Source organism: Schistocerca nitens, chromosome 3 (genome assembly GCF_023898315.1).
Source record: "Schistocerca nitens isolate TAMUIC-IGC-003100 chromosome 3, iqSchNite1.1, whole genome shotgun sequence".
NCBI lineage: Eukaryota > Metazoa > Arthropoda > Insecta > Orthoptera > Acrididae > Schistocerca > Schistocerca nitens.
The window spans coordinates 142,546,983-142,619,071 of NC_064616.1; the positions used below are offsets into that span (position 1 = coordinate 142,546,983).

General features: G+C 41.0%; 1 protein-coding gene across 1 annotated transcript; it reads right to left on the minus strand.

The window, feature by feature from the left end:
• Positions 1-16,646: 16,646 nt before the first annotated feature.
• LOC126249531 (uncharacterized) lies at positions 16,647-55,129 on the minus strand. The gene is made up of 3 exons (XM_049951193.1): positions 54,853-55,129; positions 34,567-34,754; positions 16,647-18,606 (listed from the first exon to the last, which is right to left on the minus strand). The coding sequence occupies exons 1-3, from the start codon at positions 54,995-54,997 to the stop codon at positions 18,403-18,405; spliced, it is 537 nt and encodes a 178-aa protein (XP_049807150.1). The 5' UTR covers positions 54,998-55,129; the 3' UTR covers positions 16,647-18,402.
• Positions 55,130-72,089: the final 16,960 nt, after the last annotated feature.

Genomic DNA, 72,089 nt, shown 5'->3' on the forward strand with positions numbered 1-72,089 from the left:
CGGAGCAAGTATGGTGGGTCTGACACACCGGTGTCAATGTGTTCTTTTTTCCATTTCCAGGAGTGTATTACAAAAGATGTTTGTTTCCCCACCAGGTCGAGGCCTGTCTATTAGAGAAAATACGCCAGTGCGTCTAGTACAAAGGAAAGTAACTGGTGTGCTGACCAATTTAAAACGTTTTCTAGTAAGTGCGCAGCCCTGTAAAGGCATGTATGGCTATTTATAGCAGTCAACTCACTTATAGAGCTCCTGGGTTTTCCCCTGTGACATCCCTATTTAAACAGTTGTCACCATAAATTTAAGTTTGCCCGGAAAGTCCAAATGGTCAGCACATATGTCTTATAGCACCGTTTTATTTCAATTAAAAAAGTCGTAAGCCCACTTTTCCCCTACGTTTACACAACTCCTGATTGGCAAGTTTGAACAAGCTGTTGAGCAAATTACTTTAAAGCTGTATGGTTGTCACTATTATGTTGTGTAGTAGGAACAATTACGACTTTTTTTAAAACAAAACCGAGGAGCACCTTCTGGAAGCAGCGACGCCGCCGTGAAGTCCGCGCGAAAATACCTGCTCGGCCGTCATCCGCAGCCACGGCTGTCAGTGAGGGTAGCGTCGACTGGCTTCCTTCAACTGCCAACCAGACACCATCAACTCGACCTCATATTTTAAAGGGAAAAGACATCATCCCAGCAATCGATCGCACTCGAAAATTTTTGCCATAATTCTGATAGTACGCAATTATGAGCTTCCAAAAAATGAATACAAATACTCCACAGTTGGCGGTAGGTGATCCTGAGGTGTAATCTGTCTCCTTGATCCCTTCATGCCTTTCCTGAAGACAGAAAGCGTCATCCTCCAGTGGAATTTCGGCGATTTTCTCTCCCACTTGACTGAGTTCTGACAACCTTTAAGTCTTACACCTCTTTTTGCGTTGTCCTTCAGGAAATCTGGTTAACCATGATGTGGACCCCCACCCTTCATGGCTCTGGTGGTATTACAGACTGTCAGGAGAAGTTTGCATCTGTGTCCTTACCTCTGTCTGTAGCGAACCTGTGCCCCTGCAAACACCTTTAGAAGCTGTGCCTGTCGGGTTGAGTACACCACAGGAAATTACCATCTGTAACATCTACCATTTTTCAAATGGTGACGTGCCGTGTCATCTATTGGGTGCACTAATTTTCCAACTCCCCCACCTTTTCTACACTCCTGGAAATGGAAAAAAGAACACATTGACACCGGTGTGTCAGACCCACCATACTTGCTCCGGACACTGCGAGAGGGCTGTACAAGCAATGATCACACGCACGGCACAGCGGACACACCAGGAACCGCGGTGTTGGCCGTCGAATGGCGCTAGCTGCGCAGCATTTGTGCACCGCCGCCGTCAGTGTCAGCCAGTTTGCCGTGGCATACGGAGCTCCATCGCAGTCTTTAACACTGGTAGCATGCCGCGACAGCGTCGACGTGAACCGTATGTGCAGTTGACGGACTTTGAGCGAGGGCGTATAGTGGGCATGCGGGAGGCCGGGTGGACGTACCGCCGAATTGCTCAACACGTGGGGCGTGAGGTCTCCACAGTACATCGATGTTGTCGCCTGTGGTCGGCGGAAGGTGCACGTGCCCGTCGACCTGGGACCGGACCGCAGCGACGCACGGATGCACGCCAAGACCGTAGGATCCTACGCAGTGCCGTAGGGGACCGCAACATCGTGCAGCCCGCCTCCAGTGGTGTCGCGACAGGCGTGAATGGAGGGACGAATGGAGACGTGTCGTCTTCAGCGATGAGAGTCGCTTCTGCCTTGGTGCCAATGATGGTCGTATGCGTGTTTGGCGCCGTGCAGGTGAGCGCCACAATCAGGTCCGCATACGACCGAGGCACACAGGGCCAACACCCGGCATCATGGTGTGGGGAGCGATCTCCTACACTGGCCGTACACCACTGGTGATCGTCGAGGGGACACTGAACGGTGCACGGTACATCCAAACCGTCATCGAACCCATCGTTCTACCATTCCTAGACCGGCAAGGGAACTTGCTGTTCCAACAGGACAATGCACGTCCGCATGTATCCCGTGCCACCCAACGTGCTCTAGAAGGTGTAAGTCAACTACCCTGGCCAGCAAGATCTCCGGATCTGTCCCCCATTGAGCATGTTTGGGACTGGATGAAGCGTCGTCTCACGCGGTCTGCACGTCCAGCACGAACGCTGGTCCAACTGAGGCGCCAGGTGGAAATGGCATGGCAAGCCGTTCCACAGGACTACATCCAGCATCTTTACGATCGTCTCCATGGGAGAATAGCAGCCTGCATTGCTGCGAAAGGTGGATATACACTGTACTAGTGCCGACATTGTGCATGCTCTGTTGCCTGTGTCTATGTGCCTGTGGTTCTGTCAGTGTGATCATGTGATGTATCTGACCCCAGGAATGTGTCAATAAAGTTTCCCCTTCCTGAGACAATGAATTCACGGTGTTCTTATTTCAATTTCCAGGAGTGTATTTCTGGGCGATTTTATCATGCCTTAACCCTTTGTGTGGTGGAACCAAGATTACTGGCTAAGGTAAAGATGTCGAGGCTCTACTAACTCAACTAAAACTTTGCCTCGTCAATACAGGTGCCCCCACCCATTTCAGTGTGGCACATGGCACATACTTGGCCGTTGAACTCTCGATTTGCAGTACTGGCCTCCTCCTGTCTATACACTGGAGAGCTCACGATGGCTTTTGTGGGAGTGACTATTTGCCACTCTTTCTGTCTCTACTCCAGCGTCATTCACCTGGTTGCTTGGGCAATTGGGCTCTTACCAGGGCTGACTGGGATGCTTCCACCTCTGCTACCACTGTTACCACCGTTGAATCTCCGTTGCTTGGCAACAGCGATGAGGTGATCCAGACCATCACTAATACCATTGTTACCGCAGCTAAATCTTCAATCCCTTGTTCCTCGGGTTGCCCCCAGCACAAGTCGTTGATTTGGTGCTCTTAGGAAATTGCTGCGGCCATTAGGGACAGTAGATGGGAGCTCCTACAGCATAAGCGCCATCCGTCCCTGGAACACCTCATTGCCTTCAAACAGCTCCGCGTCCAGGTACATCAGATCATCAAACGATGGAAACAGGAGTGTTGGGAATGATACGTCTCCACCACTGGATCACGATCCTCTCCTTCCCAGGTTTGGACCAAGGTCAGATGCCTCTAAGGATATCAGGCGTACCTGGAATTTCCACACATGTAGCTGTATCTGTAGACCCAGATATAATCACCGAGTGTCTTGTCAAGCATTATACTCGCACCTCTGCATCTGTGTAATATCGCATTGTCTTTTGTCTCCTCAAACTGCAGGTGGAACAACAACACCTATCTATTGCTCCACGCCAAACTCAGCCATATAATGTTCCCTTCAGTGGGTGGTAATTTGTCAGTGCCCTTGCGTATTGTCCTGACACCACCCCTGCACCAGACAGAATCCATTCCCAAATGGTTAGACATCTGTCAGCGGACTAACAGCGCCAACTCCGTGACGTCATCAACGGCATCTGGAGCAACACCAAATTCCCATCGCAGTGATGGGAAAGTATCATAGTTCCAGTGCCAATGCCTGGTGAGAACCTATTAGGTGTGGATAGCTATTGTCCTATGAGCCTCACCAACGCTCTGTGCACCTGCTCGAATATATGGTGAGCTGGTGGTTGTGTTGGCTCCTCGAGTCTCAGGGCCTTCTGGCTCCCTCCCAGGGCAGTTTTCGCCGATGTCGCTAGACCACTGACAACTTGGTCTACCTGGAGTCTGCCATCCGAAGCGCCTTTTCCCGGCGGCAACACTTCATTGTCGTCATTTTTGACTTGACGTAAGCCTATGATAACACTGAGCGGCACAACATCCTCGCTACTCTGCACAAATGGAGTCTCGGGGTCCCGCTCCCGAGTTTTATACGGAACTTTTTGTCGCTCCGCACACTCAGAGTTCGAGTCGGTGCTTCACACAGTTCGCCCCACATCCAAGAGAATAGTGCGCCGCAGGGCTCTGTCTTGAGCGTCCCACTCCGTTCAATTGCCGTTAATGGTCTTGCCCTAGCAGTGGGGACGTCCGTATCACAACTCCTATATGCTGTCAGCTTTTGTATTTCCTTCTGCTCCTCTTCTACTGGTGTGGCTGAACGTCGACTGCAGGAAGCCATACAGAAGGCGCAGTCATAGGCCCTCACCCATGGCTTTCAGTTTTCAGCGGCCAAGACTTGCGTCATGCACTTCTGTCGTCGTCGTACTCTCCACCCCATCCAGAACTTTACCTTGATGACCAACTACTTAATGTAATGGAGACATACCGATTTTTGGGACTGGTCTTCGACGCCCGCTTAACTTGTCTTTCCTGTGTTCGTCAGTTTAAGGGAAAGTGCTGGTGGCATCTTAATGTTATTTGATACCTGCTCCACTCCTACTGGGGTGCTGATCTCCCTGCACTACTGCAGCTGTACAAAGCCCTTGTGGAGTCCCGTCTGGTGTATGATTCCGTCTCGCCCTCAGCGTTGTGGCTGCTGGACCCTATACACCACTGTGAAGTTTGGCTTGGGACAGGTGCTTTCTGAACCAGCCAAGTGAACAGTCTCCTCGTAGAAGCTGCCGTTCCCCCACTGTGAATTAGGCGACAGCAACTGCTTGCGAACTACACTGCCCACATTCATTGTTCGCCTTACCATCGACATTACCGTGTCCTTTTCCGTAACACGGCGGTCCATCTCCCGCAACAGCGGCCCAGGCGAGGGATTTTAACTGCTGTCTGTGTCCGGTCACTTCTTACTGCACTTGAAAGTTTCCCTCAACCACCTTTCCTGCGAGTCCACTCATGAATACCTCCATGGTGCATGCCTTGGTCACAGGTTCATCTGAACTTGTTGGAAGACCCAAAAGGCTCAGTTCCACCAGAGACCCCCTGCCAGCAGTTTTTTTTTCTATTCTCAGCGAGTTCCAGGGTTCAGAAATAGTCTACACCTATGGATCAACGGTCGACGGTCTTGTTGGTTTCGCTTACGCTCATGCTGGACATACTGAAAAGCGCTCCTTGCCAGATGGCTGCAGTGTATTCACTGCAGAGTTGGTAGCCATCTATTGCGCTCTTGAGCATGTCATCCGCTCCTGCACCGGTGAGTCCTTCGTCATCCGTAGTGACTCCTTAAGCAGCCTACAAGCTCTCGACCAATGCTTCCCTCGACATCCTTTGGTAAATACTATCCAGTAGTTTCTGTGCGCCCTCGGCAACAGTGGACGTTCAGTGACCTTCACTTGGACCGTAGGAGATGTCGGGATCCTGGGCAATAAACTTGCTGACACCCTAGACAAACAGGCTACCGGTAAGCCAACTCTGGAGATGGGTCTGCTAGAGACTGATCTCCGATCGCTCTTTCACCGTAAAGTTTTCGCGACCTGGGATACTGAATGGCGCACCCTCAGTACACCAAATGAAGTACGTGTTATCAAGGAGACAAAAAATGTGTGTCAGCCACTCTCAAGACACTGGTGTGCTTTGCTAGCTCCACATCAGCCATACTTGGCTAACCCGTGGTCACCTCGTCCGTCGCGAAAAAAATGGTTCAAATGAATCTGAGCACTATGGGACTCAACTGCTGAGGTCATTAGTCCCCTAGAACTTAGAACTAGTTAAACCTAACCAACCTAAGGACATCACAAACATCCATGCCCGACGCAGGATTCGAACCTGCGACCGTAGCGGTCTTGCGGTTCCAGACTGCAGCGCCTTTAACCGCACGGCCACTTCGGCCGGCGGTCCGTCGCGAAGACACGCCTGAGTTTCGCTGTGGTTCCTCCTTGACTGGCGTCCACATGCTGCTGGAATGCCCAATTTTTGCCGCCCTGCCTCCGGTATTGGGTGACAAAGTCTCAATGGCTCAGTCAGTTTTAAATTTTATTCGTGAGGAGGGTTTTTATCACAGAATGTCAGAGTGGACGTCTGGCCTTCCCCCCTCACAGGCTTCCACCCTCCCTCCAATTTAAGCCTTGGTGTTCGTCTTTTCCCTACGTGAAGTTCATCTCCCATTTTGTTTTAGGCTGGAGATTTTAGTGTGTTGCAGAGTGGCTGGCTCCTCCTTTTTTATTCTTGTGATCAGCCAGCCCAGGCCGTCTGCTGTAATATTGTAGTACCCTCCAATAGCTTTATTTTTAGTGAACGTTATCTCCTTTTGGTTAGCTTCTTTCGTTTCCTCTTTCCGTGTTGCTCCCCGTTAGTTTACATCCTTTTCCTTTCCCTGACTCCTTTTGGGAAATTCTTTAGCGTACGACTTGTTTGCATGAGGAAAAAGGAACTGATGACCCTGTAGTTTGGTCCCTTTACACCCCAAGCCAACCAGCAATAATGACCTTCCAAACGTACAGCTTTTAAATTTCGCGTTCACCATTTCTTTCCCACTCGCTCCGCCCCACTGCTGCCACCTAATGACAGCGTACGAAGTACTGTACACTGGAGCGGATAAGGGATTTGTGAAATAAAGCTGTGACATTGATTACATGTTTTGTTCATTATGTCAAAGTGTACTGTACCTTCTGCCACAGGCCACTTTGCTCTGAGCATTTTTGCGTTGTGAGTCAGAAATGAAGTTCATGTGAATGAAACGAATGAATGTGCCATTAAGAAGTAGTCCATTATTAACCCTTGCAATAACAACGTACTTTCCATAACGCCTTTTTTTTTATCGAGTTTGGGGGAAGGGGGGAGGTGTACTTTATGCCCACCACAAAAAAATTTTAGTTCCATCACTTTTGTTATCTTTTATTAATAACTTCACTTTCAAATAGGTATTGATGTATAAGCAGGATCCAGAACCTGAAACTATCTTTCAGTACAATCTTAACAGTACGAACTCATTTTCCGTAATGTGTGCACAGAGAGGAGGGGGGCACTTTATGACCTCAACATATTTTAAGCACAGATTTCGTCAACTGTCGTTGAGTTTTATTAACAACAGACTATTTAAAGATATATGGATGTGTAAGAAGGGTCCATAACTTGAAAATATGAATATGACAGTCGTTGAAGAAGTCACATTTACTACTAACATTAAAATGTTTGGGTTACGTTTTACTGAAAAATTCAAAGCAATTACTGACTCTGCTATAAGAAGTCATTGAAAACAATAAATATTTTTTCAGAATTTTAAAACATAAATTACAGGGTAGGCATTAAGTACCTCCCCCCCCCTCCACATTGGTATTGCGAGAGATAATAACACTATGATATACATATGCAGACTAAACCGAAGAATGAAAATTTATTCCGAGGCCAGCACAATTTTCATTCGTCGCTTCAGTCTGTGTATATACAGCATAGATATTTGAGACAGGAAATGGTCTCTGAAACCACATGGTTTCATCTGATTAACACCACCTTTCTTTGGATTTTAAAACTGACAATATTAAAGTGAAGTACATACGCAGGGGATGCGCTGTTCTTCAACATGACTGACATGATCGAATTATAAATAAAAAACAATTAACTTGTGTTATAATAATCCCTCAGTTGCTTAGTCTTACTAATTTTGCTTTTGATGCGTGTATACACCTGCAGAATATCAATATGAAAGTATTGTTAAATAATATTCAACGTATATGATCGTGAGGCTGAAGTATTATGAACTGTATTCACATTACTTACCTACTTGTCGCGTAGAATAGCATGTGTTCTCGTAGAAGACTTCATAGCACGTTTCACATATGTGTCCACCTTCGCTCCTCTCTTCCCCCGCCTTCAATATCCAACGAATAGGAGGGCTCGGGTTGTCACTCCGCCATACAGTACTTCGCGCTCGGGCATTGGACTGCTGCAGTGGGGCGCAGTGAGTGACCAACAGCTGGTGCTCGCGAAATTTAAAAGCTGTACATCCAGATGGTCATAACTGCGTCGTATCGGAATTATGGCTCAAACTTCCGCGCGGGATCGATTGCAAGGGGCTGATATCTTGCAACTATTTTTTTCTCCTTAAAATATGAAATCGGGTTTTTATGTTTTCTTGTGAGAGCTTGTATCGCTAGGATCCTCCACTCCACACAATATGACGTCACACTTCGCCCGAATACACCGATACAGAGAGGCTGCTTCCACCTACGTGGCTAGAGCAATCGGCGCCACGTCATACGGTTAGGAATGCAGACGGATGTTCGCCTTTTGTCAGCTAAACAGTGCACTCCGAACGCCATCTGTGCGCTCTGTAAGACGACACAGCTTTCAGATGTATTCAGGAGACTACACGATTTTACACTTAACATACTCTAATTTTAGTAAAAAGGCTGCTTCGTACTGTGCTACAGGAAGGCGATGTAAAATTTCTGACATTCCATAGCTGGATGGACAGGTCTACATCGCTCTCTGCAGCCCGATATTCAACTTTCAATCGGAACAGATTTGGGATGATCTAAGTACAGCTTATTGATGGTTTCAGCATCCCATTGACGGTATAACGATTCACTCTTGCCATCCTACCTACAAACAGAATGTATTTTAATATGCATCCTAGCAATTCATTTTGAAACGATTTCTCACATAAATTACAAGTGTTTGCCCTTATACACAAGGTAACATTTCTACTGGATTTCGAACCCCCACTCACCCCCAGTATCCAGAATTACTAGCCATGAAGAATACAGTGTGTTCGTTTTAACATGAGACAACAAAGTATCTCGAAAACGACGCATCATGTAAAAAAAAATATCGTAGGTGAAAAGTTACCATTAGTAAAGGAGACATCAGTCTGTGCTACACATGGCCACATCCTAACATTTTATTTCATGTTCGGATTCACCGTCAAAAAATACGTTCCGCGCAGTCTGAAGCGCCTCGCCACGGGTCGCTCGGTTGCCCCTGTCGGAGGTTCGAGTCCTCCCTCGGAGATGGGTGTGTGTACTTTCTTAGCGTAAGTTAGTTTAAGTTAAATTAAGTAGTGTGTAAGCCTAGGGACCGATGACCTGAGCAGTTTGACCCCATAGAAACTTACCACAAATTAAAAAAAAAAATACGTAAGGTTTGCACAAACAATTTTTTCCCAGTTGTAGCGATGGTTGGTATTGATATTCAAACGTTATTTGAGAACTGAAGATTTGATTGTACATTACAGATTAATATCGTTAGACATTCACATTTCTTGTAAATGATCTTTCTGTGAGGTAAAGTCATTCTTTGGTATCTATGGGACTGATAGTGGTAAATCCACACGCGGTCGGAATGCTTGATTTCCGTGGCTGCCCTCGTACCCCGCCACCAGGATGACTGATTTCGAAGTTTGTTTCCATCCAACCGCCGTAATTCTTTCTTTGGCCACTACGCGGCTACCGGTGGAACGCAAACCACAACCATTGTAATAAGGTAAAATGTCCATGAGGTGATAAGCAGGCGAACCTGCCATGTATATTCTCCGAAATCATGCACTTCAATGCCAGGAGGCAGGGGACTCCCCGAAATCAAGTATTCCGATGGGTACAGAAAACTAATACATTCATGTCGTTGTTCCTGGATCAGGCTAAACGTAGTTTCTAATCACAAATTGAAACAGCTAACCATCTTCTACTGTACAATGAAATTTGCAATACTAAAGTAAATTTCGGACATTAATATCATTCATTAGAAGAGAAGGGTTTACATTTACATCGCAAATGAAATGTAGAACCTGACGGCTCGGTTATTAACTGCAAAAACAAGTATTTTTGATTATAGCGCCATCTACCACGAATGGAAAACAATAACTTGAGTAAACCGTACTTATTTTTTGCGTAGAATCCGAATATGCAATAGAAATGGGGAGTTCGAATTTGAAGTGAATCCTGCTCATGCAATAGGGGTGATTAGGAGGTGGCTAGTTGTAGCATCGACACATGACCTCTAACTAATATTAACTTTGCACCTAGAACATTTTCTTCGTACAATGCATGATTCTGGAGATACTTAAACGTCTACAATCAAAACAAACACCCTGTATTTTGGAGCAGCATGCAGAGCTGTTTCCAGACAAGCTCCATCATACCCTGGAGCAGGACACACACAAATGCATCCAGACTCTGAGTTCCCACTATCTCGGTCAAAGACAGGAACCTACTATTTTCAATTGGACCATATCTTGTAAAGCAATTAACAGAAATGGTTAATCGATCACTGCTGGTATAATCAATTTATACCACTAATCTGAAGAAAATCCACCCATCAAATAACTCAGTGGGGCTCATTACAGCACACCTACTATAAGGAAAGCAAGGAATTGACACCATTCGTATATTAGTCATAGAATAGTATGTATGAAGTTGTAAGCTCGCTACATTAAATACGTAAATGCAACATCACCTTGGTATGGGTGACAGCCCCTGAAACCGATAATTTTGAGATAATAAACAGCTATAGACGACTGAAAAAGGTTTAATTTGTGAATGCGTGAACGGTTTCTTTGAAAGAGACACAGCCGGGTTACTTCCCTATCTGAGCTTGTGCTCCGTCTCTCATGAGCTCGTTGTCTGTCGTAAGTTGAACGCTTAATCACCTTTCATTCAAACAGAATAATCAATCAACCAATTTCAGGATACAACTGTAAGACAAAATGAAGTGTGTTGGATTCAGTTAGGTTCCGTTCGACTCATTTTAATGTTATCACAGACATATAGGAGTCTAAAACGGCGGTCTCTTCAGCCCTTATATTTGTTCTCCGTGTGGAATATTTTTAGTGAGGCCTAAAAAGTAACGTAAGTAAAGAAATAAAATAAACACAGATTTTATGGGATGAATGAGCAGTGAATTTATATTGAACTAATCCATGACAAGACGTATCACGTAATTTGAGGCTTTTTTCACGTCGAACGTCTTGAGTCAAGTGGAAACTATTCAAAAAGATATCGAAAAAGCGAAGATGAACGGCTCCGCTGGGAGTAACTGATGTAAACGTGGCCTTTGAACTTTACAGTGACGTAATTCTCAGACCAAAACAGAATGATATTTAAGGATGTGTAAATGGTTTAACTGTAGAGGCTGCTTTCATGATAATGATACATACTTCCAGGGGTGATGGAGACAGGCAAATGTATCAATATGAGATATGGAACTCTGCTACGGGAACGACCGCCTCGGAAGCCAAACATTTTGTGGGGTAACCCTGATAATAGAATTGGAGAACTTACGAATCATTTTTATGGATATCATAAGGTAATTTATTACTCACAGAATTGATAGTTTTGTTAAAGCTGGAATCCCCGACTAACACGCAGCCGCCAGTCGTATGACCACCACCGGATCCAAAGGAGAATACGCGCTTATTATAAAATTCAACATTCTGTCATTCATCCCTCGAGTTCCGACTGTATCAACACCATACGAGACGGCTACATAGTCATAAGGCGTGACAGGGAGCGTGAAGGGCAGCAACCTTGTTCGTGGTCTGACATCTAGAAAACTCTTTCTAATGTTTGTAGGTGGCACGCTGCATGCAACATTGATGTGATTTGCAATCAGTAAAAGCTACTCGTCGCCTACGGTGGTCCAGGGATAAGCTCATCTTCGGCTGTCGTCCGGATCCTGGATGACCATCAAACGATACTTCCCTGAAGTTCCAGCGCTATTACTCGTGCAGAGTCAAAGCGTCACATACCGTTACTTAATTGCTTAAACTTAGTTCTTCGACGCTGTGTGGGCACGTTGAAAGCACCTATGAATTAAATACCACGCTGTAAATAACGAGTCAATTTGTCCACGAATCATATTTAAGCCACAGCACTACGCACTGAATCGTTGTCTTCATTGCCCTCTATCAAGGCACCAAATAACTATGAAGTTTCTGTGTGATGTCTTTTTGTTCTTTCTTCGTTCCCCACCGATTTTCTGTTGTTCATGACAATGTTCCTTCTTCGTTCCCCACTGGTTTTCTATGGTTCATGACAATATTTGATTGCGAAAGATGTTAAAGTCGTTATACCTGTATTTAGTAGGACTAAGTTCAAAACCTTAGCCGAGCGGTCTAGGGCGCTGCAGTCATGGACTGTGTGGCTGATCCCGGCGGAGGTTCGAGTCCTCCCTCGGGCAGGGGTGTGTGTGTTTGTCCTTAGGATAATTTAGGTTGAGTAGTGTGTAAGCTTAGGGACTGATGACCTTAGCAGTTAAGTCCAATAAGATTTCACACACATTTGAACATTCGAAGTTCAAAACCGTGACTGATTATTCTTGTATTCTCTGCACATCTATAATACGTTCAGGTCGTTCTACAAGTGCACTGCATGCACCATAATCTCCTGCGAAATGTTTCATAGAGGTGCTGATGTAATCTACCGAATTTTCTTCTGCGATTAAGATAGTGTAGCAATTTCGGAAGGCCTAATTCAGCATTTAGTCCTTGTATCTCTTATCTTCCGTTTCAGGATCTATATGATTACTGAGCGACGTATAGATGGTTTTGGTCCGTTAACTGACTTTGTATTAGAGTAAAACATGTAAGTATTTTAAATCAGATTGATCGTTCAATATTATTTTAAAATTCGTTGAACACTTTGCGGCGGCGCGGTTCTTTCCGTCCCTTTACGACGAACCTGCACATACCTGTGAACATTGTCTCAGCAGATCATCAGTAGGAAAGCCGAGTGAAACGTACTGTACTTCGACGTGAACCAGGCTGCAATTTAAGTCACTAATCTACATTTCGGGAGAAACACGAAATGAAAGTTTGGAAATTTTGTCCTCAGTTAATATATTCTGAAACTTAGGTGAACAAGTATCACTACCAAGCCCGTGCACAGTTACTCACAATCCCTTTCACTCACATTAGCAAGTTTATGGTGTTGCATTTCCCGAAAACGTAATAGCTACAAAAATACTGATTGTTTTTGATTGATAATGCTCGCCAAATATTAAGTCTGTCGGTACCAAATGCAGTCACAGATTTTAGCCACCGACCTGCTCAATACGCCACGCGGAATATATGTCTTTTCTCGTCACAAAATACACTTAAAAATTCCGAAGTTTCTACACACACATCGGAATAATTATGCCGTCACTTTCCAACACTGCTAGATCCGGCAACTTATCCGTTCCATCAGAACTACTACTGCACACGTCCGATCTCTTTCATGGCTAGGCTTCGACTCCTCTCTATAATACTCTAAAAGTCTTCTCTACCAGCAGAGAAAGGATCGCGAAGAAACTTGCTTTACCATTGGTCAGCTTACTCAACAGCCAATACCAAAACAACATTCTCCCGCGTCAGTCCGCGCTTTTCATCCGTAACCAATCGCAAATTAGTAAACCTCACGACTGCACTTTTTACCGATGTAATTATCTAATATGCTGAAGTTTTGCTTATGCATAAAGTTATTTACTATTGTTATATATATATATATATATATATATATATATATATATATATATATATATCTGAATTAACTTTCCCTTTACCATAAACTTACTATACAAATCTATTGTACAAAAATCCTCTTTGTCCATATCCATACTTCTTCTAAATGTTCCCACACTAAATCCCACTACATAACTCGTTAAACAATTATCTTCATATTAACCTTACACCACACTCACGCATCACTCATACTGCTAAAACACATTTATAACATTTTACATACACAAAAAGACATAATAACACTTTATGAAAGTACTAGAACAGTTTATGAAAAACATTCTAATACTTTAGTGCACACTACTGGACACAATCGAAACTAAAATCACAGTCCCCCTATCCAATATTGTCCTCTATCGGTTGATACATAAACTACTTGCGCGTCCAGTCTCACATCGCCATCTGTCACTATCCAGCTCTGAGACACATCTCCCACTTAACCGCCTCCAAGGCAGGATCGTTATACGGCGCTACGTCTCAACTTCTGCTATTGCTCTGCTTACGGCCGTTTTGGCGTTGTTCAGCTTTTGTGTGTCAGCGAGACTTCCTTTTAATTTTAATCTGGTATTAAGCTCTCTTTATCCAGCGGTCTTGCCGCAGTGGCAACACTGATTCCCGTCAGATAACCTAAGTTAAGGGCTGTTGGGCTTGGCTAGCACTTGGATGGGTCACCGGCCGGGTATGCCGAGTGCTGTTAGCAAGTGGGCGCCACTCGGACCTTGTTACGCCAATTGAGGAGCTACTTGAGTGACACGTAGTGGCACTGGCCGCGAAAAATATTAACGACCGGGAGAGCGGAGTGCTAACCATATGACACTCCGTATCCGCATCCGGAGACCCCTTAAGGCTGAGGATGACACGGCGGCCGGTCAGTACTTTGGACCATCAAGTCTTGTTCTGACAGTGTTTGTTTTCTTATGAAGCTCTCTTTATTTTTAGAAACGTTCTAGCTTGCCCATTGAAGCACAGCGGGTATTTCCCATACCTCTTATCCTTTCTCCACACATAGAGATCCAAATTATATCGCATAAATCTCTGGATACTTCAAAACCTTGTCCTCATAATGTATGATACTTACTGCTCAGATAGTCTTCTTTCTTTTCCTTGTCATACTTCCTAATTATGTTTACCTACCATTCTTAATATCCTTTTCACATCTGCCGTGACTGAAATGAAATAATCGTATGGTATTATTGGCCATGTATCTGGGGTTGTTCCGCCACTTGGTGCAAATCTTTCTATTTGACGCCAATGTGGCGATTTACGCGACTATGAAGATGAGGTAAAACGATGAAAACAACACGAACACCTAGTCCTCGAGCGATGGAAATCTGCCCATCGGCAGGAATTGAACCAGCGATCTAGAGGCTGTGAAGCCAACCACTAGAACATGACCTGTGTACGTCTGTGATAAATGAGATCATAACAGCCTTATGGTCACTGATTTCCTCCAAAACAGCAGTTCTGTCGAAAAGTTCGTGTCTGTTATTTACTAGGAGATCGAAGACTGTTCAAGGTTTTGTTCAGAAAATATATTAACATAGATCTTACACGAGTTTCAGTTTCTGGCACCCTTTCGCATGGCGTGATTCTCCACCTAGATTGTTCGCAATTTGAAATCTTCCCCAATTACAATAACTTATTGAAATTTTCCATTACAGATGCTGAAGCAAGCAGTCTTCAGAAGAAATCGATTACGACGTGCTTCCTTGCTTCGGAAATTATAATAACCAGGAAATGAAGCAAGAGGCGGTGCAAGGCCAAGTTCTGTTACAGTCACCACCAAAGTCTTAAACACAATAATGTGTGGGATAGAAAACTGCTGTAAACTATTCAGCTTTCACTGATGTAGTTTATTATTCTCTTTTGTTTGAAGGTTAATGCCCCTCCTCATGGTACCATCCAGCTTTGTGAACATCAACCTTTTATCGAGAATTCGCGAGATTATGTCAGTTACAATCATGACCTCGAGTATTCGTTCTTGAACATATACATGTAGTGTGTCGTTTCATACATTGCTATTTCTAATACATGTACAAAAAAATCAAGTGAATGCTGTATGGTAGTTCCCCATGAACAATAAATGACACTGTGAAGTTTCTAGTACTCGTATAAATAAAGTAGACCAAAAAAACGACGTTTGTGAAATTCAGACCCTGCTTAGAGAAAAGAGAAACACAGCCTTTTTATTATAGTTGGAGTGTACACTAATTGCTAATTAAAGTAGATCTTGAAGTTGCTCTTAAGATCAGTTTTCAGTCATTTGATGTTCTTTTATTTTTATTGTAATTTTAATTGTATTTTAGTCTTATCCTTTTTCACAAGTATTTCTTTAGTAGATATGTGTTTCTAGAAAGGGTGTATCACTTTAAGAAAATGTAATGTTTTTAGGTGTGGCTAACAGATATTCTTGCAAATAAATTTGTCATTCCAGAGTTCTCATGTATGTTGCACAATAATTCTTGAATGTATGTTATGGAGCAATTATTTAGAAGAAACATATTACATGTAATTTGAACATTTCTGTATGCAAACAAATGTATAATATTTCTGTCCAAGATCTAAGTGCTTCTATATTCCTTATGAGTTGTTTGAACTCACTTGGATACATTCAGCATAAGAATTTTGCAACAGTGTTCTTTTCATTTGAAAAAATAAATGTTTGTAAGAGCAGCAATGGAAGAAAAGGACTTATTACTATGATATAGGACGTTTTACAGTGTGAATGTTTCTTCAAAGTCTTACTAGTCCATATATGAAACTATAACATGGGTATAATAAAATGCATCTCACCAGTCAATTATTCAGTCGCTGAATGACTCGAATTGTGTCTTTGGATGGGATGTTTAGTGGTCATATTTACTAAATAACTTTGCTTCAATAATTAAACTTACTAAATTAGCATAAAAGCTGATAATAATGCTAATCTATTCATAAATTACTATTCATAAGATGGAACAAAAGTTTTTCATTGTTCAGTGGAATAATAACATTAATTTGTGTTTTGTTGAATAAGGAAAAGCTTTTTAGAAAAGGAGTGGGTGATTGAGTGATGACTGTATGTGGTAGAATAATTGTTAGAAAAGAGTACACCAAAAATTTGCATCATAGTTGGAATGTTGAAATCATTACAACAGAACAGGTTTATGTGAGAATCTGAAATAGGGTTTGAAGTGAAATGGAGAACTAAGATGGTAAATGAACTATTAGCATTCTATGCACATGAAACACTTGTGTACAAAATGATACAAACTGAACTTTATTACCAGAATGTTTACATTTATTTCAAAATTCAATTGTTTTACAAAAGTGAAAAAGTGTACAGTTCTGAAAGACATTGGTAGCAACAGAGTGTAGGTCAGAGAACACAAGTGCTCTCTCCCATACATTTGCCTTAATTTTTTATACTTCCTATGTTACGACATGCAAATATAACCTATGATATATTCATCAGATTATAGAAATATGTAATCACAGTGACACTTTGATAAGCGAAGGTTTCTCTGAAGCCACAGATCCAATTGACAGACTGTCCATCAACCTGCAACAGCAGTGAAACCTAACAACTGTTAGTTTGTTTAAAAAAATGGTAAGCTATTTACAAGCCACACATTTGACAAAACAGGTCTAACAGCAGAGAACGCTCAGACATAGCGTCGCAAATGGTACTGTTACAACTTTTACAATTGCTTTCAGTAACTGGCACCACGGTGTCACAAGTACTTAGTAATTAAGGTATAATCTTTCCAGGATTTACTGGTGACAATTTCATATGAGTTACCAATTCTGTAAGGTAAATGGTGGATGAAGGTAAATGGAAAAGATTAAAGAAACGAAGAGAAGAGGAAAGTTGTTTGCAAAAGAATTTTTGCATGAAGTCTGGATAATGTGGCACAAATATTTCAATAAATTAGTTAAAGGCTATTAATTTGTGTATTCCAAAATGAAAATAGCCCTGTCAGTATGAAATGGAGCTCTATGTACTGTGGTTACAACTTTTATAGATAACATAATGGTGAAGGAATATGTTTTCTTCGGCAACAAAATTTACAAAGGACATCTAGTGTAGAACATAATGTCTTGCTGCCTGACACAACAGTACCTGTACGTGTAGTTTCAAAACCTTGATTACACATAAAGTACTCTCTCACTGAATTGTCTATATACAATAATTAGAGCAATGAAATTTGAAGAAGTGAACTGCATAGCTTAAAATACGACGAAATTCCTCTGAGATTTCATGTCTGCCCTCTGCTGTGACGTGTTACTCCGAGGTCAACTTACAAAAGAGAAGACTTTCTCTCACACAAAAATATAAGTTACAAACTAGCGGAGCTGCAATGCTTTGGGATACTGCTACAACGTCACCCATTGTACACGCAGCTATGTCTACAACTACGCGTAAGAGATCATATGAAAACTCTAAAAAAAGGTATTGGAACCTTTTTGCACAATTAAAAAAATACACAATAATTATTCAGTTTTACATTAGGAATGTTCCACAACACAATATACAATGTTCCATTTACGTAATCGAACAGATTTACTTGCGATTTATTATATATATTTATATACTTTTATATACGGTCATAACCCATAATTACAATAGAGTTGCAAAACAAAACGTATCTAAGCACTAAAAAGAAATCTGTCCTACAGCTAAGCGATAAGTAGACATGTAAACACACACTGTAATCAAAAAAATTACGATTTATGTAAGCAATGCACTGAATGCAAGAAGTGATAATTGTATAAAATTCGGAGCACATTTTACCACTTCTCAAAACTATCGTGAGATTCAGTACACGACCCGTAAAGCTTAACCTAAGGAGATCACTGGGAATTACAGATACAAATCGAACGAATAGTTCTCTAATACAGATACGTGAAACAAACAAGTAATCACTGAAACTGTCTCAGGGAGACACGTTAGGAGATCATCTCCAGTCATGACGATAAGAACTAAAATGAAATGAGACTTAGAAAGTAGAACTTAAAGACTAGAGGGTGGTGGCCCGCGAAACGGTTCATCGTGAGCAGATGATGCGCCACCCCACGTAGAGTGCGATGACGGTCCAGCACACGGGACGGCCGTACTGTGGGGGCACCAGGCGCCCCAGCAGCGAGGCGCCGCCCACGCTCACACCCCCGCCACCCACGCTGCTGCCGCCGGCCAGACCGCCGCTGACCACTGCTGACGGCTCACGCGTCTTCTCAGCCTCCTGCTGCAGCTGCAACACACAGAAAGAGTCGCCGCTATAACACAGATGCTTCTAATACAAACAGAAACAGGTGGTTTTGAGGAATAGCTCCCTCCCAGTCTCTCAAAACAGACATTCTTCTCGTTTCTTTTGCAAAATCTTGTTTCCGCGAATCTTTGTCAGTATCAGTTGATTCTTACTTTGGTTAGATACCGGTACCTTTAATTTTGAAATACAAGAATGATAACGGTGGTGATAATAAATTAGTCGGAAACATTTAATTTTTTACAACTACGATTTCCTGTTTTGCATTAATTACTACATTATTTGCTTTGTAGAACAATAATTAATTTTTGTTGAGGGAATTACCGTCCACGATTACTTCGTAGATTTGGAAAGTGAGCGAAAAACCGCAATCACTATGTCTGTATGAGAGAATATAGTAAATTCTTACAGCTTCTGTTGATGTTATATACTTCATACACATGCACATCACATGCAAACGACGTATATAGTACTTTGACCATTTCGTTTTCTCGTGATAGACATGTGTATGAAGAGCATAAAATAGACCAAAACCGTAAGTGGCTTCTGTAGAGTAACATTAGCACAAATTTCTTACAACAATTTATGGTGTTCTAGATGGCTGGCTACCCAGTCAAAAGTAATGATTGTTTTGTAAATCAAATAACATAGTATCTGAAAAGAAAAAAAAACCACAGTCGTAATAAAATGTAGCAGCCCAATTTTTCATTATCGTCATTAAAGTTAGGATATTATGAAATCTACAGACATATAATAAAAAGTACACATTCAGTTTCAGATTTTGGAAAACGGGAATTCGTCTTGTATCTTTTACAAAAATATGTTTCATCGATTCTTTGTTTGTTATCAGTCTTACATATCTCTAAATTTTAAATTTCAATACTCTATCTAACTGAGAGGCAGACCACACAAAAAGGTGATTAGAAACATAGAAGCTAAGCAGAAGCAACCACAACCGATATGCGAATTTGAAGATAAAAGTGCAAGGCACGACAGCAGACTTCAAAGGGAAAACACACTGTAAAAGCGTAGGTACAACAAACAACAAGCACAAACCTAAGATTAACTTACAGAAAAAAGATATTTCTTGAAATTATTTACAGCATTTATTAATCACGGACATGTTTGAGATGTATTCTAAAAGATCAGTTTCGAGAGATATAATCAAGTTACGAAATAACATTTTGATGTTACGTATTTAAAGAAAACTCGTGGAAATCCATATAAATACGGTGAGTGCAATGTATTAGTGTTATGAGCTCAGATTGGATTAGTTCTATGCCTGGAAACTTTTATAACGCAGTCTTCATTAAAACGTACCATTAGTTGTGCTATTCTCGTCTAACAACACAATAATTATTCTCCCAAAGTCTCCAACCATTGCGTCATACAACACTTTGATCTTAATAATGACTTCGTCAGCACATAGCTGTGACTGAATCAAGCCAGTTTATCTTCAGTTTGAACTAAAAAAATTGAAAAAAAGTGTAGAAAAAAGAAAAGAATGGAAACTCACAGAAGGAATGAGAATCGAATGGTCTGAAAAAGTTATTAGTTATTTTAGTTATTAATGTAATGAGTAGTTATTCTCTTCACAATACTTTCTTGCAACGAACTGTGTGCAAAAATCGTTTGTTCCCTTTTTAAGTAAAAGAGCGGAAGTATGCTAAGTACTGACGGTGTGTACGCAGTAAAAGTAATTGTTTGACTACGTCGGCACCTCATACTGCTACTTGGTGGCGAACAGAGAACCTGTGTGACAAAAACAAGAAATCCTCTCGATGTAGATGGCACATTAGTCAACACATTGGACTCGCATTCGGGAGGACGACGGTTCAAACCAGCGTCCGGCCATCATGATTAAGGTTTTCCGTGATTCCCCTAAATCGCTTCAGGCAAATGCCGGGATGGTTCCTTTGAAAGGGCACAGCCGACTTCCCTATCCTTGCCTAATCCGATGGTAGCGATGACCTCGCTGTTTGGTCTCTTCCCACAAAAGAACCCAACCCAAAGTAGTCACAACAATTTAATCATATTCCACATCCTACTGATTAAACACTTTGTTTGGTATCTTTTACATAGGTTGCTATAGCGTGATCACATAATATTTGGTGGTAAAGCGAGACCGATTAGTGCAGACATAGAATATTTTGAAGAAAGAGATAAGTGATTTTCTGTTGAAGGCCTGACCAAAGATCACAGACAATACCTAGCTTGACCGGTGTAACGCGCCAGCATACCAGTGGCAAACAATAGCGGTGATTACAAAATAGTTGAGTACTGTTAATGTAAGTTCCGATATCACTCTTCCTTCGAAAAGTGGAGAGTGTATAAAATACTATACGTATTATATAGCTGCCAAATGTTGTAAAACATACAGAAGAGAGAGCTGTCTCAGTAGCGAGCAGTGTTGTGAAATTTTTCACTACAGTCAGACGACCTTCCATGCAGCAGGTGGCTGTAAGTGACGCAGTATCAGGCCGATAAGATACGATAGCAGCTGGCACATTACAGCTTGCACCTTCAACGAGATTTCACATTTTCTATCTTAAAAAGAACTCTTTCCTTCGTATCAGCTGACCCAAATATTGTAGAGTTCTAGATACAAATAATATTTAAAATGTGATCTAATGACAATAAAATGTGTCATCAGAAGCACGGGTTTCCTTTGGTTTGAGAGTTTGATCAGATATTAAAAATTTATCATTAGTGTCATGCAGATAGTATGTAAAAATCGAATACTGCAAATTCCTATCACACCAATGATAATTTTATACAAGTCGGTACTCTTTTTATCATGAAATGTCGTTATCAGTGCATGAAACACCATCGCACTTGCCAGTGAATCATTCAATAATCCACACGAGTAAATCTAAACACTGCGAAAATAGATTAGTTTCAAACTGAAACAAGTGTTCTGTATAGTTTCGGGCATTTTCTGTGTGGCAGCCACGACGTTTATCAGTTGAGGCGCAATAGAATTTCTTAAGATTTCATCGTTAAATTGCACAAACTTTTGTGAAGATTCCATAATGACGTTCAAACCATCACACTTAGTGTTCTTCCGCTTTGAGATCCAACAATATGTGTTGGATTACCGTCACCACAGTAGTGCCTTATATATTTGTGACCATCACTTTAGGACGGTTGCAGTGGCACCCGACCGATTATTGTACAAATGGTTCAAATGGCTCTGAGCACTATGGGACTTAACATCTGAGGTCATCAGTCCCCTAGAACGTAGAACTACTTAAACCTAACTCACCTAAGGACATCACACACATCCATGCCCGAGGCAGGATTCGAACCTGCGACCGTAGCGGTCGCGCGGTTCCAGACTGTAGCGCCTAGAACCGCTCGGCCACTCTGGCCGGCGATAACTGTACATTTTGGCGATCAGAAAGCGGGGAGAAGTGTTCATGTTGCCATTGCAGCGTGACACGTTAGCATTTTCAGTACGAAGGAATGAGATGCGATGACGTGCAAGTCATCATCCAGCAAATAGCAGACGGCGTCGACCCGTTGGCTCAATCAGGACCTCACTGTTCGGTATGTTACGGCAACGCTGCCAAAATGCAGTCATGTCGCTCTGTCGTCTCACTGTGTAGGGCAGCAATCGCTCTTTAGCCTCAGTGTCGTTCCACCACGTCACTGCTACAGCCCAAAATATCACAGCAATACAAACCTATCTCCCAGAGATTCACCACTATTCCAAGTTCAAATTTACTCACATGCTGATATTACACCCTTTGTCGCGGAAGAAGTATTTTGGCACTTGTTTGGAAGTTTCCACTTCGCTTTGCGGCTTTTCAGTGACTGATCTTGGCGTAACAACGACTCTGACTGTCACACATATGGCCTGTTGCACTCACGCGTACGCAAGGTCTTTAACACTCCCAGTTGGATATGCTAGCACAAACCGCTATACGTCCTACGAGTTTGGATTCATTTAGTACAGTCTTTCCGGTTGTTGCAATTTGTTCAAGCGTTAAAATGTTTCTCTCCTGTGGATAACTTGAGACACATTTTCGTTACAATCAACGAATGTCTACAGAAATAATGTACGCGAATCAAAAGCCTGAAATGTATCGCCTATTGCAGGTTTATTTCCTGAGAGACAGCTCTGAGAAGAAGGTGTCGTCGCGTCTTTTATCTCGGCATGACAGATGGCCTGCCGACCGCACAATTTCCAGCCCGCGGCGAACCTGATTACGGTAGGCGGAAGGGGACCGTGGAGGCAAGAAGTCGTGCCTGGCTGGGAGTGTTTTATTTGAGAAGGAGCCAGCGTTTCGCGTAACGAGATAACCGCTCGGGGGAGCGCCGACAGCCCTATCTAGGCGTTGGCGCCTGTGGCGCGTACAACCCGTGTCGGTATCGCGGCAGGCGGGCTGCCACCAAACCAGGCGCGCAGCCGAAACCCCACTCGTGCGAGCCTACACTTACAGTTGTAAACGCCTGCTTCTTGCAGACTGTGTGAATTTATGTATTCCATCTCTCTTGTACTGTGAATTCGAATATGGACTTGTGACCACTAACACACGTTTTCTTTGACGGACGAGACTCTTACTGCAAGTATTTGTGAAATACTGTAGTTAAGTCAAAAGCGCTACATTACAATACTGAGCTACGGTTCTCGCATCACGAAGACAACGGTGCCCGCTACAAGTTCAGGAAGATGGAGAACTTCGCCGTTATACTACGACTAATTGTCAGGCTTTCAGACCAACAACCTAAGATAGCGAGTGGTCTGTTCTTGCAGCTATTATTCCGTTACGACCGGGTTGATAACCCTGGGGAATTTCCAAACCCCATACGCATTAAGCAAGTTTTATAACTGAGTTCTGTTTCCTTTTCCGTGTTTTGTTTTACTGTCAATACTTTAGCAACTTTTCTACGACGATGCAAAATTTCTTTTATTGACATGTAAATAAGAGCACTTAGTTTATTACCTTCCAATATTATTCACAGATGAGTTCAGGTATTTTCCACTAAATAATCGAAATTCTCTTTTCTGTCACCTCAATACCAATATGAATTTGTTTTACTACCTCTTATTAGAGATTTTTATTTTTATAATCAGCGCCAACACATTACTTACTTTCCTAATACCATGAACAACTGAATGAGTAACATGACTAAAAGAAGTCTAAACGCTAATTGAGCCAGAAATATGTGCATATGTTACTCTAAAACTGTCTGGAAATACCAGCAGTAGTAACCGACGGATGAAAGACGTTCTCAGTTGTGGACACTTGATCACTGAGAGACGCTTGAGCATTGGTAATTCCAACACAGCAACGGGGAACTCACAAAAAAAAAAAAAAAAAAAAATAAAAATAAAAAATTCATATGTGTGTCTACTCCGGATAGTGCAGTGACCCAGCGATCTAAGTTTTTGAAAGCATTCAGTACTAGAAGGAGCGAGAGACAAAGACGAGTGTTGGAACAGAAAAGCAGCGCCAGGAGTCACAATTAGATTCATAGTGCCCTACTTCGTATACACGGTGTCGTTCACAGGAATGCACTGAGTAAACGGTCTATGATATGAAAACCATACCACTGAGATCACCTGTTCATTATACCGTAACGGTTACTAGGAATAGCCTTCCAAGGGATTTTTTTCTCGCTGTTATCCGAATGGTGACGATATCTGTGATTACAAAGACAGACTTTTCTAAATCATAGAATTGTCCCTCAAGTAAGTTTCACAACAAAGCACAATTTCTGAAATGAGGAAAGGCAGCATGTTTCAATGGTTAAATTTAAATTAGTATAGTAGGAGAGAGTGTTGCACTTAGGGGAGGGTGTACCTAGGAACACGCGATGTTTTTTGGTCGATACTTAATTTAGTGACCGATTTTAGAATCATCGAAGAAATGCGCACTCGAGATCGCCATAAATAGTGTCTGCAGTTTTCTACATCTACACAGCTACTGCCACCGTATGGCGAGTGGCGGAAGGTACCTTGTACAATTACAAGTCATTTCTTTTCCTGTTACGCCAGTGAACAGAGCAAGGGAGAAACGAATGTCTATATGCCTCCGTATGAGCTCTGATTTCTCGTATATTCGTGGTCCTTGTTGGAAGCAGTAGAATCGTTCTGCCGTCAGCTTCAATTGCCGGTTCTCTAAATTTTCTCAATAGTGTTCCACGAACAGAACGTCGCCTACACTCCAGGGATTTCCATTTCAGCTTCCGAAGCATATCGATGCCTGTTGTTTGGACCTACTGGTAATAACTCTATCAGCTCACCTTGGAATTTCTTAGATGTCTTCCTTTAATCCAACCTGATACAGATCCCAAACACTCGAGCAGTACTCAAGAATAGGTCGCACTAGCGTCCCATAAGCGGTATTCTTTACAGATAACCACACTTTCCTAAAATTCTACCAACACGCCGAACCCGACCATTACCATTACCTGCCACAGTCCTAATATGCTCGTCCCATTTCATACTGCTTTGCAGTGTTATGCCCAGCTATTTAAACGATCTGACTGCGTAGCAGGACACTACTAATTCTGTATCCCAACATTACGGGTTTGGTTTTGCTAGAAATTCGCATTAACTTATGTTTTTCTACATTTAGAGCTAGTTGCCCTTCATCACACCATCTAGAATTTTGTCCTACAGCCACTCAAGACACCTTACCGTACACAGCAAACAACCGTAGATTGCTGCTCGCCCTATCCACCAAATGATTTCTATAGTTTTTGATGTTGTTTGACATGACGTTGTGTATTGCGTAGAATTTGTAAATATTTCGCTTTCATTACATCCTTGTGCTGTATAACATATTAAAAGTGGTTTATTCTTCAGATACAGATGAGTGAAATGCTATATATTTTTAGAACTACTTTTATAACATGTGGACAGCTACGAAACAACTTCTTCGGCCGTGCAGAATTCAGAATGGGACAAGTGATACTTGCAAATGAACTGAGTTTCTTTAATGTTTTAAAAACTCGTTTTTGACAATAATTCCAATTATTTGATTTCACTTTCTGATTATTGGTGTGTAGTGGAGTAATAACGTGCCAGATAGTCTACTGAATACAATACTGACAAGATTTTCTCGATTGTAGCGCATTTATGTTTCAGTCGAATATTTCTTTGAAGGTGCATAACCATGCTGTACCTTGACCGTGTCCTAATATTTAGAAAAAACCTTAATTTTCCAGAGTAATCTTTATAATTCCAGAACAAGACTGCAGGACATAAAAACTGAATGTCATCATTTAAAAACAGAATACGAGAATTTTCTAAACTTCTACCACAGGACAGGCTAGAGGCGAAAGTATGAAAGGTGTTCCAAGCAACTACACTCTCTCCTAGCACGGAACAACATAGCAGGAAAATGAATAACAGAACGGAGCATTGAAAACTGTTTGGATCTAACATGGAATATTTTGTAACCAACTACGAGGAAGTTAAATGTGTTTCAGCGATTGATAAAAACTGATGTCAAAAATTTCGAAATTGTTTTTGGGTCGATGAAGGTTAGTATTTTAAGAGGTGTATTTCCTTTTTGCCTGTATAGTGTTGGTTTGTACGAAACGATCTGAGAAGCAAAGTAATGGGCGCACGCACTGACAGACGGTTGTCTATCAACGTAGTGGAATCCGTCACTAAATGATTCACTTTTCTAATACAAGACAGTATAACACTGTACTAGGTACACTGTATGGGACATAATCCCTCCAATTGACAGTTCACTGGGAATGGTGACGAAAAAAGTTAATGTGGCAATGTGGCCTTGCCATATATTAAGAAGACTTAGCGAAGTTGTATCATAAAATGCTTAGAGATGTCCGAGAAGTGCAAGTCAGTTCAAGTAATCGGAGCGAAAAGTAAGAATATGATTCCGGGAACGAGATGTGTGAGGTTTATGTGAAGAGCGCGTTGGGTGTGGGACGCAGTGGCCGGGGTGATCCGATATAATGAATTGAGTGTCGGAAGTAATGGGATTGCCTATTGGACGGCATCTGTAGCCGGCCGTCCCCTCGCCAATGTCTCGCAGGATAACACGTTTTCCTCTAGTCCAATAATCAAATTAGACCCTCGGCACTGCAGGTCACTCAGCCGTGTAGCAGCGTGAACCCCACAGGGATGACACTTCGCTGAAGAAAATCTCTTGTCCTTAGGGACAACGCGTTTCATTCGATATATTATTACGTGTTTGTGCAATCATATTAATTGCGTAATAGTTCCAAATGAGAAAGACGAGAACATGCGTTCCGAAGGCGATATGTTGGAATGTACTGGAACATCATATCTTCCGTTTCGCTGCACGAGTTGTAAGTTGTATTTAACGAGGTTGATTGTATTTTAGAATGACATTTATATACATTTCACTAAGTATCTCAGAGCTACGATCGTATAACAACGTACTGATGATACGCCATAGAAAAAACGAACTGTACAAAGTGTTCCATTTCATGACCAGACTGTCCAAGGAATCACGAACCCTGCTGCAAGTCAGTACTAATATCACTTTAAACACAAACTCAGACATTTTATTTCACTGTCTACTTAGAAAAATTGTTTGGCAATCAATGCAAATCTTCTGTATTACGACTTATTTATATTGTTTATGACACTCTAGCGAACATTTTTGTGTGGTTAGGGAGCTACCCTTTCTTCTTGGTAACCCGAGAGGTCGAAATGTGTTAGCTTCCTGCACAGTGTTGCTCATACACTTTATGTTGGTAACGCTTCCAGCAAAATATTTTTGCAGAACACAATCATAACATATTTTTTTAAATTTATTTATGAATTCGTTACGATTTTTTGCCGACCTGCGATCAGTTAAACAGTGGTGGTACAAGTGAAGCCTAACCAAAAATCAACGTAATGATGCACGATCTTAATCTATGTACCCCTGCGATGTAAACTGTTTTGCATATATGACGTCTCCTCGGTTAAAATGCGCTTGTTTAGGAGAATGCTAGTTGATGGCATCACATTGGAGGAAGATAACAGAACAGTTGGTGGTCACAAATATAAATGATCATAAAATTGATGACAAATAAGTGAAGTGCACAACAATGTCAGGAACTGTGGGATGAGGTACAGCACTTCTCGCGACTTGTTATTTTGTCCCTTAGAACAGGAAGGCATCATGTTCCTCATTTTGAACGTAGCACCAACTAACCGACAGAAAACTCTACGTTTTGGATACACAGTAGAGAGAATTCTTGCCAACTCCTGAACCATGCCACATTTTTGTATTTAGAAATGTATATTCTCAAACGAATTGATGTACGCGTGTTCCTTCGCTCACAATGTATTGTAAAGTAAGACGGATGAAAACGAGACGAAGGCCACAATGCACTCAATTAACTCTCTGGAACTATAAAATGAGTGTATTCAAGAAGTACTGTTTCTTAAAGTTCGAAGTTTTCACAAATTATTTAAAAATTCAGTTTTAATAAATATTGTTATATTGCTTAATAAGTAAAAGATATATCAAAGTAATATACACAAAAATGCCGTCTTCAACTACAAAACATATTATTGTCAAACTTGCAAGACAACGTTTGAAATCATGTGGGTCTAAGCTTTCTACAACATGCACATGCTTCATTTTACACCTTGTATCACTGTGGCAAGATAATATAATTATTGATAGAGTAGTATATCCTCTACGATATTATAGCTAATACAAAGATAAAATGGCACCATAGAACCAAAAACTAACCATACAGATACTATAGTACATCCAGTAACACAGGTTTACTTATTCACTAATAGCACATCATTTCCTATGATTGATGTTGCTAAATTTACATAATCAGAGAAACATCTGCAGCCTTTTATGGAATATCGAAATCAAACTGTGTTCAGCTCTGTATAGGGAGTGAAGGCGGGAACTTTATCATCTGTTTCCATGAAGTTAAATGTTGTGTAAAAGGCTGTTTTTTAGAGGGGGACGGAAATGCTTCAAAAAGATATAGTACTGAAGTAGTCATGCTGGGCACAAAAAAACTTGAACTGTATGTGGACATTCCTTCGCCAACAGTACCTGGAACGTACTTGAAACAGGGTGAACCCCTCAACATTACTGGCCGAATTGGACAAAAGTGGAATGGCGTCTCAATTAAATCTATTCCGTTGTTGGTAGCGGCGAAGATGTTTATGGGTCACAAAGGAACTTTCTCCACTGGATCGTTGTTTATGTAGTTTACTTTAAAATGAAATTCAACAGAGAAAGAGTGAAAACAAGGTGGGAATTCTTAATTTGCGTTATGGATTGTTGTGTGTAAATTAAAGAAAAATGTATAACCAGTTCCGATTGGCTACACAGTATTTGTCTACACGAGCTGCAAAATGCATACAAGATGGCAAAAGCGTTTGTACACGTGAACTGTACCCATAAACTGACGATAAAATACAACAATCAGTTTACTGACCCAAGCAGCTTTCGCACTCCTGACAACTTCAGATAGCCGAATATCGGAAATATGTGGGTAAGGAATGTGTTTCTAATTGGTGTTCTCACTTTAGAAAGGTTCATGGTAATAATTCTCGATACATGTGAGTTTCCAGTACAAATCTGCGTTCTCATCTGTTACCGAGTGTTATTGTCATTAGTTTCTCTAATTTTATAATTGGAAGGTCATGAAGACAGAAAGATATTCGTCGTAATGTCAATAATAGCATTAACTGTTGCAACATTACAATAATTTACAATTGTAATTTTTCCCTTTTACCTGTACCTTACATTCTACGAGCGCAAGGTGAAAACTTACTGAGAGTAACAGGCAGTGAGTGGTCAAATAATGCAACAACGTACATTCTGCCTATAGGCCTTGCATAATGATACCGTGGATATACATGCAGTTTTATCTCAAGCGACAATTTGATATGCGGAATAATTAAATGTTACTGCTTTTTAAAGTGGTCGTGGTGGCTGTTTCCGTTTAAACAGATAAATTGGAAGACCGCGTCGTCATACTGATCTTTTCTTTGGAGAATTGATTGACAACTTAAATTCACCAAAAAATAGAGACGGATTCTGCTCTTCATTTTCAGTTGTTGTGCAAAGCGCAACTATAAGTGGAGGTCCTAGAAATGCAACTACCCACGAAAACAATGAAAAATGCACAATATGGTACTGGAATGTGGGTGACTGAAAGTTAATAAAATGCGTAAGGACATACAAGGGAAAAGTGTGGAACATTGTAGATGTAGAATGAACTATCGGAAAGCGCTGTGCACATAAGACTATTGCACTTGTTGAATGCTGAACGAACGAAATTATGAAAGCGAATTCCTCATCAATGTTTCAGACGTTTCAGAATGGAATTTTGTTTCTGTAGATGATTAATGAATTGAACAGTTCACACCAGAAACCAAAGAATAATTAAAGCAGTAGTTTGATACAACTGACACTGAATCAAAATCAGGGAAGTCGATTTCATATGTTGAAAGCTAACTACTCTTACTGAATACGTTGCAAATAGGCAAGGAATAACTAGAAAATATTACATATACCTTCTGGATTAACTGGATGAAGGAATACGGGAGAAGAGTCGTGAGTTACCAAAAAATCGTGTTTGATCAGGACATTGGACAACATCTACACCTACCTCTATGTAGATACTCTGCAATCCACCGTACGGTGCATGGCGGAAGGTACCCCGTAACTCTACTAGTCATTTCCATTCATGTTCCACACAGAAATACAGCGAGGGAGAAACAACGGTCTACACGCCTCAGTATGGACCCTTATGTCCCGTATTATATCTTCGCGGTCCTTATGCGCAGTGTATGTTGGAGGCAGTAGAACCGTTCTGCAGTCAGCTTCAGATGATGGTTCTCTAAATTTTCTCAGTAGCGTTCCTCGAAAAGAATGTGGTCGCCCTCCAGGTATTCCTGTTTGGGTTCCTGATGCATGTCCCTAAATATTGTGCGTTATTCGAACCTATCAGTAACAAACGTAGCACCCCGCCTCTGAATTGCTTCGATGTCTTCCTTAAGTCCGTTAACGTGATTGAATACATAGGAAAGTGAGGGATTCGAAGTGTGAATTATTAGAACATCCACTCTATTCACCAGTTTTGACAATAGTTGCCTTCGAGGTATCCCACATCTAAAAAAATCTGGACTAGAAAACGTAGAGGTCATGACAGTCATAGACAAATATTTCCTAGATCTGAAATACGATCTGATCATTAAAATATGTGGTCTTAACTTCGAAGACTGTTTTGATGCAGCTCTCCACGCTTTTCTAGCTCGTGCAAGCCGCTTCAATTCTGCAGAACTATTACAACCTACAACCATTTGTACCAGATTACTGTAGTCAAGCTTTGGCGTACCTCTACAAATCCCCCCCCCCCCACCTCCACACACACACACACACACACACACACACACACACACACACACACACACACACACACTCTTCCCTCCATTACTGAACTGATGATTCCTTGATGCCTCACGATGTGACGTAACAAGTAAGACCTTTTTCTAATCAATTTACGGTTTGAATTTCTTAGCTCCAGAATTCGATTGAGTGTCTCCTCATTTGTCATCCAATGTACTTATCTAATCTTCCGTATTTTTGCTATTGCCAGTCTGAATTTTGTATAATATTTAGTTCGTTAGTTATATTGCTGCCTAAATTGTAAAACTCACATACTCTTCCAGTGTCTCATTTGCTTATCTAACTTGCTCTACATCATCTGTTCTAGTCGACCACATTCAGTTACCCTTGTTTTACTTTTGCTGATATTTATCCTATAATCTCTTTCCCGCTCAACTGATCTTCCAAGTCCTTTCCCGTTTCAGACAGAATTAAAATGTCTTCGTCAAACCTCAAACGCCGGCCGGGGTGGCCAAGCGGTTCTAGGCGCTTCAGTACGGAACCGCGTGACCGCTACGGTCGCAGGTTCGAATCCTGCCTCGGGCATGGATGTGTGTGATGTCCTTAGGTTATTTAGGTTTAAGTAGTTCTAAGTTCTAGGGGACTGATGATCTCAGAAGTTAAGTCCCATAGTGCTCAGAGCCATTTGAATCATTTTTTGAAACCTCAAACATTTTATTTATTGTCCCCGAATTTTAATTCCTGTTACAAATTTCTCCTTGATTCCATATTTCCCTTGATTAGTGTAAAATGGGACGTAGGCTACCGGCTTGTCTCGCTACCTTGTCAACTACTGCTTCCCTTTCATGTCCGTTGGCTCTTATAACTGCACCCTCGTTCCTCTACGAGTAGTGCATAACGTTTCGCTTCCTGAATTTTATCTCTGCCACTTTCAAATTTCAAAGAGTGTTTTCTAATCAGTTTGACATATGTATAAAGCCTCTATCGATAAACTTAATCACGTATTAATAATACACTGCTCTACAGTATTAGTCTGAATCCAGTGGTACCATTCTATTGAGATGTCGTATATTCACACTGTTGACGTACGAGTAATTTCAGGACTGAGCTCAACATTAAAATAACTGAATAACAAGAGCACGAGTGGAATATAGGTAACTTTAAGATGAGCAAACCGACACTGATGAGGGATAACGTACGTTTAGACGACATCGAGGTCAGTTGTGGCTTAGCACATTGTAATACGGTTCTTAAGAGAACCGTTACAGCGCTGATACTAACAAATTTAAGAGAATCGTGGATGTCTAAGCGAGGATCGCCGAACCGCTATTTGAACCCAGCTCCTAACTCAATTACTGAGCATTGTCAGTGCGAAAAAAGCTCTGGTCAATCAATTTCCGCACTTCTAGCAAAGATCTCGTTTAAGGGGGGTAGGACGTCAAACGGGCCGACTTGGAGCAGGAGAGGCACCTCAGGACATTTTAATTTCCAGCGTCTATACTTTTACAAATAAATTCATAAAACTTTGTGAGCATCACCAGGAAGGATTCAGGATTCACGCCCATTGCAGTGGAAGTTCGAAAACATAACAAAATACATATTTTTACTCGCGAAATTTCATCATTTTTTCACTTACTAATGGCTGCATTTGTTGTTATAGGTACACTTTTCCTTATAAGTTAGAGAGATTCTTCGATGGATTTGGCACAGCATACAAACCATACTTAAAGATGTATGAAACTCTACAATTTATTTAATTTATGAAAAAACGAATGAGCTGTTATATTTTAAACTTCATGTTTACAAAAAGAAACACAAATTTTCAGTTAATTACCTCAATTTTTACCACAGTTTTTAATAGATTTGTGAAATTCTACAGTTTCTTACACCTTTGCGTATGGTTTACAATGTCGTGCAAAATTCATCGAATAATCTCTCTTACTTATGAAGAAAAGTGTACGTATAGCAACAAATGCTGCCATTAGTAAGTGAAAAAAAAATGATGAAATTTCACATGTAAAAAAAATTTATTTTTGTTGTGTACATAGTTCCGCGTAGTCAGCGCGTACACAACTTTCCCACTAGTGTGCGCCCCGCTAAGCACAACAGCGCAGGCGCAGCGCTCGCCCGTCTCCGCATTACGAGATGGCGCGCCATAGAGACGAACCAAATTCTGCTTCCGCCGATCCGCGTATTAATATGTAACGCAGCCAATGAGATTGCTGCTTACGCAGAACCTTTTCTCCTCGCGGATCACAATCGCGCAGAGATACATGAACATGCGAGGTGTTATAACGAGTGTACAGACCTCCGATTAGGCAGTCTGCATTTGTCTGTACCAGTCTGCATTAGTCTGTACCAGTCTGTACGAGTTCAACATTTGTCTGTACCAGTCTATAGTCAAGTTTCAGTCTGCGCCTAATAAGATTACCATATTCCTAGCCATGCAGATAAATGTATAGACACTTTTGTCAAGTCTCAGAGATATTTGTGAGAATAAGACGAACGTAGCAATACCAAAGGAACTTCAGATTGTCAATTGTAATTAGCATCCTGAACCAAGTTAAGTAATTTTTATGCTTGTTATTATTTTAATAAATGTGTGTGAAAATTAATCAAGTTCTGTTTAAAGTAGGTTACCGTCAATCTGCTACTCTAAGCGTGCCAGTGGCATTTCTATCGTCTGACCTAAAGGCAGAAGATAAACACGCCACGATAAGACCACGAGACATATTGCTGACACTCGCCTACTTCGTTAGAGCGACAAGTCAAATAATCTGATGGTGTGTGTACTGAAGGTCTTACAGAAATTTCATCATTTTTTTACTTACTAATGGCTACATTTGTTGCTATAGGTACAGTTTTCTTTGTAAGTTAGGGAGATTCTTCGATGAATTTTGCACAGCGTACAAACCATACTTACAGGTGCATGAAACTCTAGAATTTATTTAATTTATAAGAAAACGAATGAGCTGTTATATTTTAAACGTCATGTTTGTAAAAAACACAAATTTTCTAGTTAATTACCTCAATTTTTACCACAGTTCTTAACAGATTTGTAAAATTCTAGAGTTTCATACACCTTTGGGTATGGTTTGTATGCTGTGCAAAATTCATCGAAGAATCTGTCTGACTTATGAAGAAAAGTGTACCTATAGCAACAAATGCTGCCATTAGTAAGTGAAAAAAAATGATGAAATTTCACATCTAAAAAAAATTTATTTTGTTATGTTTTCGAGCTTCCACTGCTGTGAGTGTAAATTCTGAATCCTTCCTGGTCATGCTGACAAAGTTTTATGAATTTATTTGTAAAAGTATAGACAGTGGAAATTAAAATGTACTGTGGTGCCTCTCCTGCTCCAAGTCGGCCCGTTTGACGTCCTACCCCCCTTAAAGTGAAATGGAAAATTAAAAGGTCTTCAAAAGCTGGAAATACTGCAAACCACACAACTTTGTGAAAAACATTCTCTTCATCTACAGATTCTGTAAAAACAGTTTATTTCACTTCCAGATAACAAAGTTTTCCACTGCAAGACTACTTTTCACCTCGCGCTCTTACACAGAACCGAGTTTCTAGCACAGGCAAGCACTACAGTAGTGGAGAGGTGGAGCTCACCCTGCAGCGGAAGGACTCTGCAATGAGGTGCAGCTGGAGGCTGACGTCGTAGTAGCAGGAGGACAGCTTGTCGACGGACTGCACGACGCGGCGGCAGAGGCGCGCGTCCCCGGGCTGGTGAGCAGCGCGCACCGCGTCGGCCACGACGTCCGGCAGGCCAGCCGGCTGCCGCAGCCAGCGACCGCCACCTGCCACACCCACACACCGGCGCTCGCTCACACTTCTACTCCACTCCTTCTTCCTTCTTCGCCAATACACCTTACGTCGGGCATCTTCGCACTAAACTTCTAAACTGTAAGCAACGCTTATACTCAGACAGAAAATCTACCTTCTGAAAAAAAAAAAAAAAAAAATATACGAACCGAGGAGTACCGCAGGGCTCAAGCTTATCCCGTATCGAGGAGCAACGGCGGCGCTTTTGGAATGATTCTGGAATTAATAAATAAGGTATCCAAGATCCTACTCTGGAATTACCGGGCTTTGACCTGAAGAGATTGTAAGTAGGCTGTTTAGGTTTTTATATTGGTAACGCCACGTAGCGCTCTATATGAAAATCACCGACTGTGCTGTGTGAAGGCTGTGGTTGGTTTGCATTGTTGGAGTATATGCTATTGTAGTGTTGGGCAGTTCGCTGTTAACAGCGCGTAGCGTTGCGCAGTTGGAGGTGAGCCGCCAGCAGTGGTTGATGCGGGGAGAGATGGCGGAGTTTTGAGAGCGGATGATCTGGACGTGTGTCCATCAGAGTCAGTAAATTTGTAAGACTGGATGTCATGAACTGCTATATATATTATGACTTTTGAACACTATTAAGGTAAATACATTGTTTGTTTTCTATCAAAATCTCTCATTTGCTAACTATACCTGTCAGTAGTTAGTGCCTTCAGTAGTTTCAATCTTTTATTTAGCTGGCAGTCGTGGCGCTCGCTGTATTGCAGTAGTTCGAGTAACGAAGATTTTTGTGAGGTAAATGATTTGTGAAACGTATAGGTTAATTTTAGTCACGGCCATTCTCTTGTAGGGATTATTGAAAGTCAGATTGCGTTGCGCTAAAAACATTGGCTGTCAGTTTAGTGTTGATCAGAATAGGTAAAGAGCGAAATGTCTGAGTACGTTCAGTTCTGCTCAGCTGTTTGAAAATCAAATAATGTAAGAGGTTTATTTGCACAGTAATTCATTAATTTTTCTCAGGGGACGTTTCAAATTGTACCTGGACTAAATTAAACCATATCAGAACGGGCCATGCAAGATGCAATGCATATAAGTACAAGTGGGATCTATGCGACTCACCAGCCTGTGACTGTGGAGCACTAGAACAGAACGCCCCTTAAGAAGATACGCCGGACCTGTCTCTGAGGTTATATATGCGAAACCCTCTGCTTTGGATTGGCTGTGCAATCTAGATATTGAGCTTTAAATATACGAATGAGTTTCTAGTCAGGCTTTCCGAGCTTTTAATGTGTAGTTATTTTGTGTTGAGTGTTTGTACTTTATCCTTTTGTGCTATTGCTTGTTTTTTACACATGTACTATTTACACTTTGTTTGTTTTATACATTTCGTTTACATATTGTTGTACATATACAAAATATTGTCGCCGTATTGCCATACGCAAAATAAACAAATAAATATATTTATATTTATGAACTCATCCGTCAGCTCTCGGTAGGGCAGTTTCATATTTAACGTTGGAAAGCAAAGACACTGCGCTTTTGTTCTACTAATATTTGTTGGGCTAGCGTCCACGGGAAATAATAATGAGTAGAAAACCAAACATTGGGTACAAATATACCGCCGACTGGTGCAGAATTTTTGGTCGTAACATTACGTCAGAAATGTGATTACTCGTTTTTCGCACTAAACATGTTAGAGAACAATACCAAATTACAATTTACGGGATGGATGGTATAACAGACAGTGTGCTTTGGTTATGCACTGCGGTTCTATTTTATAAATTGCAATTTAACACGGTTGAGGCAAAACGCGAGTTCCCAATGCTCCATGTGATATCTCTCACCGAATGTTATGACCAACGAATATATGAAGTTCGTATGTCTTTATTCCTCATCTTCGATCTCCTACACACTAATGTGTCTTGTGAACGCTAGTCAGTTGTTTCTTGATGATGTCCCAATATGGCGGAATCTGGTTAGAAATAAACATATAATAGTACAACAAAAACGCAGTTCGTTTGCTTTCCAGCCTTAAAAATCGTAATACTTACACATATGATATAATTATACAAGACAAGCTCAGAGCATGCCGAGAAGTTAAAATAAATGAACAAATACACTTAACTAAAATGTTGTTTACTCATTATCAGGTAATTATCCTCAAACTGAAGGTAAATATTCATCCCAAACAGAAATAATCCTAGATAACAGACCTAATTAGCCTGTACACATACCTCGGCTGTGACATAGCTTATGACTATGATTCAGATCGATCACCAAATGAACAACTACCAGAAAAAAACTGAGTCATTCTGGAGAACATTACCTACGAAAACGAGAAAAGAAACACAAATAAAATTTTACAAAGGGACGGCTGTGCCAGTCTTGCTTTACAGCTCAGAGTTTTGCTAAGATACAGGGACCAGCAACAATGAATAACTAGATCAGTGGAAAACTGCACGACAATGGGCACTTTTAAAAACGTCGATGAGTAGAGAACTTAACATTTTTAAAATAAAAGTTAGGATATGAAGAAATAAAGAATATGGATCTCACAGCTAAATGAAATACTAGAAGAGCGCATACCGAAACAAGTTTTGTGATATAGACCGGATGTTAAAAGAGAAACTGGCAGTCCAGGGAAATGTGTCCTGAACAGGCGGATTGCCAATACATGAGAAGAATATTTTTGTTCCACGAGTGCAGGAGTTTTGGCTTAAAAACTTACGGAGAAGTGAAGCAGACGGGATATATTTATTTGCGAACAGTGTTATTTCAGTGTAGGATTGCATAATTTTATTTTTTGTTTTACTGTTATTTTAAATTTTTTCATTGTAATGATCCGCTTCGACCGTTTGCAACGATCTTCAGATCAGTTGTAGAGCACAAAGTAACACGTCGAGGATACAAAATGTGTACGCACAATGCTTCGCGTTTATAAGATTGTGAAGTCACTCACTCGCAAATGGACATACAGGACCGAAATCGGTTTATTTAACTAAAACATATTGTGATGATTCTAAAAATGGTTCAAATGGCTCTGAGCACTATGGAACTCAACTGCTGAGGTCATAAGTCCCCTACAACTTAGAACTACTTAAACCTAACTAACCTAAGGACATCACACACATCCATGCCCGAGGCAGGATTCGAACCTGCGACCGTAGCAGTCGCGCGGCTCCGGACTGAGCACCTAGATGTGATCATTCTAAAAGGGAGTTATTTTAGTTTTCCCAAGAGTTCTTTATTCAGAATGGCACTGCACGACCAAAGGTTACAGAAACGGCCATCATGTAAAGAAAGTTTAATTTAACGACAATTGGCAATAACAGCGTAGTGTGTCTGGGCACCAGTAGCAACCTGAAATGCCACTTTAAGCGTTTGATTTTCCACAGATTTCACAACCATGATTAAATATAATCCAGATGCCACTGTCAGTTGTTAACAAAAATCTGTATAAGTGACTACATATTCATCACCAGTGCACTAATGAACCAAAAGTTGAAACCACGGTCATTAAGAGCACTGCACATGGACAATTCAAAAACCTAAAACACATCGCAACGTCCAGAGCTCAAATGAAGGAAAAAATTTACAAAGTATATAGTACATTCTCTTAAAAATACGAGTATAAGAATCCACCCATTTAATTTACCTAAATTATAATTTTAAACGAAATGCTCATCAAAAAATCGCACTCTTCTGCAAAGAATTAGGAAACAACATAAAAAATTAAGAACCCACATCTAACATACATGAAATGTAATCATGTTCATGAGACATCATATTTAATTTATAACCTTATTGTGGGAGATGCAATTATTCTGTAACTGACGTGTACCGTACACATTACACGTAATGGAATATTATGTAACCAAATAACGACGTAAATATGGTGTTGTATATATGTAGGTAAATCGCTGAATTGGTTTAGAAGCACAGACAGGCACTGAGGTATTTACGGTGCTCTAACAACGATGATGTGAATTCCCTGAATGGGTTTGTGAAAATAAATATTTATAAAGACGATTCGACGCTGTTTATTCAAATAGAAATTATGCTGTAGTCAGGAATGTGACTCGTTATATTTACAGGCCATCCTTCATATACACTACGCATCTCAAAACACATAAATTCTGAATATCTTAATAACTGTGTTGACGAGTTAGATAGATAGCATCATTCATGCACACTACGGTTCTTAAACACCCGTTTCCAAAAATGTAATAGTACATTGTCCACGTAATTGCATTGTTGATCTTTACCTCTGTAAGCCTATATAAAATACGAATCAAACTCAAGCCCATAACAACATAACACTATCATACAAGCTATAAACAAGTAACCGAATAAAAGCCGTAATACGGCACTAAACACAAAAATCATAGGAAAATAGACCGTACATGCACGATAACGCTAAGATGAATAATTGGTAATGCTGTTACACAATTTAAAAAATTGTCACTCTAAAACAACGAGAGGAAACCGGGCCTTTCTGTAAGCGTACCATAAAGCGAGAACGACGTGCGAAAATATTTACATTGCTGTTGCTATACATTAGCTTGCTCTTGAGTCTTGAAACTGTTTCTCATTAGTCTGTGGAGTACCTATAAAGCTACTAGTATTGAAATTACTGTTGCTATTATTAGTACCTGTGTATCGGTGTGCTTTAACTACAGCTGTGTTCAGAAAAGCAATGCACGTTTACGGGTATTACATTTTTTTTCTTGTACTGACAACAATAACAAGACGTACCTAACATATGCTAGACTGAGAAGACCACTTAAGGCTTAAACGTCAAATGAGTACGATGGTATGGGAAATTTAAAGCTTGAAATGCTTTAAGAGTATTGATATACAAAGGAAAACTCGAGTTCTTGAAGCACAAATATTCATCATGTGTCGCCTTAAGTGGACAGCTCAGATCGGAAGTTTTATCTTGAATATGAGAAAAAATTTTGACGTACGTTTTGTTAGCATGAAAGACTAGGCAGTTGATATTAATGTCTAGAGAAAACTGTTATTAACAAGAGCACACATCCTAAACAACGGGCGTCTTGCTTGCTTTGCAATACTGAGACTGAAGACCCTCTCCTGTCACGTCTTTATTTCGATTTCTTTTGGATTTCCTAAAATACTTGAGACGAATGCCGAAGTGGTTTCATCCTAGCGTAATCCTTCTCTAAATGAGCTAATGACTATGGATTATAATGACTTTGGAACGAACGAGGTGGTGCAGAGTTTCTGAGACTCGCTTCGCATTGGCGAGCAGCCAGCTTCTAACTCCCGTCCTACCACGCTGATTTAGGTGTGTCGTGGTTTCCTTTCATCACGTAGTGCAAATGCTGGGATGCTTGTTTTGACAATAACAAGAAATATTTCTGTCTATATCCTTGTCCGATCAGAACTATTCTCACTCTCCAATTATACCAATTTTCCATTTCTCTAATGAATACGATATTGATGAGTCGTCGAACCTCAACTTTCCTTGCTTGCAAACATTTCGTTGACCATGTTACATTGGCTTGGTGGTTAAGTTGTAGAGGGAAATGTCAGCCGATTCTGAAAGGGTTTTCTCAATCGGCTTGGCACTTACTGAAGAAATCGAGTCGGCGAGCACCACTAATGCGATGCGTAGTTATCAACTTTTAATTATAACTTTGAAAAAATTAAGTTACGTAAATAATTTGCAGGTACACATGTGCAGTACTCTCACGCCACAGTACTGCAGCATGCTGCGAGAGGAGCCAAAACAAAATGGCGCATCCTATTTCCGCTTCATCAATAATTACAAAACTTATTTTTAGGTGGTAATTAAAACTTTATGACTAACCATCGTAATCTGTGGAAACCAAGAAGGAGTAAATATCTGTACTAACATGCCGAATACGAATTCAGTGTTTTGCCGCCACAACACCTCAGTCTGTCGACACAGGCTCAGTTCACTACAACAAACTGCGACAAGGTTGATCGGCTGAAGAGCACAGCATCCTGTTCTAAAGGCAAGTATTTGTCCACAGGGAGAGAGGAGTGTGCGTTCGATATTTCCGTCACGTGCGGCCGGCCGAGGCCTTGATCGTGTGGCAACGACGCGTCACCATCGCAGCCTTCCGTTACTCGCCCACTTGCAACGTAGAGCGAGCTTCGTGTCACTGTAACTGCCAGATGGGTAGGGAGGTAGCTTAAATGAAAGCGCGAAATAGCGCAACAGTGATATTTTATTCTGTCACAGGAGTATCTTGGTATTTTTCTATCCTGTCCTGCAATTCGCGTTCCTTTCCGTCTTGTTCGAGTCCTATCACAACTTAATACTTTACACAAATTTTATCAGTAACCTATATAGGTTATTTAGTCGTTTTACGTTTCGTACAGTTCGTAGTATCTGCTTCATTCTCTGCTATAATGTTAGGTAGTCTAAGATGCACTAGGATACGTCTACTCCGTCATCAATTCTCTTCGACTAGATTTTTATTCTCATCTGTTCTCATTCTTCCTCTTTACATCACTTTTAACCTGATCTCTTGTTTTTGTATATATGTGTATAACATATCAAATGAAAAGCGTAAAATTTCTCTTATTCGCAGTTTTCTGTTGCGACTGTTTCACTTCCGTTAATTGTTGTGTTCCCGTGTTACTTCTTCATTCATCGGTGATCCTATCCATGAAAATAGTTCCCATCATAAATTCTGGCCATATTTTCTTACCTTAATTGTAGAATGCAGAATAACAAATGTATGTAAAGGCTAGTGAAAAATTCTGTTTCCTTGAATAATAGTTTCTCTAGATTTGATCATCCCTCTCTTTATGCTACAATTATGTAAGGACTAGACTACTTCAATAGTGCGACCGGCTGGGACGAGACGATGTCCATATTACTTCATAAAAACAAAAATGACGCTCTAGACGTGATGTTGACGTTACTGAAACTGATTAAACTTTCATTATTTATTTTGCCGATATATCGATAAGTTGTCTTATCAATTCATCTTTCTGTTTATATTTAAAAAATATTAACGGATATTGACAAAACACCTTAACGATTTTTTACATATCCCCTGCGTATGCTTCACGCAAGGTAATTGAACTTTCGTATGTAACAAAGACGACACTTAGGAGAAAGGAATAGCATATAAACTCCTCGTAAACGCTTCTCGCACTACCCATAGCATGAGATACTAGCTTAACAAGAAATATAATTTCTTTCATCGTCATAATAAGTGAATACAAATAGCCTAGCGGTCGTACTGTGGCACGGAGCCTGTTGCAAATTTCATTAGTTGAGGCCGATACTGCAGACCGTATATCGACGTTTGTCCTTGCGCTCCGTCTCTAATGACCTCGTTGTCGACGGGACGTTAAACACTAACCACCACCACCACGTTTGTGCTTATTACTTAGCGTACTTCATAATGCCCAAATGTGCAGCTAAGAGATCGGCGTGGCTGACAGTTGCAGGTTCAGTAAGTATAACTGGCTTAGGAGTACCCATGCAGGGATACCTCATGCTTCCACGTTACGATCTTCTACCTTCGGTCTTGCATATTTGTATGGGCGACTCACCAGCATCCACGTAAATCCAGTAGGCAGGGAATTAAATGAACCCATGTCAACTGCTGTGACTGCTGCGGCTCTGCAGTATCTCCTCTGGACCCAATTGGTTTTGCTTTACTCAAACCATCTTCAGTAGGCAGTTTTTTGGTTCCTACATTATTTACACGCGTTCTTCTATAAATTGGCGTTCGATTTGTGGCACACTAAAGTGACACACAATATGTTCTCGTTTATATGTTTTTATATATCCACTTACACCTCGTGTACTTTGCGCCAGTACAGTGTGCTTCAGATTGAAAGGCTTTGTATAGAAGAACCTATGGAAATAAAATAGGTACCACAGAAACTGACAACTACCAATAATAATATGGTGTGAATCAATGGCCGTCTTAATTTCATACATTTGGACGTCACTTCTGCGCCTTGCCTGCAGCTAAACTACCCCAGTTAGCCAAGTTCGGAAAGCGGGCCTACATTTTAACGTGGAATCCTAACCACGTGTTGTTGCTGGCGACCTCTCACGTCGCTGAGAGGCGTGTGCTAGATTAAACGCAGACTGAAAATTTCTTTGGTCCTACAGGGATTCGATCCCGCGACCTTTCGCTCCAAATAAGGTTTTTATAGTCGCAAAAGACGGAATAAATGGCTCTGAGCACTACGAGACTTAACTTCTGAGGTCATCAGTCCCCTAGAACTTAGAACTACTTAAACCTAACTAACCTAAGGACATCACACACATCCATGCCCGAGGCAGGATTCGAACCTGCGACTGTAGCGGTCGCGCGGTTCCAGACTGTAGCGCCTAGAACCGCTCGGCCAACCGTGCCGGCAAGACGGAATAACTCTGATTTTACTTGTAATCTGGGGGTGTGACGAGAAGCCTCAAAAACAAAAGGACAACATTTATTTGACAATTATATCTCAAATGTTGAGTTTTTAAATCTTGCCTTAAATGCAATGTGGCAAGCGAGGCTGAGTGGATACGGTTTCCAGCTTTCCCACGCCATTAAACTGCGAAGTGTGGGTCGGAAATAGAGCCCGGGACGTGATGGTGCCAAGCAGTAGGCCACAAAGCAGCAATATGAAGAAGCGGCCAGGTTAGGGTAGGTTAGGAGCAGAGCGCACGTGGGTACGCTAGTGCAGACAAAGCTGCAGCGGCGGCCTTGTGTGCAGCGGGGCCGGCCGGGGGGCGTCCTTGAGCAGGCACCACCTCCCAGCGCCGCTGCGCGCTACTTCCGCGTTATAAAAAGCCGCCAGTAAACATACACCACGCCGCCGCTGCTCTCAGGCTCCCATTTGCAATACACCGTGTGCGTCGTCTAATTGTGCTATTCGGAAGCCTTTTGCGCTTACAAGCAAATATTGTGCTAACACACAATTCCGCCTCGTACACGAAGACAGAGAGCTGGGCGAATGAAGCAGTCAAATGCTATAACGAATTTCTCCGCAGTATTTAAACCGTAAGAATCCAACTGATTTAGCACGCTGATTTGTAAATGTGGACTCGACTTCGAGCCGGTAACGAATCAGATCGATTTCGTTTCCTGGAAAGTGAGCGGTCAGTGTTTTCTGGGATTCGGAAGGTATTCATCCTACAGATCACCTTACTAAAACATGAATTAGTGGATGCTAGTTTCTGGATTAAGCGGATGGAAAATACGTGAGACGAGGCGTCGATATTCAAAGAATAAATCTTATTTCCTTAAGAAAATTCACCTCCTCACAATGATGTTGCCGGCCCCGGTGGCCGAGCGGTTCTAGGCGCTTCAGTCCGGAACCGCGCGACTGCTACGGTCGCAGGTTCGAATCCTGCCTCGGGCATGGATGTGTGTGATGTCCTTAAATTAGTTAGGTTTAAGTAGTTTTAAGTTCTAGGGGACTGATGACCTCAGATATGAAGTCCCATAGTGCTCAGAGCCATTTGAACGATTTTTTGAACAATGATGTTTAGGAAATTGGCAAACTAACGTAACTGTTAGCGCTTACACTCTGTTCACCATAATTTTCATCTGCTTCTGTATATAAAGAAATTTGTGGCCGGAAGAAAATTCTTTGAGTTCAGTAACAGTTGTAGGTCGTCCTCCGCGTACTAGAATCACATTAATGATGAAATGTAATCATTGAAAAAACGATGGAGAAAAGTCATTGATCAAACAAACGACTCGTGCCTTTTTCTTACGCAAAACGCAGTCTTCCATTACAAGACCGATAAGTTTCCATCTTGGAACTCAACGCAAGGAGTCTCAGGAAATCTTGACAACCTTTGTATTTCACACACACAGTTCGCAATACATTTCTGATAGTACGCGAAAGGAAATTTTATTGTTTGGCTAACACTCGTCCATTTTAATCTACTGGGCCACAGAAGTAACTGTTTCTTTCAAATTTAGCGATGTTTATTATCAACGGCATTATTTGTTTTGTGGAAGGAGTAGTACATTAATACAACACTAGAGAACATTTTCAATGAAATTTTCGCGAGAAAAAGAGCGAGAAATTGTTTTAAGTACGAGAGCCGAAGAATCGGGCAAAGACCAGTTACGCAGTGTTAAAGAGGTGAAAGCGCGCTGTGTCGCCGACCTTGTACGTCATATTCAGCGCAATTAATCCTTGTTTTTACAAAGAGACTCGCCGTATACGCTAACGAGCGTGTTAACTCTGTATTTCCTTTTTTCAGAAACTCTCGAATGACGCTAAAAGACAAGTAGCGATCCGTTTAAATTATCCATAGCTGTTTTAACGTTACATTTAAAATACAGTTTAGTGGTTCTAACTATACTTTGAAATGAACAGTCCCGTGAGTGCTGTCGCGTATTGCAAACCATGTCCTGATATCTTCAACCATTGATGAAATATTAATGCTGTTGACGTTACATGATAAAATATGCATATTTATCAGTTTAATATGGTAAAACGTCATCAAAACTATATAACTTTCAAACGGATCACGGAACCGCGCTTTGTCATCCTTGGATCAGGAAAGATAATAAATGAGCATTTGTCTTGCGATTGTTTAGTCGTCGTCACCTGCTATTTCCAACGAAATGGCACTAACATCTCTTCGATCTCTTCGTATTCTGTAAAGTTATGATTCCCGAAGCAGAGTATTAGAACAATCATCTTATCCAAAGGTAAACTCAAATGTAATGTTACACTACCTTAAGTCTGATATAATGCACATTATGGACAGTTGTATATTTGCGAGTACTTACTTATATTTGAGGCGTCAAAAATCTGACTCTGGCTTACAGTCCACGCCATATATTTTCATTGATTGCACTGATTAATTACCAAAATCAACACAGCCAAAGACTTATTCTAAAAACGTTATCGATACTCTTCTGGAATATAGAAATCAACCGCGTAAACGTTCAGAAGCTGTAAACGTTACTAAACTGCAGTTCGCTTCGAAAACACGCCCAATTTGCAGGAGAAAGATTTGCTCTGAAATTTAAAGGTAGCTATACAACAGATTTGTCAGTTAAAACTAAAAATACATAATATTTTGTAGTTATGAGTGTGACGGTTCAAAGAATATCAGCAGTAACGCAAACATAAATCACCAAACACATCTGTACCGGTACCTCGATAAGCTCGCATCATTATAAGTCAGTGAAACACTGACTGTTGCTAAAAATTCATGCTCTAGTTGGCTACGCTTTGTACACCATCAGAGATGTATCAGAGGTGTAGAGCTGGTGTATTACATTTTTCGTACACTACGCGGAGACCGGCCAAACGTAATATTACAACATGAGAGAAGATAATGTTTCCAAGAGTGAGCAGTAGAATCCTTAAATTTGTTCGAGATACCATTCAGAGTATACAGAAAAGAGAAGTTATAAACCTGACTAAACACATACGAAGGCTAATTTTAATTTTAGCGTATCCTCCACCTACATGCAAAATTAATTAGTTTTGCATCGGAACGTCAAATATGTTGCACAGTTGATACCTTTCCAAAATAATCTAATGTCGTATCATATTACACAATTGTATCTAAGTCTTCATAGCCCCATAGAGCCGTTGATCGTATCAAATGACTATTTCTTAGAAAATCTAATGCATGATATTTATTGTCTCCTTCCTTTTTGTTTATTCTTTCGCCTGTTTTTCTACTCAGTCGTTATTGTATTTTTATCATAGTTATTGAATGGTTAATTACAGACGCACTCTCACTTATTGACACTGACTAATTTGTGAAACTACATGTGTTTTGGTTTGTGATAAATTACCAAGCAACGCAATATATGAACATAAACCTTCCCCGGAGGGTATTTGTCAGTGTCGTCTCATTCTTATCACTTCTAGTAACATGCTACGCTACTATAAAGCAAAACACTACTGCCGTGCTAAATTACTTTTAGGCAGTCCCTTTGTTATTTTCATACACAGTTTACTCAGTCACAGATACAGTGTAGAAGTATGTTTCTTACTCGTTTTGTCATAAGCCAAAACATAACTTTATATTCCTGTATTGCAGCACATGTACAAGCGTAGCCTCACTTTAAATAATTTCTGGGAGGTCTTATTGCTAAAGTCCGTACATTCAGTCTCATGGCTAAAATTCATAGAGCTGCATTCAGATTTGCATGCAAACGCAACACTCTCTCATTTCTTGGTGGATTGCGTTTTATCCAGAGACGCTTAATTATTGCAATGGTATGCGGCTGTCGCCAGCCAGTTACGATAGTACCCAGTGTAGTATATCAGATCAACCAACTGCAAGATCTAGCGAAATAAATGTGTCGTTATAATATGTTGTATAGAGACGAGAAAAGGAAGGGTCTATGATAATTACTATTATTTTGCACTTTTCAACAAATACTACTTACAAGTGTCTGGTACCAATTTATTAAAAACAATGAAATAATTTACACAGATAACGTGGGTCGTAAGAGCGACAATATAACCACAGCCAGTTCATTGTAGTGTATTATTGTTGGTAACGATTTATGTCTTAACATTCGAATTTTAATCCAGTTCTGAAAATCTTTTGTGGCATTCTCATCGCAGATAACTGTTATTATGCAACCTCTTGACATAATCAACCTTTCTATAAGCACAGAGAGGGCCACTGGGGTGATTTTGGAGGCGGGTAAACATGCATTCAGTTCTATCAAATGAGTTTGAAATCAAAATCGCAAACACGCAATGCTCACGGAAGCTGAATAATCGGTGGAAAAGAATGAACTAAGAGTTCTCTGAATTTATTTATGCACAACAAAATAAATTCGGGCAGCAGTGGGAAATTTATCTCAGCGTTTTTGAGTAAGCATTCTCTAAGTACCGTAGGAAAATAATAATTTGAGTACAAAAATTTTTGTTCGTATGATATTAAATATATTTAATGACGGGCACAAAAGGCATATTCCAACACCATAACAAAAATTTATTTTAATTTTTGCGCGTAGTAGTTTCGCAAAAAATGTAGCGATACCGTCTCATCAAGAAAATGTCAGTTAGCGTAGGAAACGGGAACTCGCCCAGTAACACACATCATCTCTGACCATAAATTAAGCAATTTACTTAAAAGAGATTCCGAGCAGCAAACATCCAATCATCGTCACAGAAATGACCAAAATTATAAAGTCTTTTAATTTTATGTATTGACGCGAAAAGATAGCATATTTGTTGTGATATAATTGTCCATGAAAGAAATTCGGGCCGTCTATATGATACTGCTTCCTTAAAAGAAACTGAGGCTCTGTCTTATTACAGTGAGCACGAAGTATTCACCACCTTATACGTTGTTACTTGCTTGCTTACTACGAAAACCTTCAACTGAGAGATCCTCATCCCAGTTTGTAGTTCAGTTCTTTGGAAATGCTAGCACCTGTGTAGCGGATCGAGAGCCCATTTTCGAGGATCCAATATTCGTGCGAACATAAAACGCAAAATATCAACGTTAGTTCAAAAAAAGGAAGTCCCTTTATTACAGCTTTGTCGGATTAATTGCAACAAGAATTGCTATCACCCTTTCATACTCTAGCGTGCAAGAAAACGGGCGAGCTATAACAACAAATAATTGATGACGTAAAGTCTATCAAAATTAGGGCATATTTGTTAAGTTTACGGTAGTTACACGCACAGCAATGGAAACTTGCTTGGACTTTAGCCTCAACAGTTTCTTTTCTGGAATCTCTGGTATTTTTTCTGCAAACTCCGGTTTACTGACGGAAATTCGAGTTTAGGAGACGAGGCGAATCTAAGTAAAAATATAACACCTTTTCTGGCGGATATTACTACTGGTTGACAATAGATTCAGGAGAGTACACTTCAGCCAGTTGCATATGTTCTAAAAACAGTTCGTGCAGAATGGAACGAAGAACACCATTTTAATTAACTAATTACTTATTTTACAGTAAAACATTTGCAATCGTCAGCATTTCTATTGAAATATGAGACAAAGATAATTTATTTCTGGAATGAAATATTTCTTTTTAATACTTTTCAGTTTCTTTATCTCAGACACAGTAAGATGAAACTGTATGACAAGAAAACCGAACTCCAGGCTTTTCTGTGAAATTACAGTACACGATGTGCACTATGCACGTAACTGGCACTTCTGCCTCTTACCTGAGTTTCCTCGGGGAACTCTGCTTTGTAAAGTCCAGACCTAGTGAGTATTCGAAGTTAACTCTGTAACTGAAATTTAGAATTTAGCCGGAAATGTATGAGAGTACCTTCACTCAGATTATAAAAGCTGTGACTGAGACGTATGCAGAAACACACAGACTGATGATAAAGTTTAAAGAATTCTTGTTTGAAATTCACTCACCATCAAGGTGTGCAGGGACACATTAATATGTATTGTAGACTTATGTAACCTGCTGTCTTAAAAAGGGCGCTAAATCTTTAAAATAGCGTTTTCTTGCAACTTGTGATTGTAAAATAACTTGGACAGTTATATTCGAGGCTTTTAGTATTTTCTACGCTATTTTGTAATATACTCTTTCATGATATGCGATTTTTCAAAGGATTTTCTAAGAGAAATAAAAAAAGGCGAAAAAGTGACAATTTCTCCATCGAATCCAAAGACGTATGTAAAATATGCATAAATCACAGTTAGCATTTATTATACTACACAGGGGTATGTTTCATCAATACTAAAACATATAAGAAATGCTCGTGTATTTTAGATTAACCAATATTCCAATGCATTTGCCACGCCATCGGTGGACCGTGCTTGCTCTAACGTTTTTGTGTTTTCGTTTCTATCTCGGGAATAGACATCAACTGACAAGGAAATTAGGCTGATTATTTCTTTCCCCTCTCTTTAAAGCGTTTCCTATTCTTTTGCGGAAGAGGAAAATACATCTAACACCTAGTCACCAAAGGGGAAGACAAAGAGCTTTCCGCAGAGAAATTTCGGCGTTCATAACGGTACTGCTGAATTTTGCACATTATTTCACAAATGCTGGGATTTTTTACAGTATTCTGTCGAAGAACACTCTAAAAAGTGCCACCGCCTTTACGTTGAAGTTCAATTGCACGTTCACCACAAATGAGTCTGCGCGGAAACGGAGCGAAGTAGTCGCACTGCATTCCGGAAACAGGATGTCTGTTACCGGAACACGACGCTTTGGAACTGGCACATGGTGATTTAGAAAACACAGAGAAACAGTGGTGTCATTTATCGCCTCCTAATTTGGGAAGTGTGTCATAGATCAGCCCTACCGGAAAGCTGTCGGTGATACCCTGATTAACATCCGCGCTCTAATGTAGTACTCCGAAATACTAATTGAGGAATTCTCGGCGTGCTTTAGCACATGGACAATAAGTGCACCATGGCCAGTGGTAGAAACTCGCACTGCATGACTTTTCAAATCCTAACACAAATTGAACGTTTTCTTGCTAATTTAATGTTTTCAAAGTATACAGAGGAATCAATGACAGTTTGTCTTTACTATACAATAGAATATTGCTACTACGGGTGTAACATTCTGGAAGCTGACGACGGTCACATTTTCAATAATGTCAGTTTACTGGCTGGTAATACGTGCTTAGTTCCACACAAATGTTTTCTAGAGGAATATTTGTAAGTAAATACGTTATTAAAAATGAAAGAAGTCTGAAAGGATTTGTCGCTCTTCTGGGTATTACCGAGCTTCATACGATGCAGCCATGTACTGTCAGCCTTCTGAAGGTGATGCGGCAGAGCCTGAAACTGGCAATGACATTGTAGCGTGAAATTAAACAGAAAAGACAAATTATGTTTGCTCGAAGAATTTCTCACGTAAACAAAAAATTACTTATATTTAACATACAGCCACAGTGCCGCCACACCAGCTCTTAGCAAGACTGCAAAATTCTACGTTATACTTTTTGTTGGTAAATGCTCATTTATTCTAAATTTACGAGGTCATCTGTCTCACATGTGACAAACAGTCGATCTAACAGATTTTAGGAACAGAACGTGTAATACGTTACACTGGCACTTGTGCGCCTGTAGTGCCGCGCTGTCGAGAGTAAGACAGTGGCGTGACCGGAAGGATGCGAGAGGACCGAATGATTCACTACACGCGGTAGCAGTGGGAACAGCGTCTCATAATATTAATCTTTCTGGCGATTATACCTCTGATATCAAATACATAAAACGGGAATTCGATGGATGAGAGGAACATTAGGCTTTTAAGTTCTGTCGACGACAGGATAATTAGAGATTGACCAAGGCTAGAGAAAGAAATCATTAATACTGTTTTACAGGAAATATTTCCAATAAGCGAGTTTAAAAAATCGGGAAACTTAAATTTGGATGGCCGGTGCTGAGATATACAGCCGGCAAATAAATAACGACAGTCTGGTCTGTTAAATTACTATGCCTCATCACCTGCGTCACTGACTCGCGTCGCCGATAACCACTCATTAAGAATCTATGTTTAGTGGGATAGTATCCATCGGTTCTTGCACCTATCCCCATATTTTCTGGTTTACGAAGGCAGAGACAAAGTTGCCACTCTTCCGGCAAAACTACCAGTTTCTCTGTAATGGGTTCCCCTGCCGCGTCCAGTGCGGATTATCACCCGCTCAGGATTTCTGTACGAAACAAAATGCTTGAATCCCGAGGAAGAGCGCGATCCCGGCAACATCGGCCGCGCGCGGCCACGACGGAGGCGGCCGGCGAGCGTGTTACAACCTGCGCGCCACCTGTGCCCCGGGCATCATCCCCGGCTGCGGCCACAAGATCCACTCTCAAGGACCATTCCTGCCTGGCCGGTTACAGCGCATCTGCTTCTAGCGCTGGACCATTTACGCTGTTTTTCTGGCCTCTCCACGTTTCAGGTCAGCGGAGTTCCACACCGCTCCTGTCACGCGATGAACAACATTCAAAGACGGGATTCACACTCTCAGCGTTCACCTCAAAATGAACCTGCAATACAGTGTTGCGTTAGCGTACCACAATACGGCAAAACTCTATAAACACAAAAATTAATACTGCTCATCTAGTAGAACATCGAGCAGATAAAAGACATACTGATGAATCTAACTAAATGGATAACACTGAAGTTCTCATAAGATGGAGAAAAAAATGAAACTGCCAGCAGGTTTGCCTTATAAAATTTATACTTGAAGGTTCCTGCGATCTACGCTATCTTTCCTGGCAACGAATTTGTTGCAGACATTTCCGTAACGAACGATTATAAACGTTTGCTAGTACACAATTTTACAAGCGAACCAAAAAGGACCATATAATTTTATTTCAAAATAAGGTTTTTAATGATTATGTTAATTAATTATAATTTTAATACTGTTCCTCTGTACTTCACAATTATCCGTTAGACAAAAATATATATATCTCTCTCTTTCTCGGTCTCCAGGCACATATCTAACAGATCGTAAAGGATTCAGTTTAGAACGCTAACTTTGGACAAGAATGTGAGCGCAAACAACGAACTCACTCGTTGTCGAACGCGGTGACGCAGAAGAATGCCGTTCCATAGAATCGTGAAAACTCTCAAGAAACATAGTTACTTTGTCCACTTTCATATCGTACCTCGCCTTTCTAAAGAAATCTTTACCTTTAAAAATGATGGCAGCAGTAGGTGGACACTACAGACACTGAAGTGATATGTGTCCGAAATACGAAATGAGTATCAATGTGCGCAACAGGCAACCAATAAAAATGTTTCTTCATAAAGGAAGTCAATGACGGATTTCAATTCATTGAGATGGCTAAGGATATGAGAAATGTCACTTTTACTTCCTGGCTGAGAGGGGCGATCCGTAAATATATCGAATGCCAAAATAAAATAGAAACTGAACATGTTTGAACGAATATCACCCAATAATTGTACCGCACAGACATATAAAATTATTTCAAGTTCTAGATGCTGAATTCCTCTCAACGATCTTACACACACACACACGTTTAAATGCGACGACGCCAAAGAAACGACAAGACAATCGACGATGGTGACGATGACGTAAATCGCTACACTTTTCAGGAAATATCTGAGTCCGTCATAGTGCTTCCTGTCGAAACAGTGTACCTGCGAAGACAGTCCTGTGAAGTGTAGCTACTGGACGGTCGCTTCTGTTTGCGCACAGAACCCGCGGTGCCGCTATTCGTGATTCAAACCTGCAGCGTCAAGGCTCGGATCGGAAAGGCCACAGCTTACTAACACGCATCCTGCTGTTTGCTTAGCGCCTCGCTTGACGCCACCCGGTCAGTGACCCCTGACTCAAGAGGACTACCCATGATGCAACGGTCAGAAATATCCGTTTGTGTAATAATAGTAATTCAGTGATTTAGTCTCACACCAGACTTCCGAAGGGCTATGTCGGTCGCTGCAGATCTTATATGACTATATTGAGAGTGCATACTTTGCCTCTCCACTTCGAGACATACCGAACACAATGCATGTAACGATTTTTATCACATCTTTCTCCGACATACGACATCAGGAGTGTGTGTTGGGCACCTCACTGAGCTCCCATACTTATACTAAGTTCTGATGCCAGAGGAGTGCAATTACTGATAACAGCGCATGGCATCCTTGTTAGAGATGCTAACCACGGGCAGAGATATGCAGGCGGCAATATTAATTGCGCGCATTTGGATATGATGTATACTGTACAGCTAAAAAAAGTCTGCCTTCGATAAAATACCGTACACATGCTGGCTCACATTTCTGAGGTATAAGGCGGAAAAGCGGGCATACACACACAGACAAGAGGCATCAGAGAAAAGCAAAATCGAAATACGTACAAGCACAGAAAGAGAAAGAGAGAGAGAGAGAGAGAGAGAGAGAGACAGAGATTTTTACGAGATGTTTTCGATGGCTCCACTGCGAAGCGCAGTTTACACAGAAACACAAGGAATTAGTACTCTACAGGAAAGACCAATGTATCTTTATCTTTCCCTTGACTAGCCACTGCCTAAGCAATTTATAGCTGCCTCAATTTCCTCGAAATAATTACTTCCCATTTGAATACATGAAGCAAAATTTGTTCCTTCATTGGGGTACGACGCTGTGACGCGCTAACAGATTATGAGCTTGACACCTTAGGCGTGGTCGTTCCACTGAAAGCTAACAGTTCAAAAACGCGCTCTCGTTTGACAATTTGTGGCCACTTCACCTATTCACAACAGCCAAACAAGAGGAAAATTCAAAACATGAAGACTATATCGCGGTTAGTCGGTTCAACAATAGTCTTACAGGGAAACTGTTGAGTCGATATTCGTAAGGACTACACTGTTGCTTCTCACGGTTGTAGACAGTTATGTGACCTGGGACGGAAAAAGAGCTTCGAAAATGTTTGCTTCTTTCGCTTCACGTGGACTAAAACGACGGTCGACACTGGTATTGGTACATGAAATCGCCAGAATATGATGATCACCTGGGTATATTTCCTTACTCGTAAAAGGTACTCTAGTTGTTAGGTAGTCGGCGCTTAAAAATTGGTGTATAAACACATTATTAACTTATTGTGGCACGTAGACTGGAGCTCAAGAAAAAAATGTAACATATTATTACAAAAGATCTCTACACGGCACAAAAAAACGCTCAACGAGTCTTTGCTTCCAATAACAATGAACAAAGAATACTCTTAACTTTTGTCATAGGTAGCCACATGCTACTAATCAAGGATAAGTTTAAAATTGCGGTGATAGTTGTTCTTGTATACGTCAGATGCACTGATGACAAAAGGTAAAGAGTGTCCATCTAATTTCGAATTTGTAGAATCGACTGTTTCCTATTGCAGAGCAGAAGCAACAAGGCGCGTCGACTGCAACAAGTGGATCTGTGCAAGTTGGGTCCTGTTCAACAAGTCCGCCGCACTGGCTTTGCGCCCAGACTTCCCCTTCATCTGTTGCACCGGGGGGTGTTGTCGGCAGGAGCGGCACACGTCGTCGTCATAAAACTTACATTGGCCAAGGAAAAAAAAAATACCAATGACAGAGAACTAGCCGTGACGACATAAAAGAAAGCAAATCACTATTGGCCCAAGACAATACGTGCTGCCACCCACCCAAACTCAATCGCTACAAAGATGCCGAGGACAGAAATGTTTAAAGCCAAAACACAAAAGCAAAAGAATGGCTATCAGAGAGCTACTTACGTCTGATTGTTGGCTCGGACAGGCGACGGCGTCCTCTGAATATCACGTTCAGGATGTCCATCAGATCGCTAAGCAGCTGGTCTAGGATGCGATAGTATTCGATTATGTCCTCATCAGTAGGTGGTACAAAGAACGGCCGGGCCATCTTCTCTGGGAGAGGCGTGACGTCTCTCGCGCTGCGCGTAGCTGACAGTTGAAGTTGCTGGTCCCTGCACGTCGGCGAGATGTCTGCTGCAGCACGTGGCTCTCAGCTGGAAGGTGTACCCAGTTGGCAGGCGGCGATGCTACTGAGAGGCGCGCCGCGCTGCAGCCTCTAAGCTGCCCGCCCCCTTCCCCTACCCGCGACACCAACGCTGGCACACCCCCACCACCGGCGCCCGCACGCGCCAATCGCCGCGCGCCGCTCCGCCGCGCCAGGAGTGACGTAACGTGGCAGAAGCTACGCGACGCTAGGTTGTCAGTTCAGCGAGAACGGAAGAAAAACGTAGATAGAGCGTGCTTACAAGTGGCACTTGCATGTGCTTGCAACCTACAGCGGTGTGTGGTCGACATCGACGAGTAGGTTATCAGTCCTCGGACACAAAACTAAATGTGGGATGCACCTAACTCCGTATCTCAGTATTGCGCAGTTGAAGATATTAGTCATTAGTCAGCTAACATTTCTGTTTACGGCAGTCATTACAGGGCATCATGATATCACTACCGTCGAGAGATGAGATATAAGTGACTGGCAACGGACTGTATGAGCTTGCCACGTACAGTTTACTCCCACGCAGAAGTTCTGACAAAGGTCACTGATTGGTTGACAGCTAGTCCATTTCCCCATTTTTAACTGCTGCCGAGTTTTGTATTTTAAGATAAAGGGAAGCGCTATCATTTTCGGATACCTACTTGATATTTAGATCTGTGTGGTTCGCAAGAAATTTGTAAAATGATTCTGATTTAAGTCAAAATAAAAAAAAATTTCGAACAACTTGCATTTTGATCTTCATAGGTTGACACTATTTTATTCGTCAGCTGATGCGAACAAGTATTGAAGTCGATGTACACAGCTGCACGTGCGTAGAATTAGCCTAAGTGATAGCGGAGAACTGCTGAAGTGAATTTTACACTGAGCTAAAACATTTATCTTCAACTTTAACTTAAGAATTCGTTTAGTTCACCACGAAACAACAGTTTCATTCTTCGAGAAACCAAATGTTGTTAAACGTCACACTAATTCAAGGCAAGAAAAAGTAGTCACTAACCCACATGTTGGTTCGATCGCCACTGAATGACTTTTTAACGTATCAGTTATCTTAGCCCAAAAGTGATGAAAGAGCATATAGTTTCACCTGACAATACGGTGCAACTTCGTATTCTTATTTAAACACAAGGTCTTGTAAGAAGAGAAAGTAGCATTATGTATAGGAGAAAATGCGGTATCTGCATCAGTCTGAGGTAACAAACTGTGACACAAATCATCTAGTGGTCCACCGAACCGCATATTTCGTCAGAAAATATAAGCTAGAACGGTAAGATTAATTATCACTTTAGTTTCCCGGACAGCACTGTGTGAAATAAGAACACGCCGGCATATTTTGAGAGTATTTAGATTCCACTTATATCCAGCAATGTCGCGAAATACGTCTTCCATCAGCATTATATTTGGATCGATTCCCAAGACAAGTAAAACCCGGAACTAAAATCTCGTCTGAAGTCCAACCATGTTGCTATCGACACTGTTTTGAAAACGACTTTCCGAAATTCCAAAATTCCAGTCGAAACCAGGCAACATGACAGAAAGTGACACGGAACATCGTACAGTACACATTAACAAATACAGGCAGGAAACATACACTAGACAGTCCTCAATGACTAATAAACGGACACGAATTAATCTGCAAAAAATGTCTTAAATGTTAATCAAATATGTTTGCAATTTTCTGTTTGACTGTAAACAACCATCTTAATTACACCCATAACTTTTATGAAATTTTCCGTTATAATGCTTAAAACGCGTACGTTGTATAGTCTTCGTTTTTTTTTTATAGTGATTTTTGTTTATGGAATCGTATAATAATAAACAGGGTGTAACACTGTATTTTTTCAGTGGTGTGTAATTATAGTGAAATCAATTTCATTCGCTGCTGTGATTTTAATACGACCAAGAAGTGAGAATGAAACCCAGAATGTAATTATGATGAGAGCAGTTTCAATTTCTAGAATTTTTTAAGAAAATAATTCTTCTTCCTGTTATTATTGTTACTGTTATTGGAAGCCGGCCAGAGTGGCCGAGCGGTTCTAGGCGCTGCAGTCTGGAACCGCGCGACCGCTACGGTCGCAGGTTCGAATCCTGCCTTGGGCATGGATGTGTGTGATGTCCTTAGATTAGTTAGGTTTAAGTAGTTCTAAGTTCTAGGGGACTGATGACCTCAGATGTTAAGTCCCATAGTGCTCAGAGCCATTTGAACCATTTATTATTGGAACTTTTTATGGCAATCTTTGTTACATAGGTTTTGCCCTTTTAAACTATGGTTAACCAGTTGAACAAACCTGTGCGACGTACGCTAACATAAAAAAGATATTGCCTACTATATGTTGTATTACATTTTTCATTGTTTTTGTTATGTTACATGTTTTTTTACATTGACCACCTCCATTTGTAATCACTGTATAATTTCGACCGCAATAGAAGACAGCAGCAGGATTACGTTGTCTTTATGAAACGTTATGTGCAGCAATCAATTGTTTTCTTGTCACGGACTGATAAAACCCCAAACACGATGACGGCTCTACGGCTAGGAGGTACTAGATCATCTTTGTACAGCAGCAACATGGTACCCAGAGACTTCAGCTCAACACACGATCATGACTTCGCTGCATTGGTTTGACAAAGAGTTCTCTAAGCATACATCTATCAGTGTTCCGTTCTACCGATGAAACAAACAATGCGCCAAGTAAGGTGACAGTGTTCGGAAGAAAGGGTTACCAGCATAGGAAACATACGGTACCAGCTTATTTCGATATCAGCATAATAGCCCATGAATAACTTTTTATCCAAAAGAACTCTTGAGCTCTATAGGTTTCGGATCGCTTTCGTGATACAACATATAATAGACAATATCTTTTTTGTGTTAGCGTGCATCACACGCGTTTGTTCTGCTTTTTAGCCATAGTTTAAAAGGGCAAAACCATGTAACAAAGATCACCCTAAAAAGTTCCAATAATAGTGAGAACAATAACAGGAAGAAGAAATATCTTATCTTTTTATTTTTTTTTTATTTTTTACTTCAAGTACCAGGTACAGTTCCGTTTGGATAAAACTCCTTGTAAAATTTACCTTTTACACAATATTTCAATAAACAAGGAGTGTATTGTCAGTAAAGATGAACACGGGCGGTAATACGAAACGAAAGAGCCGTGGGCCGCAGAGGAACAAGGAGGCTTCATCCAGTGTGTTAGCCCTGCAAGGAGGCCGGTGCTTTACTGATAACAAACAGGCAGCTACACACGATACCACGCGTTTTTGCTGCTGTGCTAGGGAGAACGTGTAAAGTGGGTCTCAAGATAATTCGCCCCCGAAAGGACCGTAGTTCTACATCCGTCGGCTTACCTTTCAGAGTGCTCTTTTTTATTTACGACTCATCACATGTGTTTGATACTGCGTTTAAAACATTTGGATGGAAGACCTGCTTAATATCAGAATCATTTTCCTTCCACTTTTTCGGATCTACATAGGCGAACTAAAAAAAATGTTTATTTTAAAACTAAATTTTTATTCAGTAGCTTTAAAGAGTGCTACTTACTTACAATTTGTATTAAACCATAAATATTCTGTGTGAAAATATTCACACTATCAAAATTTCCGTGAGACGCATGTCCATTACTGCACGCATACCTTTTACACATTTTTCTTTCTTCCTCATGCCTGTAGTTTTTCAATGAGAACAAACATTTTAGCAAATGAACTAAAAATGCTGCCCGCATCTCGTGGTCGTGCGGTAGCGTTCTCGCTTCCCACGCCCGGGTTTCCGGGTTCGATTCCCGGCGGGGTCAGGGATTTTCTCTGCCTCGTGATGGCTGGGTGTTGTGTGCTGTCCTTGGGTTAGTTAGGTTTAAGTAGTTCTAAGTTCTAGGGGACTGATGACCATAGCTGTTAAGTCCCATAGTGCTCAGAGCCATTTGAACCAACTAAAATGCTGAGTAAATCTCAGAACAAACATGATGAGCTTTTGACACTAGTCTTATGAATTATATTCAACTACCGTTTTCAGACTACCAGAAATGGGATTCTCTTCGTCTAGTAAATAATTTGCCACCGAATTTTACTAATCGCATTACCCGTGTTGTAACAAGCCAGGGAAGACACTTGCAGGCGTTTGGGAATTCGTCCGCACTAAAGTTTGTACGATGGCACATAGAAACAAGAGGCTTTCGTGCGTTTCTAATGTAGCATATCTCATTCTCTAAGAACTCAGGTGCTTGTCTGTTGATGCTAATTCTGTGTGCCACGTAGGACAACAAAAATACGCTACATATCTTACGACACACATTCTCTTCAAAACACTGATAAAAACAAAGTGGAATTTAGTTCACTTTGTATTCCTCTTCCCGGAATTTTTTATTTAAAATAGGGACTCAGTTCTATGTGTCTTAAAGTTTCCATTTAATAGTTTTAGAAGCTCTACTTTAAAAATCTTCAGTAATACACGTGCAGAAATATTGAGTTCTTATTATATCGTATCTGCACTATGTTAGGAAGTTGTGCCCGTAGGAATGACAAAAACGTGAATTGATAATTTATGTAACGACGGATGAAATAGCTTTCCCTGGGACTTCCTGTTGCTGACTCCGTTAGCACTTTTTTTTTTTTTAAGTAAAGGATTCGAAAGACCGAACGTTGTGCATTGTTAACCCGGAGAGGCATTATTTACAATTAAAGATTTGGAACTGGTCGAAGACTGGTTTTGAAGTAGCACCCTGATACTAAAATCGCCAGTCATTCCGTACCGATTTTGACGGAACATTTCACTTCTGAAAATTTTCTTAAAAGAATGCGCAAGACAATAAGGATTGACAGAAGCTGTTGTATAATCTCTTCCTACTGACGAGCTAAGTTAAAGTGATGCTCACAATTGTGTCGCAACAATATACTGTTGCCCCTGTGGCAATATAGCATTGTGAACGTCCTGAATTTGAGATTCCAACTTGAAGGCTATTTCCTAAGTGTATTACAATTTAGAGTGTAAACAGTTATGGACCCGTGATCCCACTGTAATTCAAAGTGTATTAATAGTTCGATAGCGTTAAATAGGTCGCTAATAATTTAGATTTTTATATAAGATACATCCTGTAAGTTAATGTAGGCGAGGTAGAATGTAGACAGAGGGAGTCTACCTCCCTTTGGCAAAGATGTAGCTACGTCAAACATGTGACTAAATGTCCATAGGAAAATTAAGAAATAATAAAAATGGTTTCGTTAAAACTGAATTTGGTAAAATCTCCTCTACAACACAATATACAGAGTTTTATAGCAATAATACAAATCGTTTTAGAATGTATGTGACACGCAATTACGTATCCATCAGTTAATTAAGTGTATGTCGTACTGCACTGTTGCAAGTGTCGCGCAGGAAAACCGTATTTTGAGGTAAGGGTAACAGTCTGTAATTTATCAGTAAACGTATCGATCATTAACTGAAGTTTCTGTCGCATACGTTGCCATAAGCGTCGCGAAGTTGAATTGTCAGTTTGTGGTATGATATTGTGTCCGATTCGCTTTAATCGTATTCAGTAGATTAATGAATTCTCTACCGTCCTATAATTCTGTCAGTTTACATATTAACTGCATAATTACTGGTAATGTTTTTTATGATTTAAGTTTCCACTGATATATGATCTTCTACAGTCACAAAGATACATAAAAAACTGTAAGGCCTTACGTGCAAACGTGAATCGTAAGTTAGAAGACACCTCAGTAGAATTTCCCTATGCAGTTCAACGAATCAAAAACTTCACAACTGTACTTGAATATTAGACGCCTGTAAAGGAAGTAATGTTCTAACTAATATCTGACAGTAAGAAGATAAGACAACTCTTGGCTTGTTTTAAATTTCAACGTGAATAAGCTCTTTACTGTCCCAAAGACTACTGTTTCTCCAGTTTACATGTCATCATTCATCAGAATTTATTGTTCGTTTCGTGTTTCCATACTAATTATTACATAATCTGTGTGGCTCATTACTACCAACAAATCATTATTTTGTCGAACACGTATGTGCCTACGTTCATGGAGTAAGAGAAATCTAGCTTATGTGCTAAAGGGGTATTTAAATATCGTTACTAACAACAAAAAGATGCACACAGTAAATATACTGCCAGAATTTCTCAAAACAAATGATGTACACTTTCGCATTACCACACTCTGTTATCCAGAACTGTATGGCAGACACATTAAGAGTTTTCCCGCGACGTTGTGTTAATGGTTTCATGATAAAGTTCAAATATTAGTCTAAATTTAATATTTCTCTACTTAGAGTGTGATCCTGTTGGTAAATATCAAACAAAAATACAGCTCTGGTACATTATCGATAAAAATGTAAACAAATGTGGAATAAACAAACGGGAAATCTAGCAGTTAGCGTCAATGTCTTGTAACTGATCGATTTCTCCAGTGGCCGGTCTTCTAATGATCCGGGGAAAGCACACAAGGAACCTCCCTGTACGGCATGTGACACTGCTCCATCTCGCTGCAGTTGCAGTAACGAGACAGCATTTGCACAACTAGCGTAAATATAATTATCGGTACTGCTTTTGCAAGCTGTAACGTTCGTAGGCCTAATTTTTGTTTTATCATCCCAAGCTCAGTTACACAGTTCACGGATGTTAAAGTAGTGGAAACTACGGTTAGCACTGATGACAAGAGCAGACTCTGTAACTCACGACGCCTTTGCGTTAGTTAGGTACGAATATCTGGCGGAAAAGAAGTTTCTCCAACAACATCAAATTGACTTGACATCACCATCAGTTCGGCTCAGAAATTAGGCCACACGAAGTCAGAGACATTACATTTAGTGGGAGATCGCTTTAGAAATATAACAGGAAGCACTAGATACGGGCCGAAACATTCTAAAAGACATTAGCGGGCCAAATGGAACAAGCTCCCATTATTGCTTCAACACCGATAAGAGACGAGGTCAAGCAAAACTGTGTCCCACGCATCACGCTATCTAGTACATGTCTGTGGGACATGTTTCCAGGTCGCGCGAGGATTGTCGCTGGAAGAAAGAATTCTTTCAAGTTTCATCTGCGCTGTTCCATGACGTCAAAATCTTCAGCAACAACTTATCTCGTATGCCAGGAACACGAACGTGAAGCTGCTTGAATAAGACTTATAACTCTGAACAGATTTGCAAATAAAAAAAAAGTAGTTGGTGTAGTTACTATAATATAAATGAGGAAAAACATTGAAGTGATACGTAATACAAACGGGAGAAACTGAAATCAATAGAAAGCTTCTAATATTTAAGAGGCTGACTCAGGGGCACTAACAGATGGATAGATAGATAGAAAGATAGATAGTGGGGAGAGAGAGAGAGAAGGAGAGGGGGAAGGACAGAGAGAGAGAGCAAGAGAGAGAGAAAAGAAAGACTGAAGGAGGAGCTGTGCGCGTCCTCATATATTTGTTTAGTTAGAGCTAGTGCGTCGCAAAAAAAAACTCAATAAATTCCAGTGGGAAAAGCTACAAGAAAGGGTCCGTGCCTTAGTGTCGAAATACTAAGACGTCAGGAGCTAAGGCAAGCAACGAAATATATTACTTCCTTCAAATCACACCAACCTTAATAAGCACAAGACCAACATAGACGACCCATAGCGGCAACGCCAGTCTTCTTTCCGACTCACCAACCACGAATGGAATAAGGAAAAAAATACATCACGTACTCTCCTACACGTCTTTTAGAGTAGGCATGTGGAAGTTTGCCTTGGAAATTGTCAACACGTCACGGCAGACTTACGATTTTTGCGGAAGACAAAGCAATAATTTATCTAAAATTTGGACTTTTTATTACGATTTATTTCTTAAGGTGAACCCTCTATCTAAGTTGTACTCTGCACGAAACATTTTTCGAGTTTTGCGTCAATGTTCTCTGTCTTCTAGAATGAAAATCCTCTCAGGTAGGATCATGCAGTAGAATATTAATTACGATTCTTATAATGAGAGAACTAGTTATATGGTTAAGTGGAACTTTGGTTGGGCCCCCATTGTTGAACGAGAGATAAGAGATTTATCGCAATAAAAAAGATTTAGAAGAGTTAGAATGCACCTCCATTTGTTTGAAAGTCTACGTACAATTGTTCAGAAGAAAATTCGATGCGTTCCGCCGTTTCCGAGTTAAGTACCACTGACGTTTACCAATCAGGCCGTTGCACTAGCACATTCAAATGGCTCGCCAGGGACAGTGTTGCCAAACGTGTGCTTCGTCTGGATTCTTAAAACAAACAAGAGAGCGATACAAAAATTGGACGTGGGACGGCAGTAAGGATCGAACCGGGGCAAAGGCTGACCAGTATTGTGCGCTATCATTTACGCTATGAGAACAAGTGACACTAATTTTATCTGCCGGGCCGCTTGAATTTAGGCGTACAACGGACTGATTTGATAATTTCAGTGTTAATTAACTCGGAAATGCTGGAACGTATAGAATTTTTTTCTTTACAATTCTTTCTCAGCACAACTTACCCTGCAACATCCTTATATCCTTACATCCTTTTCAGACTGTTTCTGACCATCCTGTACATGTAATAAATAAAGATACTTGTACTGTCTGTATTTCCGTTCTTTCCGATACGTAATTCGGAATGAAAGCTCCATCGACAGAGTTTCCATAGTGACCTACAGCGAATGTTTCACCACGTCATGACGAAAGGCACAGGTGATTTCGAAATTGTGACGATGCAGCGTTCGCTCTGACGTATGTATCAGAAATAAAAAAACCATACGAAAAGCGGAAAGTCGACGAACTTCTTTTCGTGGAGTATACACTTGTCAGCCAGAACATTAGGACCACCGACCTACTGTCGATATAAACCCGTCCAAGCGATAGCAGCGTCTCCTGGCGAGCAATGACTGCTAGTGAAACACACGCACGTTGCATGTAGTGCCGGCCGGGGTGGCCGAGCGGTTCTAGGCGCTACAGTCTGGAGCCACGCGACCACTACGGTCGCAGGTTGGAATCCTACCTCGGGCATGGATGTGTGTGTTGTCCTTAGATTAGTTAGGTTTAAGTAGTTCTAAGTTCTAGGGGACTGATGACCTCAGAAGTTAAGTCCCATAGTGCTCACAAGGGAACCTCCCCATCGCACCCCCCTCAGATTTAGTTATAAGTTGGCACAGTGGATAGGCCTTGAAAACCTGAAAACGGATCAATTGAGAAAACAGGAAGAAGTTGTGTGGAACTGTGAAAAAAAAAGCAAAATATACAAACTGAGTAGTTCATGGGAAGATAGGCAACATCAAGGACACTCGGAACGCAGGAGCGCCGTGGTCTCGTGGTAACGTGAGCAGCTGCGGAACGAAAGGTCCTTGGTTCAAATCTTCCAGCGAGTGAAAAGTTTAAATTTTTATTTTCAGTTTATGTGACAAACTCTTATGTTTTCATCACTTTTTTGGGAGTGATTATCACATCCACAAGAAAACCTAAATCTGGCAAGGTAGAAGAATCTTTTTACCCATTCGCCAAATGTACAAGTTAGGTGGGTCGACAACATTCCTGTCATGTGATGCACATGCCGTCACTGTCATGTGATGCACATGCCGTCACCAATGTCGTATAGAATATATGAGATGTGTTTTCCTGTGGAGGAATCGGTTGACCTATGACCTTGCGATCAAATGTTTCCGGTTCCCATTGGAGAGGCACGTCCTTTCGTCTACTAATCGCAGGGTTTTGCGATGTGGTCGTAAAACACAGACACTAAACTTATTACAGTGAACAGAGGCGTCAATGAACGAACGGACAGATAATAACTATGCAAAAATAAAATTTTCACTCGAGGAAAGACTTGAACCAAGGACCTATCGTTAAGTAGCTGCTCACGCTACCACGGGACCACGGCGCTCCTGAGCTGACAGTGTCCATGATGTGGCCTATTTGACCCGTGGACTACTCAGTTTGTATATTTTTCTTATTTCTTCACAGATCCACACAACTTCTTCCTGTTTTCTCAATTGATCTGTGTTCAGTTTATCAAGGCCTATCCACTGTGCCAACTTATAACTAAATCTGAGGGGGGTGCGATGGGGAGGTTCCCTTGTCAGAGCCATTTTTGCATTTAGTATCAGTGAGCATGCCGTGCGTGCGTAGAATGGGAAAGGCGTGCGATCTACCTGAGTTTGACCGAGGGCAGATTGTGATGGCCCGGAGGTTCGGAAACAGCGTTTCGCGAACTGCACAAATTGTCGGGTGTTCGACGAGTGCTGCGGTGAGTGTCTTCAACACTTGGCGAAACCAAGTCCAGACGTCGTGGCGTTGGGAAACCAAGCCTAATTACACATTTCGGGCGTTGTAGATTGGGCAGACTGGTAAAATAGGACAGGCGGTAAACTGTGGTGGAACTAACATCAATCTATAATGCTGATATGGGCACGTGGCCATCGGCACTGGACGTTCACGCAGTGGTAGAGGGTTGCATGGTATTATGAATCCCGATACCTTCTTTATAGTGCCGATGGAAGGGCGCGAATCCGTTGCCTTCCAGGGGAACAGTTCCTTGACACCTATACTGCGGGACGGTGACAAGCTACCGGCTGCTGTATTATGCTCTAGAGAACATTCACATGGGCATCCATGAGTGAAGTGGAGCTCGTGCAAGGCACCATGACGACAAAGAAGTGTCGTAGACTGACTGGTAGCCAATCACGTACACCCCTTCGTGACGATCACCTTCCCGACAGCATTGACATTTTAACCACTTATAAAACTATTCTGCTTTGGATTAAGTGAGTCAACGGCGAAACATCAAATGTATTGGTATCTTCTAATATACACTGAAGGAAAAGATTGCAACACCAAGAGGGAATTGTGCGACATAAGCGAAAATTAATAGGCGTGTTCCTCGAGTTAAAAGATGATGTCTGTTCAAATGTCACGTCGATCGCGTAAGAGAGACGCTAGTAGCCCCACAATGATGATACAAATCAGGTTTGCTTTAAATACGCTCTGCAACGGTCATGAGCGTTAGTTACCTTTGAGATTGGACGTGGTGAGCTGAAGTCAGCTAGGAATGTCTTTAAGGCGACGAAGACGCCGTTAACAACACCGCTCTGACAAGGGGAGGCCGCTAATTGTGAAATTCAGATTCGATTCATACTGCGCATAATAAAAGCTCATGGCCAGAGGTGTAATGTGGCAAAGCACCAAGATGCACTTCTCAGCCGTTGTCGAGAAAATCGAGTTAAAAGAAACCGTTGCGGTGAAATACTCTCTACGATTAATGGTTTTCTACAGCGTCGTATCGCAGCGGTAAGCGCTCGGGTTCGTAATCTGAAGGTCGCCGGATCGAATCTTGCGCCAGGCAACCTTTTTTTTTAGTATTTGTTTTTTATAATTCTAATATATATATATATATATATATATATATATATATATATATATATATATATATATAATTAATTCCCGGCAATCAGTTGCAACAATTATGCATATAGTTGAAAGTCGTTTGTCATGGAAAAACTGGCGACTTCGAACATCATTATGTTTTCCGCAAACAAAGTTGTATTTCACAAATATTATTAATTGTCTTCATAATGTTAACCACGTATAGTTAACGGAAGACGTAGAAACGATATTCCGAAACGAATACGTATAGCGTAAGTCAAACGTTCGAATTAGAATGGAGACCCCACGAACACAAATTTGCTGTGGCAGGTATGAAATATAAACTCCGTTACTCGCTCGTTACACTTGAAGGACAGATGTTGAATGGGCCGAAACGAGCCGCCGCATAACAGCGTAGTTGCCTGCTAACTTCGAAAGAAGGTAGATGCGGTCCCTAGCGCAACTTATAACATCGTCGAAAATCAGTGCGGACGGGAGAGCTTTGGTATATCCTGTTAAACAAACGGAAAAATGGAGGCGGTACAATTGGAGAGCGATCCGCCTTCACCAACATGCATAAGCAATTCATTAATACTTTATATATATATATATATATATATATATATATATATATATATATATATATATATATATATATATATATATATATATATTGAATAACAAAAAACTAATAATAAAAAAAATTGCATGGCGCGACATTCGATCCGGCGACCTTCGGATTACGAACCCGAGCGCTTACCGCTGCGCCACGACGCTGTAGAAAATCATTAATCGTAGAGTGTATTTCACCGCAACGGTTTCTTTTAACTCGATTTTCTCGACAACGGCTGAGAAGTGCATCTTGGTGTTTTGCCACATTACACCTTTGGCCATGAGCTTTTATTATGCGCAGTATGAATCGAATCTGAATTTCACAATTGGCGGCCTCCCCTTGTGAGTTGAAACGAGGTCGTTTAATAGGGCTACGCGAAGCTGTGTCTTCATTCTGCGATATTGCAGAAAGTCTTAGCAGGAACGTAAGCACTGCACATGTTTTCTGGCAGCGGTGGTCACGAGAAAGTACAGTCGCAAGAAAACTGGACCCCAAACGGCCACGTGGAAGTATCGAGTGAGAAGTCCATGCTATTCGGCCCATGGCTCTGGTGCATATTACTGCATCTGCGTTAGCAACCTAAGCAGCAGTTGGCACCTCAATGACACAACATACTGTTACGAATTGGTTACTTCAAGGACAACGCCGAGCCAGAGACCCAACTACTTGGATTCCACTGACCCAAAACAACACCGACCCAAAGAAAGGAGTCGGCGCTTGTACGTGACGTCACGTCAGCTAGGCACGGCGAACGCCAGGTCTGTTGCAGGCATACTCATAATGGTGGTGTCTCCCTCTCAGGCACAGGAAAATGTGACACTATGGGCGGTAGTTGACCAACACACATTGTTCTGAGAGATTTCTGCAATCAATTAATTGTGCAATTCATTACACTTCTTAACAGTGTTCTCCTGAACTTAAATTTCCACCTGTTTTAAGGATTGACATACAAAAACAATTTCATGGTCCAGCAGCAACAGAATTCGTGCTTCTTTACCTTATTTGTAAATCTGAGGAAGTTACGTTTGTACTGGGTTGCTTTTACAAGAAACTGTGAACATATTGGCCGGCCGCGGTGGTCTAGCGGTTCTGGCGCTGCAGTCCGGAACCGCGGGACTGCTACGGTCGCAGGTTCGAATCCTGCCTCGGGCATGGGTGTGTGTGATGTCCTTAGGTTAGTTAGGTTTAAGTAGTTCTAAGTTCTCGGGGACTTATGACCTAAGATGTTGAGTCCAATAGTGCTCAGAGCCATTTGAACCATTTTTTGTGAACATATTGGTGCTCTTCTTTAGGTATCTTGGTTGACTATGGGGTGAGGAGCACTGAATGTTAATGAAATATGTACACGTTGGGGAAGGGGGTGGGGGACAGAAGAAGAGGCAAAAGAGAGATACTGGTTTTATCAAATAAAATTTTTTTATCTTATAAAGTTTCTCCTTTCAGTTGCAACAGGGGAATATTTATCTTTTCTAATGTGCATGTTTAAAAACCCCCTCATGAACCATGGACCTTGCCGTTGGTGGGGAGGCTTGCGTGCCTCAGCGATACAGATGGCCGTACCGTAGGTGCAACCACAACGGAGGGGTATCTGTTGAGAGGCCAGACAAACATGTGGTTCCTGAAGAGGGGCAGCAGCCTTTTCAGTAGTTGCAGGGGCAACAGTCTGGATGATTGACTGATCTGGCCTTGTAACATTAACCAAAACGGCCTTGCTGTACTGGTACTGCGAACGGCTGAAAGCAAGGGGAAACTACAGCCGTAATTTTTCCCGAGGACATGCAGCTCTACTGTATGATTAAATGATGATGGCGTCCTCTTGGGTAAAATATTCCGGAGGTAAAATAGTCCCCCATTCGGATCTCCGGGCGGGGACTACTCAAGAGGACGTCGTTATCAGGAGAAAGAAAACTGGCGTTCTACGGATCGGAGCGTGGAATGTCAGATCACTTAATCGGGCAGGTAGGTTAGAAAATTTGAAAAGGGAAATGGATAGGTTAAAGTTAGATATAGTGGGAATTAGTGAAGTTCGGTGGCAGGAGAAACAAGACTTTTGGTCTGGTGATTACAGGGTTATAAATACAAAATCAAATAGGGGTAACGCAGGAGTAGGTTTAATAATGAATAAAAAAATAGGAGTGCGGGTTAGCTACTACAAACAGCATAGTGAACGCATTATTGTGGCCAAGATAGACACAAAGCCCATGCCTACTACAGTAGTACAAGTTTATATGCCAACTAGCTCTGCAGATGATGAAGAAATAGATGAAATGTATGACGAGATAAAAGAAATTATTCAGGTAGTGAAGGGAGACGAAAATTTAATAGTCATGGGTGACTGGAATTCATCAGTAGGAAAAGGGAGAGAAGGAAACATAGTAGGTGAATATGGATTGGGGGGAAGAAATGAAAGAGGAAGCCGCCTTGTAGAATTTTGCACAGAGCATAGCTTAATCATAGCTAACACTTGGTTCAAGAATCATGAAAGGAGGCTGTATACATGGAAGAAGCCTGGAGATACTGACAGGTTTCAGATAGATTATATAATGGTAAGACAGAGATTTAGGAACCAGGTTTTAAATTGTAAGACATTTCCTGGGGCAGATGTGGATTCTGACCACAATCTATTGGTTATGAACTGCAGATTGAAACTGAAGAAACTGCAAAAAGGTGGGAATTTAAGGAGATGGGACCTGGATAAACTGAAAGAACCAGAGGTTGTAGAGAGTTTCAGGGAGACCATAAGGGAACAATTGACAGGAATGGGGGAAAGAAATACAGTAGAGGAAGAATGGGTAGCTCTGAGGGATGAAGTGGTGAAGGCAGCAGATGATCAAGTAGGTAAAAAGACGAGGGCTAATAGAAATCCTTGGGTAACAGAAGAAATATTGAATTTAATTGATGAAAGGAGAAAATATAAAAATGCAGTAAATGAAGCAGGCAAAAAGGAATACAAACGTCTCAAAAATGAAATCGACAGGAAGTGCAAAATGGCTAAGCAGGGATGGCTAGAGGACAAATGTAAGGATGTAGAGGCTTGTCTCACTAGGGGTAAGATAGATACTGCCTACAGGAAAATTAAAGAGACCTTTGGAGAGAAGAGAACCACTTGTATGAATATCAAGAGCTCAGATGGCAACCCAGTTCTGAGCAAAGAAGGGAAGGCAGAAAGGTGGAAGGAGTATATAGAGGGTTTATACAAGGGCGATGTACTTGAGGACAATATTATGGAAATGGAAGAGGATGTAGATGAAGACGAAATGGGAGATAAGATACTGCGTGAAGAGTTTGACAGAGCACTGAAAGACCTGAGTCGAAACAAGGCCCCGGGAGTAGACAACATTCCATTAGAACTACTGATAGCCTCGGGAGAGCCAGTCATGACAAAACTCTACCATCTGGTGAGCACGATGTATGAGACAGGCGAAATACCCTCAGACTTCAAGAAGAATATAATAATTCCAATCCCAAAGAAAGCAGGTGTTGACAGATGTGAAAATTACCGAACTATCAGTTTAATAAGTCACAACTGCAAAATACTAACGCGAACTCTTTACAGACGAATGGAAGAACTGGTAGAAGCCGACCTCGGGGAAGATCAGTTTGGATTCCGTAGAAATGTTGGAACACGTGAGGCAATACTGACCTTACGACTTATCTTGGAAGAAAGATTAAGAAAAGGCAAACCTACGTTTCTAGCATTTGTAGACTTAGAGAAAGCTTTTGACAATGTTGACTGGAATACTCTCTTTCAAATTCTGAAGGTGGCAGGGGTAAAATACAGGGAGCGAAAGGCTATTTACAATTTGTACAGAAACCAGATGGCAGTTATAAGAGTCCAGGGGCATGAAAGGGAAGCAGTGGTTGGGAAAGGAGTGAGACAGGGTTGTAGCCTCTCCCCGATGTTATTCAATCTGTATATTGAGCAAGCAGTAAAGGAAACAAAAGAAAAATTCGGAGTAGGTATTAAAATTCATGGAGAAGAAGTAAAAACTTTGAGGTTCGCCGATGACATTGTAATTCTGTCAGAGACAGCAAAGGACTTGGAAGAGCAGTTGAACGGAATGGACAGTATCTTGAAAGGAGGATATAAGATGAACATCAACAAAAGCAAAACAAGGATAATGGAATGTGGTCGAATTAAGTCGGGTGATGCTGAGGGAATTAGATTAGGAAATGAGACACTTAAAGTAGTAAAGGAGTTTTGCTATTTAGGGAGTAAAATAACCGATGATGGTCGAAGTAGAGAGGATATAAAATGTAGACTGGCAATGGCAAGGAAAGCGTTTCTCAAGAAGAGAAATTTGTTAACATCGAGTATAGATTTAGGTGTCAGGAAGTCGTTTCTGAAAGTATTTGTATGGAGTGTAGCCATGTATGGAAGTGAGACATGGACGATAACTAGTTTGGACAAGAAGAGAATAGAAGCTTTCGAAATGTGGTGCTACAGAAGAATGCTGAAGATAAGATGGGTAGATCACGTAACTAATGAGGAGGTATTGAATAGGATTGGGGAGAAGAGAAGTTTGTGGCACAACTTGACTAGAAGAAGGGATCGGTTGGTAGGACATGTTTTGAGGCATCAAGGGATCACAAATTTAGCATTGGAGGGCAGCGTGGAGGGTAAAAATCGTAGAGGGAGACCAAGAGATGAATACACTAAGCAGATTCAGAAGGATGTAGGTTGCAGTAGGTACTGGGAGATGAAGAAGCTTGCACAGGATAGAGTAGCATGGAGAGCTGCATCAAACCAGTCTCAGGACTGAAGACCACAACAACAACATGTTTAAAAAAGTTTAAGCTCAGCAGTATTTTCGATGTATGAAGCTATTTTGCTTCCTGTTTAGAATTCCTTTCGTTAAAGACGGCTGTAATCTAATGACTGGCAACAGTTGGACATTTACACATGTAAATTAGTTCACATTTCCAGTGACGATGTCACACGAAAATAAATAAATAAATAAAAGAAACGAGTTAATTGTAAGGGGACTGGGGTAAGTTTCGATAGCAAAATGGATCAAGTAAATATAGTTACTTGAATGTAAAAT

What these genes read in the sequence shown, in the direction of transcription:
- LOC126249531 (XM_049951193.1), bottom strand. Translation starts at nt 54,997, where the DNA reads ATGGCCCGGCCGTTCTTTGTACCACCTACTGATGAGGACATAATCGAA. An exon ending in GTCCGAGCCAACAATCAGAC is followed by an intron (nt 34,755 to 54,852) that starts GTAAGTAGCTCT and finishes TGGGTGTGGCAG; the next exon opens with GTGGCGGTCGCTGGCTGCGG. An exon ending in CAGAGTCCTTCCGCTGCAGG is followed by an intron (nt 18,607 to 34,566) that starts GTGAGCTCCACC and finishes TGTGTGTTGCAG; the next exon opens with CTGCAGCAGGAGGCTGAGAA.